This window comes from Bos indicus x Bos taurus, chromosome 20 (genome assembly GCF_003369695.1).
Source record: "Bos indicus x Bos taurus breed Angus x Brahman F1 hybrid chromosome 20, Bos_hybrid_MaternalHap_v2.0, whole genome shotgun sequence".
NCBI lineage: Eukaryota > Metazoa > Chordata > Mammalia > Artiodactyla > Bovidae > Bos > Bos indicus x Bos taurus.
Window position 1 is genome coordinate 52,290,828 of NC_040095.1, and position 72,089 is coordinate 52,362,916.

Here is a 72,089-nt window from a genome sequence, read left to right on the forward strand (position 1 = left end):
TAAAAGCTACACAGCATATAAGGTAATTGCACTGAGATCTCACATATTTACTAAAAAATATCAACATATTTTTAGTTATATTTCTTTTGTAAACAAGCTAAATAGAAAATCCTTAGTAGAAATTTTAATTCTTACACACCAATGATGATACACACCCTGATGTATAACTTCTGTTTTTCGATAGAAGAACTGGAGTCACTTTTTTCTTAAGAATTTGTTTTTGTCTTTTCAAGCAGTTGTTATTGAGCTCACTGGGCTGCAAAATGCAATAAATGTCTTCATTTCATTGCCAAATTATTCATCTGAACTAGAGTGAGAAGAGATGTGTGCTAATTTCTTGACAGCCTGACTGCTTTGTCAAAAAGTTGGAAAGTACTGTCAAATTTGCATTACAAAATAAAACATGTTTAACGCTGATCTACTGCTAGAGAAAGTAATTTGTTTTAACAAATATTTATGTTTATCAGGCCTAAAAAAGAAAAGTAGCTTATTCTCCCTAAAAAAAGAAAAAGCCACAAAGTTTATAATATTCTTTTTGTGCTTGTCTTTTGTTTTACCTTTAAAGTAAATCTTCATTACAGTCTATTAGTGCTCTCGAATTGGATCTGATATTGGGCTGTGCAAAACTGGAATTGACCCATAACCCATGACAGTAAAAGAGCACTAGAAATATTGTGAATTTTAGAAAATGAAACTTCACACACACAAACACACACAAAGAAACTTCACAAAATTTGAAAACTGGCAAACCATTATATGGGAAACAAACAAAAATAAATAGTTAAAAGAGGGTGAAAAACAGTGTGAGGAAATGGGAAAGAAACTGGAATATAGTCAAATCTCCAGAATTGAAATAGGGCCAGGAATCAAAACCAGGAGTAATTTCCTAAATTGCTCCATGACTACACAGGTGCTACCCACAGAGGAGATGAAACCTATAACATGAGCTGTGAGGGAATAACAAAGGGCAGCAGACAGGCCTGGAAAATTGATAAAATACTGTTGATAAACATCAACAGTAAATCTTGAATTTAATAAAAGAGAGACAAGTCTAGGTAACACTGTAAGAGCAAAACAACATAGATAAATCAATCTTTCCTTTTAAAATCAAAATATAAGTTAAAGTAGAATTCTTGTATTTACCTGTGTATTTTCCATCGTGTGGACATGTTTTGGAAATGTCTCTATTGTGGAAAATACATAGTTAATCTGGCTGAACAAAGAGTTGAAACCTAAGTGTAATGTATACTTCTTTAAAGATTCCTAACAGTTCCTAAATTTGTATAATTATTTTAGCAAGTGTTCCTAAAGCATTCAGTATATTAGTGATTTTAAGTCCAGTTTGATCAGACTACAAATGTCCTCAAGAGAACAATTTCTGTTATTCTTTCTGAAACAGAAAATGTCAAGGAAAACAAATCGAATAGAATCTCTGTATAGCTCAGTTGGTAAAGAATCTGCCTACAATGCAGGATTCCTGGGTTTAAACCCTGGGTTGGGAAGATCCCCTGGAGAAGGGAAAGGCTACCCACTCCAGTATTCTGGCCTGGAGAATTCCATGGACTGTACAGTCCATGGAGTTGCAAAGAGTCAGACACAACTGAGTGACTTCACGTATATCATCAAAGAAATTGTTGAAAATTTTTAAAGACTTTTTTCTGTAGGAATCTTTAAGAATTTTTTCTCCTCTGCTGAAACATGCCAACATTTACGATGCAGCTGATGTTGTATACACTCAAATTGCCAGCTCAGTCCTGTGAGTGGCTTGTAGCCAAGGAAGACCTAGATGAGGAACCAGCAAGGTCTGACAATGGTGCAGTGGCCACCACTTCAGAACCTGGTAAGTCTGCTGAGAGTTAAAGGATTCTGGATTTTTTAAGAAGCCATAGCCTTCATGTAAACTCCAATTTAGAGTGCATAATACACATCTGGCTAGTGGTGAAAAACAAACCTACCAATGCAGGCAACATAAGAGATGCAGGTTGAATCTCTGGTCGGGAAGATCCCCTGAATGAGGGCATGGCAACCCAGTCCAGTATACAAATCCCAGACCTCTCCTCCAGTTACTTGGATTGTATAGGTCTAGACAGGGACCCAGGGACCTGCTTATATAAATAAGCCCCTTAGGTAACTTTAGTGGAGTCATCCAGTGATCATACTCATACTACGAAAAACTCACAGTTCAGTTCAGTTCAGTTCAGTTGCTCAGTCGTGTCTGACTGTTTGTGACCTCATGGACTGCAGTACACCAGGCCTCCTTGTCCATCACCAACTCCTGGAGTTTACCCAAACTCATGTCCATTGAGTCAGTGATGCCATCCAACCATCTCATCCTCTGTCGTTCCCTTCTCCTCCTGCCTTCAATATTTCCCAGCATCAGGGTCTTTTCCAATGAGTTAGTTCTTCATATCAGGTAGCCAAAGTATTGGAATTTCAGCTTCAACCTCAGTCCTTCCAATGAACACCCAGGACTGATCTCCTTTAGGATGGACTGGTTGGATCTCCTTGCAGTCCAAGGGACTCTCAAGAGTCTTCTCCAACACCACAGTTCAAAAGCATCAATTCTTTGGAGCTCAGCCTTCTATTTAGTCCAACTTTCACATCCATACATGACTACTGGAAAAACCATGGCCTTGACTAGATGGACTTTTGTTGGCAAAGTAATGTCTCTGTTTTTGAATATGCTGTCTAGGTTGGTCATAACTTTCCTTCCAAGGAGTAAGCGTCTTTTAATTTCATGGCTGCAGTCACCATCTGCAGTGATTTTGGAGCCCCCCAAAATAAAGTCAGTCACCGTTTCCACTGTTTCCCCATCTATTTGCCATGAAGTAGTCCTTAATTTTCTATAAGTCTTTAACTGTGATTCTTAATGTGCCCACAAGTTTTAAAACTTGTCATTAACATGATGTGTTTTCTTTGCAGGAGACTGAATATATCCGGTTGTGTCCATTTTTTTTTTTGTTTGTTTGTTTTTAGTCACTATGTCCAATGCTTTTGTAACCCCATTGACTGTAACCTGCCAAACTCCTCTGTCCATGGTATTTCCAAGGCAAGAATACTAGAGTGCATTGCCATTTCCTTCTCCAGGGGATTTTCCCAACCCAGGGATTGAACCCATGTCTCTTAGATATCCTGCACTGATAACTGGGTGCTTTACCACTGAGCCACCAGGGAAGACCCTACCTATTCTGAATTGAATATATCACCGAATACAAGATATTACCATTTATTTGATTTTGAGCAGAGCTAGTAATTCAGTGAGCTTCTTAGGTAGCTCAGCTGGTCAAGAATCCACCTGCAAGGCAGAAGACCCTGGTTCAATTCCTGGGTGGGGACAATCCTCTGTAGAAGGGATAGGTTACCCACTCCAGTATTCTTGGGCTTCTCTGGTGGCTCAGAGAGTAAAGAATTCACCTGCACTGAGGGAGACCTGCTTTTGATCCCTGGGTTGTGAAGATTCTCTGGAGAAAGACATGCAACCCACTCCAGTATTATTGCCTGGAGAATCCCCATGGATAGAAGAGCCTGGAAGGCTATAGCCCATGGTGTCACAAAGAGTCGAACGCAACTAAGCACAACACAGTTACTCAATAATGACACTTTGCTCTATAGTTTTGTTTCTGAAGAAAATTTCATGCATAAGAATAGATGCATAAATCAAAGCAAAATTTCATTTGAGAAGTGATAGCTGATGATGAGATTTTGGACTGAAGATCACATTGTCAAGTGTCTCTGCCACTTTATATTCAATATCATCATAATAGTAAATATAACGCATAGGTATGCCAACAAAACAATGGTATCAATCCATCTCTAGGGTGCTATCTTCCCAAAGTCTGCTGGGTAGAGTTTTAGACCTAGAGGAGAGAGTGATGTAGAAAGAGGGTCATTGTTCATGAAAGAAAAGAAGGAAAAGTATCAGTAATGGGAGAGAGACTGGCAGAAGGGTGGTGAGTTCCATAGTCAGAGAGTTATCATCTGCACTATAGGACACTGATCCTGAATCTTTCTCAGGTTTTTTTTTTTTTTTTTTTTAATTGAGAGATTATTTACTTTATAATGAGTGTGCTACATTGTTCAATAAATGTATGGGTAGCAGTTTTAACCAACGTGAATAGATATGATCTTTTAACAAAGCTACATTCTGAGATGTGCTTTTTACATTACACAATTCATTATGAAGCTCTACCTTATTTTCTACATTATGAAAGACCACACATTGTCTAAGGATTTCATGAACTTGGCCTGTCTATCTGTTTCAAATTCATTGTCTTGCATCCGTGGATCTCTAATATGGAAGATGTATAATGGTCAAGTGATACATCACTGAAATAGTATTTTGTCATCAACCTGCATGGCTCATGTTATTATGGACATTATGTTTTTAATTTTGTTTTAATTTGAGGATAATTGTTTTACAGTGTTGTGTTGGTTTCTGCCATACTACAATGTGAATCAGTCATAAGTAAACATAGGTACCCTCCCTCTTTAACCTCCCTCTGATCTCCTGATGAACCTACAGCTTGTCTGTCATAAAGAGTAAAGTCAGAAAGAGAAAAAACAAATATCATATACAAATGTGTATATATATATATATGGAATCTAGAAAAATAGTACTGATGAACCCATTATATTTTATTATGAGACAACATATTTAGGTAGGATAAAAGGTTGTCATTTCTTACTAATGTGACCTCCTATATCTTTTCCATGTGGTCTCAGTTGTGCTTACTGTAAATTAAGTGTTATAACTGATGTTAACTACTTTTTGCTTATTTATATCATTTATCATACCAAATTTTGTATTAAGAGAAATAGCATTTTAGGTTTTTTGTTGTTGTTTTTTCTTTTCTTATCAACAGTTTCCCAAAGAAGCAGTAAGAAACTTTCCTATCACACGCTGAGGCAATTTCAAAAATTGCGCTGAAATATTCTGAAGTGTGAATTAGTGAAAGCAAGTTAGTAAGAAAAAATGGGAAACATTAGGTTAATTCAAGATATAAAATATAAATAGTAATCATAGCCTGGTAAACATCAGATACTTTATACTCCTATTGATGCTTTGCTGTTTAGTCATTCAGTCATGTCCTACTCTTTGCAACCCCATGGACTGTAGTCTACTAGGCTCCTCAGTCTATGGGGTTTCCCAGGAAAGAATATTGGTGTGGTTTGCCATTTTCTTATCCAGGGGATCTTCCTGACCCAGGGATCGAAGCTGTGTCTCCTGCTTAGCAGCTGAATTCTTTACCACTGAGCCACCTGGGATGCCCCTACTATAGGTGCTAGACAGGTTTAATATTTGCTCTGCTTATGGCCCAGATATTATAAAATACTGCTTGTATACAAAGAAGTACGACATAAATGGAAAACTCCACTGTTCCAAACTTATAGTGGCAGGTGTATATGAAAGTATCGACTGAAAAAAATTCACAACATGAGTGCTGTGAGTTAAGTTTTATTTGGGAAAAAATGAAGATTATAACCTTGGAGGCAGCATTTCCAATAGCTCTGAGATACTAACTCAAAGAGATAGGGGAGGAGATCAGTGTTATATATTATTTTAGTGGAGAGGGGTATAGGGCAGTCAAGCACACATTTTGGCAGAAGCTTGCTACTACTCGCAAGGAGCCAATGTCCCTGTTAATGATTTTACAGATTTTCTAGATATAGGGAGATTCAAGAATCAGGCTCATAAAATCTTGTCCAGAAAGTATCTGTCTAAAAGTTTCTTCTGCCAGAGAACAGAATGTCTCATTCCTGATCTTCACCCTGAACTCCTTTCAGGGTGTGCTGAAGCTCAGTGGCTACAGTGACTAGTGACTTGATCCTTGTAGAGACAGATGGCACATGCCAGTTTTTGTTGTTGTTGTTGTTGGCAAAAAGAACATAAAGTGAAACTTCCTTACACAGAACAGCAATGCTGCAGTCACCATAGCCCTATAGAAGAGTAGTTTCCACAGTCCTCAGCTTCCTATTTCCACCATCTACTGCAGATGTTAGGGATTGACTGATGATCTTGACAAGTATTCCTCAGTACTGATCTGTGTTCTGGTGCCGGGTTTTGAGAATATTTTCATATGCCTGAAGTGAAATAAAAATATATGAGCTTGTGATAAGGATAAATTCCCTCATTGTTTTAACATGATTTTCCAATCCTTTTCTTTCAAGATTCAGGATAAATTTTAAATAAAGTTTTTTGTTTGCCTATGTTTTCGTTTCAGTATGTACTGTGTTTCTGCTAGGCAAAAGTAAAAAAAAAAAAAATAAAGAAAAGAAAAAATAATTGCAAACTATACTCAGAAATTAGAAAAAAAATTATACTGAATCAGTAAATTAAAAAATCCTAGCAGCATTAGGCAGCTCTGTCCCTCTCTTTAAGGAAATGAAAAGCTATCGATCTCTTACACATAGTTATTTATTTATTTTCCCTTATTAAACAATTTGCTACAACTGTGGGGGATAAAAAGTAGATTCTTTTGCCACACTTATCTTTGTGACATTTCACGAACTAATTTTAATTAACATATATTTGATTTGATGTCAAAATGCTCCGGTTCCTTTAAAATGTCAAATTTTAAAGTGCTGACATTTTCTTGGAAAGAGCAAGGACCTGAATGAGTTAATTAGGAAGGGGCTGGCCACTCAGAGATTTCAGTACAAAAGGCAGTTCCAGTTCGTTTTTGCTGATAAGAAAGCTGTCCCTGAAGATGGCTGAGTCTTTTTCAGCTCAGGGCCAGGATGACCTTCCATAGGAAGCCTAATTTTATACTGTTCTCTCACATGCTAGAGAACGGACCATATTTTCTACTATGATCCAAATCTATATTAGTAATCAGACAACTTCTTTATATTCATCTGTAAAGTTCTTGAGAACAGGTATTTGTCATATTCATCTGTTTGAACAACACTTAAAACTATGCATGGCACATAGTAGGCCCTCAGTACATATATCTTAAACTAATGGTGAAGGAGGAAGTGACAAAACTATCAATACAAGAAATTTTGATTCAGAGTAAAAATGAGAAAGCAGTTGAGAACTTTACAGAGACTATTTACTCAAAAAAAGTTGACTTGAATTTGACATAACTGAGACCAGTTTAAAATAAATTGCTGTAAATAATTGTGATGAAGAATCTTTACAATAGTTAAAATTCAAGCATCTGTAGATTATTAAAGTGTGAGACAGATAGACAAAGACTAAAGAGCACCACAGGCAGCTTATGACAATATGTGGGATAAAAGCAAATTGACTGACTGATCTTCATTGTAGTTAGATAACAGGCTACATATTTGGATTCTTTTTAAATATTTAAGGCTGTTTTCTTAATTGTTTTATATGATTTGTGTGGTAGAATGCATTATGAAATGAATTTTAGATTCTTGGTTTAGTTTTCCTAATGAACTTATATGAATGAATAAGTGAATTAGAAGTGATAGCTCTAGTTTCTGTCACCTAATCTTAATTTGCAGTGCTTTGGGGAAATCTAAACCTAATTAGCAATGATGTCTATTAGAACAGTCATGAAATTAATATGTGTTTACAGCTAACTCCCAAAATAAAGGAGAGGTAGTTCAGATTAAATCAACTTTAGTTTATTTGGTCCTTTAATTATAATGAGAATTTAATGGTGTATAGATGTGTACACTAATTGTATATTTATCTTGAAAATGTAATCTCATCACCCTAATTTTTATATGATTTGAAAAGTCTTAGAGAAAAGGAGATATAGAGAAGACCACTAATCACAAACTTGTAAAAGAAGTGACATAATCAATAGTTTATGTTTATTAATATTTCATAAGTTTAGGATGCAGACATCAAACCTTCTGACATATACTGAAGGATAACTAAGTGATGTGTGAAAAACAGATTATCCTCTCACTTTTGTGATCAAGACTTAGAAATGACTGCGGAGCTCTACCCTTGTTCCTAAACAGCCCCCAGGTGAGGCTAATGGGAAGTGCATGCCTGTCTGCTTGCTCAGTCTCTCAATCATTTCTGTTTGTGATCCTATGACCATAGCCTACCAGGTTCCCCTGTCCATGGGATTCTCCAGGCAAGAATACTGAAGCGTGTTGTCATGCCCTCCTCCAAGGAATCTTCTGGACCCAGGGATCACACCTAGGTCTCTTATGCCTCCTGCATTGACATGATGGTTCTTTACCACTAGCGCCACCTGGAAAGTATCTAATAGAAAGAAACATTGCAAACCAGTCCTGCTAGCTATAAAAAGTAGTTCCAGAATTACAGTATGATCATTAGAATTGGGTACAACCGGTGTCTTTACTATAAATCCTAATTTAAATGTAATCAGGGATGTGTAAAGCTTCAATTTCCAAAGCTGCCAACATGTAAAACCTACCTGATTTTCTGTCATTGCATTTTTCAAACCAGCTGGGCTTCAATGAAAGTATTTTGTGTTCCTGCTGGGCCATAATGAAATGATTTTTCACCTGGTTTGAAACCCATGCAAATCCAAATAAAAACTGAAACTGAAGTGAAATGTACAATATGTCAACCACAGGAACCAGTGCCAGTATTTTTTCCCCCCTCCAAAGCGATTGCTAACTGAAACAGCAGGCTTCACACTTTCATAATCTCAGCAGACTGCAGCAGTAGCTAACTTCACAGACTACTTGAGGACAATTGAGCACCATGATAAAAGAGAAGGGCTGTTACTAGCTGGTTGAAATGAGATGTTGACTCTTGATTCCTTGGGTTACAACTGGTGTTGAAGGTAGTTATAGTTAAAATTATTATGACCACTCCATCGGATTCATTTTATTTTCTTCTATAAATGTTAGATGACTTTCAACTGGCAAATTAAGATACTTAAATTAACAAATTAAAGGTATGAGCAATATTATCTTTTATTTTGAATCTGAAACACATGTGGCCTCAGAGATTATTTGATTTTCTAGTTTGAAAAGTTGGAGCAGCAGAAATTAGAACATTTCTTGTGCATGCTAATAATTATAAAAACTATTTTAGATTAATGAAATATATGTTTAAGGAAAAAATGTGAGATCTAAACAAAGAAAACATGACTTTAATTTAGGGAAATGCTTATTTTGCATATAATTTTCAACAAAATGGTGCAACTTATTCATCTTAACATCCTTTATTTTTCATCATGATAGCTGAATATAAAAGCATGAAATGAGTGTTGTCTAATAAGTAAAATGTGGCTAACTTCTTCATTCCTATCCCTGTGAACAATATTATTTTGGAATGTGCTCTTGGTTTTAGTAACTTAGGCCCTTGTGGCTTTAACCCTTAAGAAATGGCTCCTAGAGTTAGTAGTCATTCAGAATACCCATGTATCCAGCAACGGTGGTGATTTTGTACAAATATATCAACATTTATTTACCCATCCTTCTTTTTTTTTTTTAAGCTGAGGAAAAATTGACCTGTTATATTGGTGTCCAGTATACAACATAATGATTCTGTGTTTGTATACAATTCAAAATAATTCCTACAATAACTCCAGTTACCATCTATCCTCATATAAAGTTGTGTATTTTTTTTCTTGTGATGAGAACTTTGAGCTGTTTTTTTTTTTTTTTTTGATGAGTCCAATCAGTTTTTCTATAACACTTGTCTTGAAAACCAATGTTTTTCCAAACAATTGACATATCAGGAAACAGTTTTAGCATGATAGAGATTCTGCCGCTTATGTGTGGTTTCATCTGTGAGAGACTAGAGGTAAATACAGAAAACTACATTCAACTGAATGGAGCCATCCTAAAATATCCAAAAGATTAAAACTGCACACAGGAATACGTGAAGCAAGGATGAGTTGTACTCATCCCATTCTGGAATTCCAACTTCTGGTCTGATTTCAGAGAACAAACCTTACATCCATTTACAACAGCTCATAAGTTTCAACCCTTCTGGCAGCCAACCTGGCTCAGCACACTCTCCTCTGTTTAATGTTCCCCTTTCCTCTCTGTGTTCTCTGTTCTTTTTACTTTCTTTCTCTCTCTTTACATTCACTCATTTTCCATCCAACTTTTATTCTCTTCCTCTCACACATAGTAGGAGAAGGTGTTTAGTGTTTCTTGCCATACATTGACATGAATCAGCCATGGGTGTACATGTGCCCCCCCTCATCCTGAAGCCCCCTCCCACCTCCTTCCCCATCCCATCCCTCAGGGTTGTCCCAGTGCACAGGCTTTGAGTGCCCTGTTTCATGCATCAGACTTGGACTGGTGATTAAGATAAAGTGCCATATTAATTTGTAATGCTTATTTATGAATCATGTAACAGGCCTAAATCTGTGCTATTATTTTTATTATGTGGCTATTTTGTTGTTAATGTGACACTGATCACAATTTTGAGCATTGGCTATCTCACTATATTTTCATAAAGTCTGTGGGTTTTGCTATGTAATTTGCAGTGTGATGATATTTAAGGAACTCACCTGCTGCTTTAGAATGGAAATGATGATATTATAGTTTGCAACCTGTTTGATGCCCTTAAAAAAGACTCAGTCCAAACTTTACCCAGGAGGGAGAAATTACCTTTATTACTCTGATCAGGAAACAAACCTGTCCTCTGACACAAAGAACATTATCTTTATCTTTCAAGACCGTTCTACAAACTTCCTTTGAAATGTATCCCAGAACAAAGACCGCCAATGACTCTTCCCAAGATGTGCAGGAATACAAGGCACCTATGGAGAATTTTTTCCCAATCATATTATTCTGAAGAACAAGTATGAGATTGCTTCTTTCACCATGCTTCCATAGTAGATGGTCCAGAGGAGTGTCTTCAGAGCATGGCATTCAGCCACTCTACAAAGAGCCTCCAGGAAAGGAAGTGATATGGTGATTAACCTGACCAGTTCATCCAAGGAAAGTCAATCCTGATAAATCTCAAACTGGGTTAAGCCCTCAACTACTGATTCAGAAGACCTATCATGGTTGTGTTATAGACCTTACTAGACATAGACTCTAACATGCCACAAGCTTCACAAGGATTGTCACTGTTGTTTTGGCTGCTCAGTCATGTCCAACTCTTTGTCACCCCATGGACTGTAACCTGACAGTCTCCTCTGTCCATGGGATTTTCCCAGACAAGAATACTGGAGTGGGTTGCCATTTCCTACATGTCCCTCCATGTGGCTGGAAGGTGGATATTTGATGTTTTTTAAAAAAATAATAGAAATGAGTATTCCCTGAGAATTTATTGACCAGAAATAAGTATTTCTATGTGCAAAATCTCCTGTTCACTGGTTATCCAATTTGAGTGGACAGAATATTGGCCACTGAGAATTCCTTTCTCTATAGTTTTGGTCATTCCTTGATCTCCTATTCCCTGTACTCAAAATCCACTTATATGATTGTTTAGAGAGAGGAAACTCCACTCTTACTATCTGATGCATCTCTCTGTGTAGCATTTTTAAAATAATATTTTGATAATACCAAAAGTATAATTTTAATTATTATAGAAGGCTATGATTCAGTTTTTTTTTTCCTTAGAGATTTGAAAATGTTTATCCATTTACTTTTGGTATCTGTGTTAAATATAAAATATGAAGCAAATTTAATTACAGTACATACTGCATTTTTTATAACTCTATTAAAGATTTAAGTAATTTAAACTGTTTCAATTATAAAATAACAGTAGAATTACTTTAGAATGTATTGTTTTTTGTCATTCCTGCTGAGCCCATTTATAGTCTTTAAGAATATTTGAGTTTTGCCTAGAAATATTTTCATATATTTTCTTTCATTACAGCCTCTGTTTAGTTCTCTCAAGTCTCTTCTGGAAGACATTCTAAAATGTATATCTATCATAGATTAGGCCTATTTCCCTTCTTTAGATATTACCTTTTCCATAATATATTTAAGGTCTTTAAAATCTGACATATTTCTGTCAGACTTCTGAGCTTGTTCTCTAGTTTGCTACATTAGCCACGTTTTGTTCTGCTACTTGTCCTTATAAGTGAATATACCAAAGAATCAAAATGCAAGATCAGCATAAAAATACAAGTATATTTATATATATTAGCAAAAAACAATTGAAAACCAAATTGTTAAACAATGTTGCACTCTATAGTGTCAAAAATACCAAATACTTACAATAAATATTTAACGAAAGACCTGTAGGAACTGAAAGTTATAGACTTCCAGTTAAAGTCTGGAAGTCTAGACTTGCAGTTAAAGTCTAAAGACTTTACTTAAGCAAAGAAAGACCTAAATAGAGTGATGCCAGACTTCACTGGTGGCTCAGTGGTAAAGAATCTGCCTGCCAGTGCAGGAGATGCAAGAGATAGGGATTCGACTCCTGGGTTGTAAAGACCCCTGGAGGAGGAAATAGCAACCCACTCCAGCATTCTTGCCTGGAAAAATCCCATGGACAGAGGAGCCTGCTGGGGTATAGCAAATAGAGTCAAAGAGTAGGATACGACTGAGCTCACAAGAGCACAAATAATGTGATGCACTATTTATATGCATAGGAAATCTCAATATTGGTAAGATTTTTATTCTTTCCAGGTTAATCTATAGATCCAATGCAAAACTTACCAAATGTAAGCATATCTTTAGTCTGTGATGCAACAATTATACTCTAGGGTATATACTTATGTGAAACTAGTGCAAATGTCCAGCAAAATAGAAACAATGTTCATAGACAAGTTTTACATAATAGCCGTAATTTGAACCAACCCAAATACCTACCATAGGCCTCAAGTGAAAAATTCATTGCTATAGTATGGATGAATCTCCTGTACATAATATTAATGAAGAGGCAGACGTAAAATAAGCAAAGCAGTATGGTTATATTTTATGGAATTAAAATTGAGCAAAACTAATCTAAGATGATAAAAACCAGATGGTGGGTAAAATTATACTGAAGATGGGAAGAGTAATATGAACTGACAGGAGGACGAAAGAGCTTTTTAGAGTTCAGGAAATTCTCTGTATCACAGGTCAGAATTGGTTACATGAGGATATGTATATATAAAAGTGCATCAATGTATAAATTTATGATTTTTACAATTTAAGAAAATGAAAAGAATCACTCATCAAACTCCTTCACATGCTACTGTGTAAAAGTGAATCTCTAGGAGAAGATTTTAAAGTGCAGCATTTCTCGAATATATTAGTTAATGAATTATAGGAACTGACTTTCAGTGTAATATGAGACAAGCCAGTAATTGAGTTAGAATAAAATATCTAAAGGATAGTGAATTGGTTCTGATTTCTAATTTAGGAAGAGATTAGTGGATAATAACCAGGATTAGGAGACAGTTGAAAATATCTTATTCAACTAGAACATTTGGTAGTGATAAAAATTATAGAAATTTATTCATTAGAAAAATTTCAAGAGAATAAGTATAAAACTATATTTCCACTAAGGTCAGGAAATTTTGACCATCTTGGAAACTATTTCACTATACTCATACATTTGACTATACAAGTCTATCTTTTAATTGTCTTCCATCTGACTTTAAGCAAATATATATATATATATATATATATATATATATATATATGTGATCTATATATATATAATAAAGTGAACTTTCTGCTTGATCAAGATAAATAGCTTGAGATTTTAATTATTTTATTGAAATACAAAAAACCTTTTCCTATACCCCTTCAACTCTCCATCCAGGCCATGGAGATTCTGATTTAATTGGTATGGGGTAGAGCCTAGAAATTGGGATTTTAAAAAAAAATCTAATATGGAGCAAACTGAAACTTACAAGAGAGAGGGCCCATATGCCAAAACCCATACCTAAAATCCAACAGCCATTTGAGCTGATATAAGGGGAAATAATAACTTTCAAATTAGGCAAATCACTCTGAAACTGAATGATTCATCAGTGAGAATAAATAGAACACATATTCAGGGAGAAGTAGTTCTCAGAGAAGGAAATTACAAATTAAATAGAAAAAAAAGATAAATAAAATGTTATTTAAAAGCTTTCAATTGTTCCAATTTTTAAAAAATATCAATTAAGTCATACAATAGATTTTCATGTGACCTTATGAAAACGATATCAGCGATGTTCAAAAGAAAATAATTTTCCTCATTTTCTTCAATTCAGTTCTTGCCTAAGATACATCAGATGAGATTTTGTCTACCTGAAGGCAATCACTTCCTTCAGTTGTGCCACTGGCAACGATTTACAATGGACTGAGATGATAAGGGGAGAGAGACAATGTGTCAGAGACATGCCCCTGAAGAAACATTTCTGCATGCCAAGAGATGCAGCAGTTGAAGCAGATAAAAAAGTAAAGCTAAACACGTGGTTTTTGAGTGAAATAACCAAGTTAAAATTTGGGTACATAAATTTCATGGGATTATTTTGAAATTTCAGTAGTTAGGAGGCAAAAAGAATGAAAAGAAGAAAAATGAGGTCACAACTTTACCAGTGTTGTAAGATCCATCTTGTTAGTTTTGCAGCTGATTTTGAAGAATCACCAAGAGTAAATCTATATTTGAAGATAGAGTTTAAAGAGATAGGGAAAGAAAAGGAACTGAGTTGCTATCTATTCCTGCATGTTTGGACAAAGAATTTAAGTTATAAATGTCAGTGACAGAGTTGAATTCTAAGTTTGTATTCAGAACTGATTTCAGTTGCTAAAAGACGTTAGGTTGTGTGTCCATGGACCGTTTAGATGAAAGTAACTTTTGAGGTTTAATGATCTGCACATATGCCAATTTCTATAGATCTGACTAGACTGCAGAATCAAGAAGAACTAGATATCTTTCACTAATGCAAAAATTCATTGAACATCTTATGTATTAGAGGATACATTTTTTATTTAAGCTCTTTATCAGGAGAGAAAAGTTAGAAGATTTAAAATTATTGGAATTTGTATTTGATTCCCACCTGTAGAGAAACAAAGGTCCATCTAGTCAAATCTATGGTTTTTCCAGTAGCCATGTATGGATGTGAGAGTTGGACTATAAAGAAAGCTGAGTGCTGAGAAATTGATGCTTTTGAACTGTGGTGTTGAAGAAGACTCTTGAGAGTCCCTTGGACTGCAAGGAGATCCAACCTGTCCATCCTAAAGGAAATCAGTCCTGAATATTCATTGGAAGGACTGATGCTATAGCTGAAACTCCAATACTTTGGCCATCTGATGTGAAGGACTGACTCATTGGAAAAGACCCTGATGCTGGGGAAGATTGAAGGTAGTAGGAGAAAGGGACGATAGAGAATGAGATGGTTGGATGGCACCACCAACATGATGGACATGAGTATGAGTAAGCTCAGGGAGTTGGTGACGGACAGGGGAGCTTGGCATACTGGTGTCCCTGGGATCACAAAGAGTCAGACAGAACTGAGCAACTGAACTGAACTGAATTCCGCCTTTAGAAATAATAAACTTTAATATTGGGGTTTCACATTCTTTATTAAACAGTGTAGAGATTCCCTAAGTGTATTATATTGCAACTATTCATTTATTTTGCTACATATTCACTATTTTCATAATGCAAATATAATTAAGACAAATACAGAAAGCTCTTGAAACAATTTCTTGAAATAAGTTCTAGAAGAAAATCATGTAAACTTCCAGTTAATACTTTGTGGAAGTATACTGTTTTCTGCTGCTGCTGTTGCTAAGTCGCTTCAGTCGTGTCTGACTCTGTGCAACCCCACAGACTGCAGCCCACCAGGCTCCTCTGTCTCTGGGATTCTCCAGGCAAGAACACTGTTTTCTACCTTCTCCTAAAAAGCATTCTGTAATTCACTTTCTTTGAAACTACAGTATAAAGACTATCTCCATGATTTCAAGATTTAGAAAGAAAATTATGTTAGGTTTAGGGTATAGTCAAGTTATTCACACATAGATTTTTTTCAGTGACTTAATTTTACTTAGGAAATAGCAATGAAATATAACAAATAAGTATAAATCACATAATTTTTAATGAATCATTCTGATTATTTTCCAGGTGTTTCTACAGTGAGGATTCACTAACACAATCCAATGGTATTATATGTTGAGACCTTGTAAAATCTGGTCAGTGTGCTTTGCTCTTTCCTCCTTTTCCCCATGTTGTAGAGAGGAAACACTTTAAGTAAATAAAGATTTTTGTTTTTAAGGAAATCGTTTAGGAATTGAATAAACATTTTCTGGAGTTTGGAAGGCTCTTGGTCAAAAGTGCATAGAAGAATAATGGACCGAAAAATAGAACCTACAGAGCTAATAGCTAGTAGCCTAATATAGTATTAAATTACATGGATTCTGCCTGCAGATTGCCTTGGACTTGAACTCTGATACTACCACTTATTAAGTCTATGATGTTAGCACATTACCTAATCTTTAGTGCTCTGTTTCCTTATCTGTGGTGGTAGTGGTGGTTTAGTTGCTAAGTCATGTCCGACTCTTGTGACCCCATGGACTGTAGCCCTTCAGTCACTGTCCATGAGATTCTCCAGGCAAGAATATTGGAGTAGGTTGCCATTTCCTTCTCCATTCCTTATCTGTATAATGGCCTTAACACAGAACCACTACATATGGTCATTATCAGTATTAAGTATTTAGAATAGTGCATAGTCCATACTAATTACCACATAAGTATATGCTCAATAATAAGATGCAGCTACTCTCAACTTTTCTCATTCTTTATTACATTTTCTTCTTTATATACTTTTTCTGTTTCTCTTTCAGTATAGCATGACTTTGTCTGAGTTTTCACCTATCTTGACCACATATAACCATGTGTGCACACTGAGTCACTTCAGTTGTGTCCAACTCTTGGTGACCCTCTGGACTGTAGCCTGCCAGGCTTCTCTGCAATGGGATTCTCCTAGCAAGAATACTGGAATGGGTTGCCATGTCCTTCTCTAGGGGATCTTCCTGTCCCAGAGATTGAACCTGTATCTCCTTTATTTGCTGCATTGTAGCATATGCTTTAACACTGAGCCACCAGGGAAACCCACATATAGCCATGCCAGCACTCAATAAAGACAAATCAGTATTACCTTAGAGATACTGGTTAGTTTAAAATTTAAGGAAATCATATTTCTATTGGCTGGACTTACATCAGGAATATTGTAGTGGTCTCATCAGCTACAGACAGTGCATGAGTTCTACGCCTCTTTTGTCTCATTTGATAGAAGGTTATCATAAACTAGAAGAAAAATGCAATAAGTAGGTTGCCTACAACACTATTCAGTTTACAGAATATACAATTGACTGTGCATTTAATTTTATATCTTGAAATACCAATTCAATCCATCAGTTTTATATAATTGCATCAATAAGTAACTTGCTAGTTCTTAAAATAGCATCCATCCAAACAGTAGATAAATAACAAGATGACCAGACACACAAAAATGGAGTCATTCATTTGTGAATTGCAATACACAAATGTCTCAAAGCCTAATTACTGGAAAATTATAGTAAAAACACTCTTTATATGTACATATACATCACTGGAATGAAATAGTTTGCCAAGTAATCTGCAACAAATTAGGTCTGTAAAGATGAAATTAATCCTATTGACATTCATAAATCAAAAACATTACGAATGACTAAAATTCAAGAAAGTAAACACCTCAAGACACTACTGATAATGTCTTGGTGCTGATAATGAAGATTTCTCCCTAAAAATATGCAAAAGCTTAAATCCTAAACAGGTGTTCCTGTGTTATAAGAATATTGCCAATTTATGTTTCACAAGCCAGTCTCATATATATATATATATATATATATATATATATACACACATACATGTAGTGAATCTTCATTATAAGTGCTTCTCAGGTGGTGCAGTGCTAAGAATCTGCCTGCCAATGTAGGAGACACAGGAGACATGGGTTAAATCCCTGGGTGGGGAAGATCCCCTGGAGGAGGAAATGGCAACCCACTCCAGTATTCTTGCCTGGAAAATTCCACAGACAGAGGAGCCTGGTAGGGCTACAGTCCACACGTTTACAAAGAGCTGGACTCAACTGAGTGACTGACCACACACAAGCAATTTTCATTGTCAATTCCATGTTCATGAATTTGCTATCTAGAATGTATTTCTAACCCGAAAATTAATATTCAGAGAGCTTATTATAGTCACTTGAGGACATGCACAGAGCGGCAAAAAGTTTGAGTCACTCAAAGTTCTAGTTCTCAACAGGACGACCCTCTCTTGTGTTTCAATTCTCCCATTGTAAAATGTGTCCTTCTCATGTCCTATTTAATGCCATATTTATTCAATTTTTGTGCTTTTCATTAGTGATTTTGTTGTTTAAAATACCCCAGAACTCTGCGGCTGCTGCTGCTAACTCGCTTTAGTCGTGTCCGACTCTGTGCGACCCCATAGATGGCAGCCCACCAGGCTTCCCCGTCCCTGGGATTCTCCAGGCAAAAGTACTGGAGTGGGGTGCCATTGCCTTCTCCAATGCATGAAAGTGAAAACTGAAAGTGAAGTCGCTCAGTCGTGTCCAACTCTAGCGAACCCATGGACTGCAGCCTACCAGGCTCCTCTGTCCATGCGACTTTCCAGGCAAAAGTACTGGAGTGGGGTGCCATTGCCTTCTCCGCCCTGGAACTCTAGTGTGGAAGTATTCTCTACTGTTCTAAGGGCAAAAAGGCTGTGATGTGGTTTATAGAGAAAATGTACGTTTAGATAAGCTTTTTCAGTCATTAGTTACAATGCTCTCGGGTGTGAGTTCAGTGCTAATGAATCAATAACACTATCCATCAAGGGGATAAAAAGAAATTTGCAGATCTGTGCATAAGGCTGCTCCATAAAGTGCTAAAGTCTCACAATGCGTGATGAATTATGAAAAAGATAGAAGTTAAAATTTTGTGGATGGATGTGGTGATAAGCAATTTAAAAAGCCTGATGGACAGCACTGTTATCAGGCTAAAAGCCAGATAAAGTTTAGGTTATGCTGCTCAGGATTAAGAAAATATTAGGAGAAAAGGCTACTGAATTATTGTTATAAAGAAATGACAGCCAATTAATTATTTGTAAGAACTGTATAGTTCTCTATACAGTTAAACAAGATCTCTTTTAACAAGATCTGTATTAAACAAGATCTCTTTTAACAGAAACACACATAAAACAAGATTCTGTACTGATTGGCTAACAAAAATGTTGTGACCAGTACCTTGAAGAAAAGTAACCTTGAATTTCTCCCAAGAGAAATGGCTCAGTATTCGCTGATTCTATTTAGCCTAGTTATCTCCTTTATCAGGTTAGTAGCTACTATTTATATTTTGGTTTTATATTTTCTTGCCTAGATTAAGTGAAATAGTTCTACTAAAAATTAATTTCTTGATATCTGTTATTAATATAATTCTTTATTTGATTTTCTTGTCTTCAGCCACTTCCTCTTTTACCCTGTCCTGCTAATCACAAAATATCTGTTTACTTTTTTTTAAATCACTAAATATAGAAAAATATTTTACTCTGGTTGCTCTTTCATTCAAGAAGCTAAAATATTTGTAAATTGTCAACTCATAGACTATATTTTTGGTTATTTAAAATTATATTTAACATTCTACCTCTATTCCATCCAATCTTATTTCTCACTGTATTTATACAAGCATTTTCTAATTAAGTGTTGTGTCTTCTCGGATAAGCTTCATATCTTGAACTTGCTTATGTTCAAAACATGGGTGAAGGTCAGCAACAAGATCAGGGTAGAGAAGAAAAAAAAAGAAAAAAATGGACAAAAAGATCTTCTAGGCTGGTTTATGCAGCCTCAACTCATCAAGTCCAATGTATAGCATCAAAATGAGTATTGCAAATGTTGCTATGTTTATTATGCCAAATTTCACTTTGGTTTTTCTGAACACTTGTTATCAATTTGGGTAAATCAAACAGATTTTAGGGATATCTTGTACATTTATAATAGTAGCGACATTTTTGAGCATTTACTCCGTATACAATAGACAGTTTGTGGGAATATGAGAATGGAAATCAACAGTCTAAAACAGGGAAGAAGTGTGACCTTGTTTGAATTTCAATACCTTTGTTGTGTAGTGTGAAGCGCTTACTTTCCTGAAGTGTTGGGATGCGGTTTGAAGGAGTAGCCCCTGAATGCAGAGGGGTTCAAGCTGATGTGAAATGAAAGTGACATAATTGAGGGTCCAGGGGTCATCTTAAGCTACTTTAGGTCCAGTATAATGTAGACCTGAACCACTAAGGGCTAATACTCTTGATAATATTTTTCTCATTGGTCAAAATCGTATCATGGAAGAAGGAATCTTGGGACAATAAGTGTAAGAAAATAGTAATTCCAACTATTGAGTTTAGGAAAGATAAGTTTTGATTTCTTTACCTATAATACTTAACTGCATACCCCACTTATACTTCAACCCTTCTCCACACACACAGAATAATTGATGTCTTGATATAATATGCATTTATCTTATGGAAAAAACAATGGAAATGAGAACAGATAAACTGTGGATTTACTTCTTTACATTCTCTTTTAAGTGCTTTCTATCTTATAGTTAATTTATTAGTTTTTTCCATTTTATAACTATTAACAATGTAATAAATCAATTGTATTTAAATAATAAACTATTATGCATGCCTTGTTTGTTCCATCTTGGTCTTAGAGGTGAGAAGTCAAACATGTTTATCAAAGATTTGTTTAAGGATATTAAAGCTTTAATATTAAGCTAAGTAGTTGCATTTTACATGTGAAAATTTAGGCTTCTTTCTCTATGAATAGATCTGTTTCCTTTACTTTCTAGACTCAGGCTATAAATGAGGGGTAGCATTTATTGATCATGTGATATGCATCATGAACTGCTAGAAGTGTTTTTCTTGTGCCTTTTAAATCCTCCCACAATCCTATTTTATATGTCTTAATACAGCCACTTATAGATAAGGATATAGAAGTTCACAGAGGTTTCAGTAATCAGAATTTATCAAGAAATAGAATTCAGCTAGCTTCAAATTCCAGGTTGTTTTGCAATACAAAATAACTCCTGTTCAGAACACATTGTATTAGACACTGAATTTTTAGCTAACATAAATTTTTTATTGATTGCAGTAATAGCATTTTAGTGTTCTGATATTCCAGGTCATTACTAAGCATTATTTTAATGCATTACACTCATAGAAAATATATTGGATGGAATAGTTTTGGGGATTATATAAACAATTCTTATCTAAGTGATATTTTGACAATATAAAATTGTATCTAGCTATTATACCTTCATTTATACTATGTCTAGAAAGGTCATTTTTATCACAGGATATATATAATTCAATTTAGATACCATGACAAAACCAATCAAATATTTTATTTAAGTAATTAATACTCTCATAATTTAGTAATGAACTTTATACATTTCTCACTAAAAATATGAAATTATATCGGCATTCTCGATTCTAACCCATATCCTTTGACAATTTATCATTGTTTCTGGCTCTCAGGTTTCTCAGCTATAAAAAAGTCAGAAATATTTATATCAAGTACTGTGGGTATTAAATGAGTTTGTACATGAAAATAAAAAAGTAGTTGCTACTTTTAAGTCATATACATAATTAGAATCTGATATAATGTTAACTATAATTGAGCTATTTCTCATCTATCTCTCTTGATAAAACTCAATGTAAGAGAAACAGTGAGCAACCCTTTTAAACAGTCTAATTTTCTCATTTCAATGAAGACGTTTTACTTTTTAAAGTAAAATTGTAAGAATTTGTTTTATTGCATGGTTTATATTAACTACTATATAATTCTATTACAATTTAAAAAATTAACATCAGGTTATGTGTTTAGTAAGTTTCTTGCATCATGAAGATTTTATTTTTTCCACTAAGTTAGAATACTACTGACTAAGAGATTAGTGTACCAACCACAATATAAAATCATAAATATTACTATCTTTTATGAAATTATAACAATGAAATTTCATTTTGATTGCTGTTTAAAAGTTGGTTAAAATTACTTTCAAGGTGCTTTATAAAACTGCTTTCCATTATCATTAACCATGGATGGTTTAGTGGAGATTGTTATTTAACTTATGCAGAGGAAGTATAAGTAAGTTTGTTTGTCATTTCTTCATAAAAGATTAACATTTAAGACCACAAAAACAATTAATCCATTATCTTCATTAGGTTTTGGGGATAAAGAATTGATATTTGTACAAAATACAAATAATCACATAGATATTGTTTTAGCATGTATCAACAAATAATCATAAGGTTAAATTTTTTAAAAAATTATCTAAAATGCTTGTACTCAGAGACAAGGTGACATATTTGAAAAATAAACTTGAAAACTAAGTTGTTTAAATTTTCTTCAAATGTAAATGTAAGGTTATGAGTATACAGAATTATATTCTACATGATAAACTAACACATTTAATAAACATATTAATTTTTATATTGATTATTCTCTAGACATATAGAATATTCTAAGAATTTCATTTACAATTTTTTGTCAGATATCTTACGTATTTCAGTGTAATTTAACATGTATTTAACACTTAAAATTCCAAGAGCTTGCTACATTCTGGGAGTAAAATATTTAATAAAATGCATTTGTTGCCCTCCAAGTACTTATTGATTACCAACAGGAAGACATAAAATATATTATATTAGATCTTAAACAAAGAAGTATCTGCAAGGTACTAAGTAAGGGACAGTTAACTCTTTCCTCAATTTCAGGGTACTTTTGAGATAAAATTAACCTGTCAGCAACAATTTTTCCAAATCTAAATATAAAAATCTCCATCGCTATCCCTCATGTGTGCCTTATAAATGCAAGCCACTTCAATTACCATCTCCATAAACCAGCAGTGACACTGCAAGGGAGTCATTGTCATACCTAGTTTATATAGTAGGAAAATGATGTTCAAATATATTGTGTAATTTATAAAGATTGCAGATTAGTAAGTGAAGGTCCAACTATCAAATATGAAAGCAAAACTCCAGTAGAATGGTCATAGTATTAGAAGTTCTTACTTACTGGTAAGTTTCTATACAAATTTCATGATTACTTCAATCCCTCTTATTCTCCCCACATTTTCTTAAAGAAAAAGGGATGATGATCTCTCCTTGAAACTGCATCCAAGGAATTGACCTACTGTAAGCACTAATGATAGCAAGGGTGGCACAGTGGTAAAGAACCCTGCTATGCAGGAGATAAATATGCCAAAATTTTTGACTGTGTGGATTACAACAAACTGTGGGAAATTATTATAGAGATGGGAATACCAGACTACCTTACCTTCCTCCTGAGAAATCTGTATGCAGGTCAAGAAGCAACAGTTACAACTGGATATGGAATAACAGACTGCTTCCAAATAGGGAAAGGAGCACGTCAAGGCAAAAAAGTCTGCTTGTTTAACTTTTATGCAGAATACATCATGTGAAATAATGAGCTGGATGAAACACAAGCTGGAATCAAGATTGCAGGGAGAAATATCAACAACCTCAGGTACACAGATGACACCACCCACATGGCAGAAAGTGTAGAAGAACTAAAGAGCCCCCTGATGAAAATGAAAGAGGAAAATGAAAAAGTTGGCTTAAAACTCAAAATTCAAAAAACGACGATCATGTCATATAGTTCCTGCACTTCATGGCAAATAGGTGGGGAAGCAATGGAAACAGTGACAGACATGGGCTTCCCTGGTGGCTCAGAGGGTAAAGTGTCTGCCTACAATGCGGGAGATGCAGGTTCAATCCCTGGGTCAGGAAGATCGCCTGGAGAAGGGAATGGCAACCCACTCCAGTACTCTTGCCTGGAAAATCCCATGGACTGAGAAGTCTGGTAGGCTACAGTCCATGGGGTCGCAAAGAGTCAGACACGAATGAACAACTTCACATAATCACTGCTTATTGGCAAATTCAGACTTAAACTGAAGAAAGTAGGGAAAACCACTAGACCATTCAGGTATGACCTAAATCAAATCCCTTATGATTATACAATGGAAGGGAGAAATAGATTTAAGGGACTAGATCTGATAGATAGAGTGCCTGATGAACTTTGGATGGAGGTTTGTGACATTGTACGAAGAGAAATGAAAAACAATGAAGAAAAGGAGAGATATAAGCATCTGAATGCAGACTTCCAAAGAATAATAAGGAGAGATAAGAAAGCCTTCCTCAATGATCAATGCAAAGAAATATAGGAAAACCACAGAATGGGAAAGACTAGAGATCTCTTCAAGAAAATTAAAGATACCAAGGGAACATTTCATGCAAAGATGGGCTTGATAAAGGACAGAAATGGTATGGACCTAACAGAAGCAGAAGATATTAAGAAGAGGTAGCAAGAATACACAGAAGAACTGTACAAAAAAGAGCTTCACAACCCAGATAATGACGATGGTGTGATCACTCACCTAGAGCCAGACATCCTGGAATGTGAAGTCAAGTGGGCCTTAGAAAGCATCCCTATGAACATAGCTAGTGTAGGTGATGGAATTCCAGTTGAGCTATTTCAAATCCTAAAAGATGATGCTGAGAAAGTGCTGCACTCAATATGCCAGCAAATTTGGAAAACTCAGCAATGGCCACAGGACTAGAAAAGGTCAGTTTTCATTCCAATCCCAAAGAAAGGCAATGCCAAGGAATGCTCAAACTACCACACAATTGCACTCATCTCATATGCTAGTAAAGTAATTCTCAAAATTCTCCAAGCCAGGTTTCAGCAGTACATGAACCATGAACTTCCAGACATTCAAGATGGTTTTCAAAAAGGCAGAGGAACTAGAGATCAAATTGCCAGCATCCACTGGATCATTGCAAAAGCAAGAGAGTTCCAGACAAACATCTATTTCTGCTTTATTGACTATGCCAAAGCCTTTGACTGTGTGGATCACAATAAACTATGGAAAATTCTGAAAGAGATAGGAATACCAGACCACCTGACCTGCCTCTTGACAAATCTGTATGCAGGTCAAGAAGCAACAGTTAGAACTGGACATGGAACAACAGACTGGTTCCAAATAGGAAAAGGAGTACCTCAAGGCTATATATTGTCACCCTGCTTATTTAACTTATATGCATAGTACATTATGAGAAATGCTGGGCTGGAAGAAGCACAAGCTGGAATCAAGTTTGCTGGGAGAAATATCAATAACCTCAGATATGCAGATGACACCACCCTTATGGCAGAAAGTGAAGAGGAACTAAAAAAGCCTCTTGATGAAAGTGAAAGAGGAGAGTGAAAAAGTTGGCTTAAAGCTCAACATTCAGAAAACTAAGATCACGGCATCCGGTCCCATCACTTCATGGCAAATAGATGGGGAAACAATGGAAACAGTGTCAGACTTTATTTTGGGGGGCTCCAAAATCACTGCAGATGGTGATTGCAGCCATGAAATTAAAAGACGCTTACTCCTTGGAAGAAAAGTTATGACCAACCTAGATAGCATATTTAAAAGCAGAGACATTACTTTGCCAACAAAGGTCCGTCTAGTCAAGGCTATGGTTTTTCCAGCGGTCATGTATGAATGGGAGAATTGGACTGTGAAGAAAGCTGAGCGCTGAAGAATTGATGCTTTTGAACTGTGGTGTTGGAGAAGACTCTTGAGAGTCCCTTGGACTGCAAGGAGATCCAACCAGTCCATTGTAAAGGAGATCAGTCCTGGGTATTCATTGGAAGGACTGATGCTGAGGTTGAAACTCCAATACTTTGGCCACCTCATGCGAAGAGTTGACTCTTTGGAAAAGACCCTGTTGCTGGGAGGGACTGGGGGCAGGAGGAGAAGGGGACGACAGAGGATGAGATGGCTGGATGGCATGACTGACTCAATGGACATGAGTTTGAGCAAACTCTGGGAGTTGGTGAAGGACAGGGAGGCCTGGCGTGCTGGGGTTAATGGGGTCTCAAAGAGTTGGACACGACTGAGCGACTGAACTGAACTGAACTGATAACCACTGCAGATGGTGATTACAGCCATGAAATTAAAAGACACTTGCTCCTTGAAGGAAAAGCTATGACTAACCTAGACAGCATATTAAAAAGCTCAGACATTACTATGCCAACAAAGGTGCATCCAGTCAAAGCTATGGTTTTTCCAGTAGTCATGTATGGATGTGAGAGTTGGACTATAAAGAAAGCTGAGCGCTGAGGAACTGATGCTTTTGAACTGGGGTGTTGGAGAAGACTCTTGAGAGTCCCTTAGATTGCAGGATATCAAAGCAGTCAATCATGAAGGAAATCAGTCCTGAATATTCATTGGAAGAACTGATGCTGAAGCTGAAACTCCGATACTTTGGCCACCTAATGTGAAGAACTGTTTCATGGGGAAAAACCTGATCCTGGGAAAGATAGAAGGCAGGAGGAAAAGGGGATGACAGAGGATAAGATGTTTGGATAACATCACCGACTTGATTGACATGAGCTTGAGCAAACTCCAGGGTTTGGTGATGAACATGGAAGCCTGGAGTGCTGCAGTCTTTGGGGTTGCAAAGAGTCAGACATAACTTAGCAACTGAACTGAATTGAACTGATGCAGGAGATTCAGGAAACAGAGGTTCAATCCCTGGATCAGGAATATCCCTTGGAGGAGGAACTGGCAACCCTCTACAGCATTCTCCCTTGACATATCCCATGGGCAGAGGAGCCTGGCTAGCTACAGTCCATGGGGTCACAAAGAGTCGGATATGACTGAACATACACAGGCACACATACACACACACACAAGCACTAAAGAGCATAATGCATTGCTTGTAGTCAAAGAAAATTCTGGCAATCAGAATATCAGGAGCAAATACTTACTATTTTAACCTGATAAATATTAATAATACCACAAAGGTTTTTTTTCTTATTGATGATTTTTCAATAACATATAGTAATGTGATCCACTTAATGAGAAAGATTTCCCCCATAATAATGAAAACATGTTGATAAGAGCTTTCAAGTCAATAAAAATATAGGCCATGTTTTGATTTTGAATATTCAATAGTTGGACATTTTTGAGTTACGCTATTTGGGGTCGCAAAGAGTTGGACACGACTGAGTGACTGAACTGAACTGAAATAACTGATGATTTTTAATGTTCTGACAAAAGACCCTTTGTTATGCACACTTTAGAAAATGAATTCCCTTTAGTCATGATTTTATTTGATTTTATTCACATATTCCATTTGAGATATCAACCTATAAATATTTATTCTCATTGAATAGTGCAAGTTTATAAATATTTTAAATTAAATACCATGTCCCATTATCTTTTATACCCACTAAGCATATATTTCTTATTTCTCTCATCTAAAATTCGATAGTCATGAAATTCTACATTTAATCCATTCAATAGATAAAAAATCCAATGATTATGCATTTATATTTCATGGAGCTGAATACTGTCACTTGACATTTATTACCAAAGACAACACTGAAAATTATATATAAACTGAAAATAATTAAACATGTGAATTAAGGAAACCCATGTCACTAAATGTAGCATTAATAGAGTAGCAAAATGGCAAAGAATCCTGAAAAATATTGATAAAGTCTATCTTTAAAACTCCTGAAAACTGCAAAGTTGGGAGTCTGTTTCCTGAACATCATCTCTGAGTTACAGATGATCAGTTTTCTCATGTCTCTTCAAGAGCAGAGGACAGTTTTCTAGTATCTACATAAGAGCCACGTCTTCTTAATCAGGAAAGGTTTGCTGCATATTTATTCCCATATGTAAAGGACTGAAGGAAGTACAGAACCCAAGAAATTGTTACTGGGCAAGCTGACACAGGATAAGTAGCAACCTCAGGGAAAGAGAGCAATTTGTAAATTACATAGAAGAGCTATGAGTTTATAGGAATAGAATGCCAATTAACAATAGAGGTTGCACCATCATTAGCTTGTGGATAGCTCTTTTTATGCAAACTTTAGCCAGCCTTGTGTAAGCGGCACACTTTCACCCACCGGCACTTTCTCAAGGTAGCAATGGAAACCACCAATCACAGTAGAAAGGAATGCTCTGTTGGCATAAAACATTTTTTGTGTGTGTGCCAGAATACATTTCTCATTAATTTATTAATTCCTTTCAGCTAGCATTATCATTCACCTTTCTGAAGTGAAGCAAATACCACAGGAAGAAGAAAGATGTCCCAGCTTTAAATTGGCTCTTTGGCCACCTGGTGAGAATTGCCACCTCACTGGAAAAGATCCTGATGTTAGGAAAGATTGAAGGCAAAAGAAGGGATGACAGAGGATGAGTTAGGTAGACAGCATCACACCAACTCAATGGACATGAATTTGGGCAAACTCCAGGAGACAGTGAAGGAGAGAGAAACAGTCCACAGGGTCACAAAGAGCCGGAGACGATTTAGTGACTGAACAATAACAGTAATCTAGTAGGAAACACATAGGAATAGACAATTAAATAAAACAAAGTTTTGAGGGATGGAATGGGGAGGGAGGTGGGTGGGGGGTTCAGGATGGGGGACATATGTACACCCATGGCTGATTCTTGTCAATGTATGGCAAAAAAACACTATAATATTGTAAAGAAATTAGCCCCCAATTAAAATAAATAAATTAATTTTAAAAACAAATAAAACCACTGTAAAAAAAAAAAAAGAAGAAGAAGAAATAAAACACAAACAGAAGTGTTCAGTTTTATAAAACTGATCATAGACTCTTTCCCAGAGGGAGTGATAATTGAATTTTATGTAAACTAAGTAGTAGAAATTAATGGGCTTCTCAGGTGGTGCTTGTGGTAAACAATCCGCCTGCCAATGCAGGATACACAAAAAACATGTGTTCGATCCCTGGATTGGGAAGATCCCCTGGAGAAGGGCATGTCAATTCACTCCAGTATTCTTGCCTATGGAATCCCATGGTCAGAGGAGCCTGGCAGGCTATAGTCCATAGGGTCGCAAAGAGTCAGACATGACTAAAGTGATTTAACACAACAATTAATAAAGAGAATATAGAGGGGATTATTTCTGACACAAGAGTATGATGTGTTAAAAAAAAAAAAAAGAACGAAAAAGAAGAAGCATGGAACTATTTAAGAAATTAGGTTTGAAGAGTGGAATCAGAAACCTGTTTGCTGCAAGTTCAGGGAACACCTTACTTCTTCTAAAGTCATACAGCATTTGTGAAATATCTAGCAGCCACGTTTTAAGAGACTACGGTTTTATTTCTGGAGTAGGAAATGGCAACAAACTCCAGTATTCTTGCCTGGAAAATTCCACGGACAAAGGAGCCTCGTGGGCTGTGGTTCGTGGGATCACAAAGATTCGGACATGAATTCTTACACCACTTTTGTTGTTGTTCAGTTGCTCAGGCAGGTCTGACACTTGTGACCCTATGGGCTGTAACACGCCATGCCTCCCTGTCCTTCACCACCTCCCAGAGTTTGTTCAAACTCATGTCCTTCGAGTCGGTGATCCCATCCAACTATCTCATCCTCTATCATCCCTTTCTCCTTTTGCCTTCAATCTTTCCCAGCATCAAGGGTCTTTTCCAATGAACTGGCTCTTTGTATCAAAGTACTGGAGTCCAAAGTATCAGTGTCCAAAGTATCGGAGCTTCAGCCTCAGTCCTTCCAATGTAAACCACTTTTATTTCCTCTTTTATTACCAGAGAAAACAAATTTCTAGGTCACTTTTGTCTCATGACAGCACACAGTTCCTAATTAATGTTTCTCTTAATCCTGCTTTCTAAACAGTAACTAATTTCAAACACATCCATATTTTCCTTAAGACTTTCCTCAGAGTCCATCAGCTCTATCCCAAACCTTATGAAATAAGTTTATCTCTTCCTTCTCTTTGAGCAGCAAGCACTCCCTCTTTCTCTCTGGTGCCCTCCATTGCTGCAGCGAGTCAACAAGTCTGATTTTTTTACACTACAGACTTGTGTCTAATTATCTTTTGCTATTTGCCTTTAACAAGATGTAGTGCATTGTCAAATTGAGAAAGATCTTGTAGGACCTTGGGGAAATGCAGCATCATGATTAGGTGCAGACTTTATATCCAAATTAATGTGTTTGAATCCACTCTATATCACTGATTAACCCCATTATATTGCATTAATGTTAGTTGCTCAGTTAATTGACTTTTTGTGACCCCATGAACTGTACCCATCAGGCTCCTCTGTCCATGGAATTTTCCAGACAAGAATACTGGGGTTGGTTGCCATTTTCTTCTCCAGGGGATCTTCCCAACCCTGGGATCGAACCCGGGTCTCCTGTATTATAGGCAGATTCTTAATTTAAGCTGTACTTGCCTCAATTTATTCATCTGTTAATAGGACAATAATGGTATTTCCTTTGGGCTTCCCTAGTGGCTCAAACAGTTAGGAATCCAACTGCAATTCTGGAGGTCTGAGTTCGATCCCTGGGATTGGGAAAGATCCCCTGAGGAAGGGCATAGCAGCCCACTCTAGTATTCTTGCCTGGAAAATCCCCATGGACAGAGGAGCCTGGTGGATTTGTAGAGTCAGACACAACTGAGCGATTATGCACAGCACAGTATTTCCTTTAGAGGGTTTTGGGTTTTTTATTTGTTTGTTTTTTCAGTTAATGTAGGCAATCTGGTTAGAAAGACTGCTGTACTTCTGTTAGCTATTATATATCATGTTAAGAAACTTGGATCTCTTTTTATAAACAATCAGTAGGAATGCATATATCTCTTAGCCCACTAGGCATCCGAGTATTGAATATATTTAAGAGAGTATGAGTGGAGCAAGGATACCAGTTAAGAGGCTGTTAAAACAGACTTTATGGATAATTTAAGTAGAACTATGACTGTAAGGTCAGAACAAACAGGTTGACTGAGTGAAGTATTTGAGAGCTGACATCAGCTAGACCTTGTTATTTATTACATATATTCAGGCATGCATGAAATGTGTGTATGCTCATGCTGTGATTGAAATGTATCTGTGATTATATAGAATATACAATTATATACACAGTTTGAAATGTATAAATACTTGTAAATCATTTCATTTAAAGCATCCAAAACATGTCAAGTGGTTTGGGTGCAATATAATGTTTTAATACCAGACAGTTTTACTGCCAGTTACTTTTTATTTCACCACATGATCTGTAAGACAGAAAATATATTTAAATTTACTGGGAATATACTGAACTGTGAGTCTTATTTAATCAGTTTGTTTAATGCCTAGAAACTAGCCTATGGTGTTAAAAGTGTGTGGTCTTAGGTAATTGACTAACTGAATATAGGCACTAGGAAACATGACATTAAAATGGGCTGGTCAGTCAATTAATCAGGACTTCATGGAGTCCAAAAGATGACATTAGCAATTCAGAATTCATAATCTAGTTTTATAAATAGAGTATTAGAGGGATAAACATCACGCAAATTATAACCCGCCTCAGAATTTAACAAATGTCATCATTTCAAAGCATAAGCCTGGAACTGAAAAGTTACTATTAAATATTTAGGCTTGTAATTCTGGAGCTACCAGATGAATGTCTTTTCAGAAACAAGAACACAAATCTAAAGGTGAATAACTAACCTTAAAGACCAAGTTCATATGCCTACCTATTTTTCTAAAATTGTATTTAACAAATACAAACTTAAATATCTAAAGAAAATCATCTAGGTAAAAACTGTGTTGGGTTCAATTACAAATTTATTTTTATTATGTTCTATTTATCTCTACTATTAATTTTTCATTTGTTTTAATTTTGAAAATTTTCAATATATCCCATAGGCATATGCAAATGATATATATGATGGTGCTTATAATTATTTTTCCATATTATGGCTGAAATGGATGAATTATAGGTTACTGATATTTTAATTGTGTTGTTTATTTTCTTAATGATGGATTTTAAGATTGCTTTGGATACTTTGTTATATATCATTTATCAGATGTATGTTTTGCAAATGCTTTCTCCCAGTCTATGGCTAAGATTTTCATTCTCTTAATGTCTTTCATTATCATCAGTATTTCATTAATGTCTCCTTATTGTCAAATTCAGACTTATATTGCAGAAACTGGGGAAAACCAAGACCATTCAGGTATGACCTAAATGAAATCCCTTACAATTATACAGTGGAAGTGACAAATAGATTCAAGGGATTATATCTGATAGGCAGAGTGCCTGAAGAACTACTGACAGAGGTTCGTGACATTGTACAGGAGGCAGGGATCAAGACCATCCCCAAGAAAAAGAAATACAAAAAGGCAAAATGGTGTCTGAGGAGGCCTTACAAATAGCTGTGAATAGAAGAGAAGCAAAAGGTAAAGGAGAAAAGAAAAGATATACCCATTTGACTGCAGAGTTCCAAAGAGAATGGCAAGGAGAGATAAGAAAGACCTCCTCAGCAATCAATGCAAAGAAATAGAGGAAAACAACAGAATGGGAAAGATTATAGACCTCTTCAAGATAATTGGAGATACCAAGGGAATTTTTCATGCAAACTTGAGCTCAATAAAGGAAAGAAATTGTATGGACCTAACAGAAGTAGATCTTAAGAAGAGGTGGCTAGAATACACAGAAGAACTATACAAAAGAGATCTTCATGACACAGAAAACCACAATATCACTCACCTAGAGCCAGACATCCTGGAATGTGAAGGCAAGTGGGCCTTCGGAAGCATCATTAGGAACAAAGCTAATGGAGGTTATGGAATTCCAGTTGAGCTATTTCAAATCCTAAAAGATGATGTTGTGAAAGTGCTGCACTCAATATGCCAGCAAATTTGGAAAACTCAGCAGTGGCCACAGGACTGGAAAAGATCAGTTTTCATTCCTATCCCAAAAAAGGCAATGCCAAAAAATGCTCAAACTACCGCACAATTGCACTCATCTCACACGCTAGTAAAGTAATGCTCAAAATTCTCCAAGCCAGGCTTCAACACCGCATGAACCATGAACTCTCAAATGTTCAAGCTGGATTTAGAAAAGGCAGAGGAACCAGAGATCAAATTGTCAACATCCATTGGATCATAGAAAAAGCAAGAGAGTTCCACAAAAGCATCTACCTCTGCTTTATTGACTATGCCAAAGCCTTTAGTCCACTGTGTGGACTACAACAAACTGTGGTAAAATTCTGAAAGAGATGGGAATACCAGATCACCTGACCCACCTCTTGATAAATCAGTATACAGGTCAAGAAGCAACAGTTATAATGGGACATAGAACAACAGACTGGTTCCAAATCGGGAAAGGTGTGCATCAAGGCTGTATATTGTCACCCTGCTTATTTAACTTCTATGCAGAGTACATCATGAGGAACTCTGGGCTGGATGAAGAACAAGCTGGAATCAAGATTGCTGGGAGAAATATCAATAACCTCAGATATGCAGATGACACCACCCTCATGGCAGAAAGCAAAGAATAACTAAAAAGCCTCTTGATGAAAGTGAAAGAGGAGAGTGAAAAACTTGGCTTAAAACGCAATATTCAGAAAACTAAGATCATGGGATCTGGTCCCATTATTTCACGGGAAATAGATGGGGAAACAGTGGAAACAGCAACAGACTTCATTTGTTTTTACTCCAAAATCATTGCAGATAGTGACTTCAGCCATGATATTAAAAGATGCTTGCTCCTTGGAAGAAAAGTTATGACCAACCTAGACAGCATATTAAAAAGCAGAGACATTACTTTGTCAACAAAAGTCCATCTAGTCAAAGCTGTGGTTTTTCCAGTAGTCATGTATGGATGTGAGAGTTGGACTATAAAGAAACCTGAGCACCAAAGTATTGATGCTTTTGAACTGTTGTGTTGGAGAAGACTCTTGAGAGTCCCTTGGACTGCAAGGAGATCCAACCACTCCATCTTAAAGGAAATCAGTCCTGAATATTCATTGGAAAGGGCTGATGCTGAAGCTGAAACAGTACTTTGGCCACCTGATGCAAAGAACTGACTCATTTGAAAAGACCCTGATGCTATGAAAGACTGAAAGCAGGAGGAGAAGGGGACAATGGAGGATGAGATGGCATCAAGACTCAATGGACATGAGTTTGAGTAAGCTCTGGGAGTTGGTGATGGACAGGGAAACCTGGTGTGCTGCATGCCATGGGGTTGCAAAGATTCAGGCTGGATTGAGAGACTGATCTGAACTGAACTGAATGTCTCTCATATATTAGAGTTTTTAATTTTAGTAAATTCTAACTTATTACTTTGTTTTTTTCTTTCATGAATCATGCTTTGAGGTTAAATCTAAAATTAATTAACAAACCTAAATTCAGACAGATTTACTTTCAGAAGCTTTACAGTATTGCTGTAAAGCTTATATTTATATTCACATTTATGATTCATTTTTAAATTTGCTTTGTAAGGTCTGCCTATTTTCATACATTTGCAAATGTGCATTCAAATTTTCCAACATAATTTGTTGGAAAAAAATTGTCTTTTATCCATTTAATTGCCTTTGAATCTTTATTTAAAAACTCAGTTGACTATATTTGTGTGGATCTGTAGTTTGCCTCTGGGGCTTCCCTGGTGATGAAGTGGTAAAGAGTTTGCCTGCCAATGCAGGAGATGTGGGTTCAATCCCTGGATCAGAAAGATCCCCTGTAGAAGCAAATGGATACCCACTCCAGTATTCTTGCCTGGGAAATCCCATGGACAGAGGAGCCTAGGGTTGTTCAGTACATGGGGTCACAAAGTGTTCGGCACAACTGAGCACGCACCCATGCATAGCTTGCCTCTATTTAGTTCTATTGCTCTATGGGTCTATTCTGTAACCAGTACCATACTGCTTTTATTATGATAGGAGTATAGTAAGTCTCACAATAGCATACTGTGAGTTCGCCGATGATTTTTATGCAGTATTCTGCAGTGTATTGTAGATATTTTGCCTTTCCGCTGCATTTGAGAACCAGCTAATTGTTAAATAAAGAAGAGCTCACTGAGTTCCTGGGGTTGTGTTGAATCTACAGATCAAGTCTGGACGAATTCAGTTCTTAATAATACAGATTTTTCCTATCCATGGACATAAAATATTTTCCCATTTATTTAGATCTTTTATTTCTTTTTCAATCTCTTGCAGTTTTCCCTCTAGAAATTCTGTACATATTTCATCGCATTTGCATAAAAGTATTAATTGCTTTGATATTATTATAAAGTCAATAATTTTTAAAATTTTAAAGTTTCTATTGTTCATTGTTGATAGATGGGAAAACAGTTGGTATTTGAGTATTGACCATGCACTTGTGACCCTATTATATTCCCTTGTTAACATCAGGGGTTTATTTGTAGATTTTTAAAAATTTTCTCCGATGACAATTATGTCATCTGCCAATAAAAATAACATCATTTCTTCCTTTCCATTCAGTATATGTTTATGTTTTCCTTTTATTATTGCACTAGCAAAGACTTACAGTAGGACATTGAATACTTGCTGAGAAATGATGCTCTTATTTTGTTCTTTATGTTATAAGTATCTAATCTTTCAACATTAAGTATAATGCTAGCTTTAGGTTTTTGTGGATTATCTTTATAAACTTGAAGAAGCTTTACACTTTTCTAAATTTTCTGAGCGTTTTTATCATGAATAATTATTAGATTTTGTCAAATGATTTTTCTGTATTATTTGATATGATCGTATGATTTTATTCAGCTTGTTGGTAAGGTGTATTACATTGACTGGATCTTTCAATATTGAACCAACCATATAACTGGAATAAATCCTACCTGGCTGTAGAGTATAATTATTTTGATACATTATTGAATATAATTTCCTTATAGTTTGCTTAGGATTTTTGTATATGTTCATAGACTATATGTATAATTATCCTTTCTTGTTTTGTCTTTCTCTGGCTTGGATATTAAAGTAGTGCTGACCTCATAGACTGAACTAAAAAGTAATTCTATATTTTATGGAAGAATCTGTGAAAAAGTGGAACAACGTTTGTAAATGTTTGGTAGAAGTTATCAGTGAAATAATATGGGCCTAGTAATACTCATTTTTCAAAAAGATCATTAATTCTTGATTCATGTGTTTTAAAGGATGTAAAGATATTCAAAGTATTTCTTTCTCCTTATATAGGTTTAGGTAATTTACATCTTTCCAAATAGTAGTGCATTTTATGTAAATTATCAAATTTCTGGACATAGAGTATTTCATAATATTATTTCATTACCTGTCTATTGTCCATATGATTGGTAGTGGTGATTTCTCTTCTATTTCTGATATTGGTAATTTGTGTAATCTCTTTTTTCATCCTTGATTGGTGTTTCAAGGTGTTTTATAAAAGAAAAATTCTTTTTTTAAGAGAAATATTTTTGTTTCTTAATTTTTCTATTATTTTCCTATTTTTAACTTTATTATTTCTGTTGCAGTCTTTACTACTCCATTATTCTTTTCATGTTATTCTTTTACTTTTTTAGTCATCTAATTTCTTTAGGCTTAAATTGATCTTCTTTCTCTGAATTTCTAAAGCAGAAGCTGAGATTGTTGCTTGAATACCTTTCTTCTTTTCTAATACTTTTTGTAATACTATAAATTTTCCTGTGAATACCTATTTCACTGTATCCCACACATTTTGTAGCAATAAATTTTTACTTTACTTTAGCTAGAAAATTTTTGTTTTAATGTTTTAAAACTTCTCCTTTGCATCTGTATTATTTAAAAGAATATTTTATGTCACTAACTATTTGGATATTCTCCCACTATCTTTATGTTACTAATCCCTTGTTTAATTCCTTTCTGAGAAAACACTTTGCATTATTTCTAGTCTTGTAAATTTGCTAAGGCACATTTTATGGCCCCAAAGTGTAGCCTTAGTGAGTGCCTCATGTTTGCTTGAGAAGAACATTATTTAGCTGTTGTTTGATGAAATATTCTATAAATGTCAATTTGATCCAGTCGATATATGGTACATTTCTGCTTAAAGGTATGAAACATATATGTTCTAATATATAGAAATATGTTGAATTGCCCATCTATAATAGTGGACTTGTCTGTTTCTTTTTGTAGTTCTATATATTTTTGCTTCATATATTTTGATCTTCTGTAGTTAGATGTATGTGTGCTTACTAGCTTAGTCATGTCCAACTCTTTGTGTCCCCATGGACGGCAGCCCGCCAGGCTCCTCTGTCCATGGGGATTATCCAGGCAAGAATACTAGAGTGGGTTGCCATACCCTCCTCCAGGGGATCTTCCCAACCCAGGGATCGAACCCAGGTCTCCCACATTGCAGGCAAATTCGTTACCATCTGAGCCACCAGGGAAGCCTCATTTAGGTGCAAACACATTAACAATTGTTACTGCTTCTTGGAGAACTGATCCCTTTATTGTTATGAAATATCCTTTGATTTCCCTAATATTATTTTCTTATTCTAGAATATATTTAATCTTAATGTAGCAACTACAATCCCCCCCCCCCCCCATTTTCTTTTCATTGGTATTACTCTGGTATACTTCTCCAACTCTTTTAACTGTCTTTGTCGTTATATTCAAAGGAGGGAATCTTCAGACAACCTATCTTGTTCCCTTTCTACTCTTTTAAGTTCTATCTTTTAATTGATGATATATTTAGGTGATTTATGTTTGCTGTTGCTGCTGCTAAGTCACTTCACTCATGTCTGACTCTGTGGGACCCCATAGACGGCAGCCCACCAGGCTCCCCCGTCCCTGGGATTCTCCAGGCAAGAACACTGGAGTGGGTTGCCATTTCCTTCTCCAATGCATACAAGTGAAAAGTGAAAGTGAAGTCACTCAGTCGTGTCCGACTCTTAGCGACCTCATGGACTGCAGCCTACCAGGCTCCGCCACCCATTGGATTTTCCAGGTAAGAGTACTGGAGTGGGGTGCCATTGCCTTCTCCGCACTTATGTTTAAGCAATCATTAATATAATTGCTTCAGTATATGTCATATCTATAATTATTTTTAAATTCATTGAATTAAGTCTTTGTTCCCTCTGTAGCTTCATTAGATTAAGTGAGCATTTTATATGATCCCATTTTGTCTGTTCTCTTTGTATAGCAATAACTCTTAATATTTTATGGTTGACTAAAGTTTCCAATACATACATTTTTAACTATTCTATCTTCGAGTAACACTACACTTCTTCACATGTAGTGTGGGTACTTACTACATTTATTTCCAATTATCTTTCTTTCTCCTGTATGAATGTATGAATGTTATCATTCATTCAACTTAACTAAATGTTATACTCACAGAATATAATATTATTATTACTGCCTTAAACAAACTATTATGGTCCTAAAATTAGATGGCTAATACACCTGCAGGATGTGTTTTTAGAGCAAAAGGTCTTGAAATTTCCTAGGTTTTACCACTCACTAAATGCTTTTCCAGAATATACTTGAACACACTGATTGCAAATATATCATTTTATATAACAGTAATACAATTCATAAGATTGGTTACTAACATATCTTATCTTCTCACAAATCCATATACAATTACTCCTTTAGGATTTTAATTCCCAGAACAAGATTTACTACCTTGAATGTAAACTTACTTTATCTTGTTAAAATGCATCTCCTCATTCTAATTTTTCAGATATTTTAAGATGCAGATTCCATTTTACAGAATATTTATAAACTTTCAGTTTTATAACTTTGGAAACCTAATAAATAAGCTTCCTAAAACTTCTTCTAATTCATTAGTGAATAAATATGAAGCACAGTTTTATAACACATACATTTTTAAGGACTCATGACCCCTGCTACCCCACAAAGAAATTAATAATATTATGATCATTTGGTCAACAGGTCAGTCACGAGAACTGCTTAGGAATAAAGAGCCTGGTTTTACTACAAATGACAAGGACAAGAGGCAACCTGTCTCAGAGGTAGAGAAGTAGAAATGATTCATGAATCTATAATTCTAGAGGCAGCATACTATTGTAGCAAAGTTATATTTTGAGTTTTTCTGATCTGTACAACTTCATTTTTGCATATGACAAATCTGTTGTAGGTTGAACAAAATAATTAGCTTTATTATTTATAATAATATTTTATACTAGTGGTTTGGATTGCAATCATTTTAGTCACAAGGATCATGACTGAACTTTCCCACTTTTTTCCAACAAAATCTATACACAAATGTTAGGCAATAAGAAACTGATTTTAAAATATACTGATGCTTGGGGCTGGTGCACTGGGATGACCCAGAGGGATGGTATGGGGAGGGAGGAGGGTTCAGGATGGGAAACACGTGTATACCTGTGGCTGATTCATGTTGATATATGGCAAAACCAATACAATATTGTAAAATTTAAAAATAAAATAAAAAAAAATATACTGGTGGTTGTGACATCTGTCACAAACAAAACCAAGAGCTTTGGTAAAGAACCCAGTTGATTCTTGCTTATGTAAACATAAAGAAAAAAATATTTTTATTAATAATATTTCTCTTCAGCCAAGTTATCACAGTTAGCATGCAGTGAAATAATAAATATATTCCCCAAGAACATCTCTATGATTGAAATTTATCTATAAAAATATATCATGTGTGCATGCACGTTGCTGCTGCTACTGCTGCGAAGTCGCTTCAGTCGTGTCTGACTCTGTGCGACCCTATAGACAGCAGCCCACCAGGCTCCACTGTCCCTGGAATTTTCCAGGCAAGAACACTGGAGTGGGTTGCCATTTCCTTCTCCAATGCATGAAAGTGAAAAGTGAAAGTGAAGTTGCTCAGTCGTGTCTGACTCTTAGCGACCCCATGCACTGCAGCCTACCAGGCTCCTCCATCCATGGGATTTTCCAGGCACAAATACTGGAGTGGGGTGCCATTGCCTTCTCCGCATGCATGTTACATCCCTTTAGTGGTGTCCAGCCCTGAAACCCTATGGACCATAGTCCAAATGATCAAAATACATCATACACCTTCAAATCTATGATTTCTAAGTGCCTCATCTCCATTTGTTAAAACAGGTATTTTATTCCATGGAATTACTATTAACATAAAAATTTTTTAAATGTGGCAGGTTTTAGCAACAGTCAATATACATACATAAATAAGGTAATAATGAGTATGAAATTTATTTCATCATGGATAACTTGATGATAATATTAACATATGTGATAATTTAAATGACTGGAACCCTATTCAGGATCTCTTTCTAAATTTGGATGAAAGCTAAAGAGAAATTGCTAAATTGCTAATAGATAAAAATACATAACGCACTAATATATATTAAATAAAGGCTCATACCTTTGAGAATCAATGCTATACATTAAATTATGTCCCTGCAAAAGATATGTTGCTGTGATCCACACAAAGGCTTTGGCATAGTCAATAAAGCTGAAGTAGATGCTTTTCTGGAACTCTCTCACTTTTTCGATGATCCAACAGATGTTGGCAATTTGATCTCTGGTTCCTCTGCCTTTTCTAAATACAGCTTGACATCTAGAAGTTCATGGCTCACATACTGTTGAAGCCTGGCTTGGAGAATTTTGAGCATTACTTTGCTAGCATGTGAGATGAGTGCAATTGTGCAGTAGTTTGAACATTCTTTGGCATTGCCTTTCTTTGGGAATGGAATGAAAACTGACCTTTTCCAGTCCTGTGGCCACTGCTGAGTTTTCCAAATTTGCTGGCCTGTTGAGTGAAGCATTTTCACAGCATTATCTTTTAGAATTTGAAATAGTTGAATTGGAATTTCATCACCTCCACTAGCTTTGTTCACAGTGATGCTTCCTAAGGCCCACTTGATTTTGCATTCCAGGATGTCTGGCTCTAGGTGAGTGATCACATCATTGTGATTATCTGGGTCATGAAGACATTTTTTGTGTAGTTCTGTATTCCTGCCATGTTTTCTTAATATCCTCTGCTTCTGTTAGGTCCATACCATTTCTGTCCTTTATTGTGCCCATCTTTGCATAAAATGCTCCCTTGGTATCTCTAATTTTCATGAAGAGATCTCTAGTCTCTCCCTTTCTACTGTTTTCCTCCATTTCTTTGCACTGATCACTGAGAAAGGCTTTCTTATCTCTCCATGCTATTCTTAGGAACTCTCCATTCAAATGGGTGTATCTTTCCTTTTCTCGTTTGTGTTTCACTTTTCTCAGTTATTTGTAAGGACTCCTCAGACAACCATTTTGCCTTTTTGCATTTCTTTTTTTTTCTTTTAATTTTATTTTATTTTTAAACTTTACATAATTGTATTAGTTTTGCCAAATATCAAAATGAATCCGCCACAGGTATACATGTGTTCCCCATCCTGAACCCTCCTCCCTCCTCCCTCCCCATACCATCCCTCTGGGTCGTCCCAGTGCACTAGCCCCAAGCATCCAGTATCGTGCATCGAACCTGGACTGGCAACTCGTTTCTTACATGATATTTTACGTGTTTCAATGTCATTCTCCCAAATCTTCCCACCCTCTCCCTCTCCCACAGAGTCCATAAGACTGTTCTATACATCAGTGTCTCTTTTGCTGTCTCGTACACCGGGTTATTGTTACCATCTTTCTGAATTCCATATATATGCGTTAGTATACTGTATTTATGTTTTTCCTTCTGGCTTACTTCACTCTGTATAATAGGCTCCAGTTTCATCCACCTCATTAGAACTGATTCAAATGTATTCTTTTTAATGGCTGAGTAATACTCCATTGTGTAAATGTACCATAGCTTTCTTATCCATTCATCTGCTGATGGACATCTAGGTTGCTTCCATGTCCTGGCTATTATAAACAGTGCTGCGATGAACACTGGGGTACACGTGTCTCTTTCCCTTCTGGTTTCCTCAGTGTGTATGCCCAGCAGTGGGATTGCTGGATTTCTTTTTCTTAGGGATGGTCTTTATTACTGCCTCCTGTACAATGATAGGAACCTCTGTCCATAGTTCTTCAGGCACTTTGTCTATCAGATCTAATCCCTTGAATATATTTGTCACTTCCACTGTATAATTGTAAGGGATTTGATTAAAGAAATGTGAATACCAGACTACCTGACCTGCCTCCTGAAACATCTGTATTCAGGTCAAGAAGCAACAGTTAGAACTCTACGTGGAACAACAGACTGGTTCCAAATCCAGAAAGGAGTATGTCAAGGCTGTATATTGTCACCCTGCTTATTTAACTTATATGAAGAATGCATCACGTGAAATGCCAGGCTAGTTGAAGCACGAGCTGGAATCATGATTGCCAGGAGAAATATCAATAACCTCAGATATGCAGATGACACCACCCTTATGGCAGAAAGCAAAGAAGAACTAAAGAGCTTCTTGATTAAAGTGAAAGAGGAGAGTGAAAAAGTTGGCTTAAAGCTTAACATTCAGAAAACTAAGATCATGGCATCTGGTCCCATCACTTCATGGCAAATAGATGAGGAAACAATGGAAATAGTGTGAGACTTTATTTGGGGGGCTCCAAAATCACTGCTGATGGTGACTGAAGCCTTGAAATTAAAAGATACTTGCTCCTTGGAAGAAAAGCTATGACCAAACTAGACAGTATATTAAAAAGCTCAGACATTATTTTCCTAACAAAGGTCTGTCTAGTCAAAGCTAAGCTTTTTCCAGTGGTCATGTGTGGATATGAGAGTTGAACTATAAAGAAGCTGAGCACCAAAGAATTGGTGCTTTTGAACTGTGGTGTTGGAGAAGATTCTTGAGAGTATCTTGGAGTGCAAGGAGATCCAACCAGTCCATCCTAAAGGAAATCAGTCCTGAATATTCATTGGAAGGACTGATGCTGAAGCTGAAACTCCAATACTTTGGGCACCTGATGCGAAGAGCTGACTCATAGGAAAAGACCCTGATGCTGGGAAAGATTGAAAGTGGGAGGAGAAAGGAATGACCTAAGATGATATGGTTGGATGGCATCACTGACCCAATGGACATGAGTCTGAGTAAACTACAGGAGTTAGTGATGGACAGGGAAGCCTGGTGTGGTGCAGTCCATGGGGTCCCAAAGTGTCAGACACGACTGAGCGACTGAACTGAACTGAAAAAGATGTTATAGCCTTAACTTTTCTTACCTCAGAATGTGATCTAATTTGGTATTGGGTCATTGTAAGCAAAACAAAGAAATCAGAGGATGAGAGCTACTCTCAGAAGCTAGAAAAAGGCAACAAAGTATCCCTCTGCAACTGTGAAAGGAAGCATGATGCTGCTTGAATGTGTGCTTACAGCCTTCGGAAACGAGATAATGTATTTCCACTGTTTTAAGCCACCAAATTGTGGCCTTTTGTTTGGACAACCCAAGGAAACTAAAACAATTGCCACAAAATTTGGTTATCAAATATTAATAGCGTGATATGTCATTACCTCAATAATTCATGTATACTTGCCATATTGAGTCTGAGATAAATTGTGCCACTGGTATTACATTCAAGTATTTAAACTCTAGAGAGTAAGAATGGAATAAATGATATTTCAGTCATTCCAGAAGTATATATCAAATATCTTTCTCATGTCCAGCCTGTTCTAAGAGCTTGGAATACAGAGGTGGACAATATCTGCAATGTTTTTCCTATGATAGAAGATTTTGGAAAGGCTGACAGTAAACACATGTAAAATAAACAATAACAACAAATAACATTAGACTTATTTTAACTGGTAATAAGTCCTATGGAGTTCAGTCAATGATGGGAAGGTCATCAAAGGAGTTCTGAAGGTGCAAATGCCTTTCTATTTTATTTAGAGCAGTAATCAAAGTCTTCTTTATAACAGTAGCAATTGAGCAGACACTCAACTGAAGGAAGTGGGGGAAATAATCATGCATCAATCTGGAAAAGAATTTTTGGAAGAGAAAACAGGAAGTGTCTCAAGTTTGGAGAAGACAAGAGTGTGACTGGAGTGGAGTTAGAAATAGAATGTTGGGGACTGGGGCCACTGGGAGATGATTAAGAGCCATTGTTCATGGCCTCAGCCATGGTAAGAACTTTAGCTTATTTTGGATGAGAAGCAATTGGTGGGTTTTGAAAACAGTAAAATAGCATCATTTGTATGTTATAAGCATCACTTTTGGAACTTCCCTAGTGATCCAGTGGTTAAGAATCTGCCTTGCAATGTAAGAGAGAAGGGTTCAATCCTTTGCCAAGGAACTAAGAGTCCACATACCAGGGAACAACTACATCAGTGAGCTGCAGCAACTGAGCCCGCAAGCCACTACTAGAGAGTCTATACGCTGCAACAAAAGATCTGGCATGACACAACAAATTTCCTGCATGCCTCATATAAGACCCAACACAGCCAAATACAAAAGTATTTTTAAAAAGCTTCACTTTCATTCACTGCAATGTAGAGCCCAGGGTACAGGGGGAGAAGCAGAAAGAATATTGGAGGGCTATTACAAAAGTTAATGTTTTGTGAGCTGAATAATGCCCCCCAAAATATTCATGTCCTAATGCATGAAACCTGTGAATATTACTCTATGTGACAAAAAAGGCTTTACAGATGTAATGAAGTTAAAGATGTTGAGATAAAAATGATTATAGATTATTTGGGTGGGACAAATAAAATCCCAAGGGTCCTTGTAATGAAGAGGCATCATGATATTCAAATCAAGAAGAGGATAATTGACAATGAAAACATGTAGGAGCAATGTTCTTTGAGGATGATGAAAGGTGCCATGCACCACGGAATGCAGGTGGCTATAAAAAACAGAAAAGGCAAGGAAATAGACTTCCCTCCTACAGCCTCCAAAGAAATCATGACCCTGCCAACATCTTGGTTCCAGTCAAGTGGAATCCATTTCAGACTTCTGATCCTCAGAACTGTAACACAGGTGTTATTTAAAGTTACTAAATGTGGTAATTTACTACTTTAACAGTAGGAAACAATTTACCTACTAAAACCATGTGAAAACTGATGTTAGAAGGATATTATACATTTAGAAGAAGATAATTCTCATTATTTTTTGAAGATAATATTAGCAAGATTGACTAATGGTTTCAAAGTGTGTTGTGAGAGAGAGGTCAAGAATAACACTAATGTTTTAGCTTAAGCAAATTATAATTTTCAGAAACCTTAAAGGTAACAGAAAAAGCTGTCTGAGTAAGAATGGAAACCAGGAGTTCAATTTTGGATATTTCAAGTTTGAAATATTAGATGGGAACTATTAGATTGGGATGGAAATGTGAGATAAAAAGTTGAATGTGTAAGACTCAGAGTTGGGGTGGAGATGAAATCAAATTAAATCGCACATTTGGGAATGAGTATTGTGCCATATATCTTCATACATAAATATACGCATAAGTTTGTTGTCTCCATAGGTAATTATAAACACACACAGTCTTTATATGCCAATACATGGATCAAAGTGAAAGTCGCTCAGTTGTGTCCGACTCTTTGCGACCTCATGGGCTATACAGTCCATGGAATTCTCTAGGCCAGAATACTGGAGTGAATAGCCTTTCCCTTCTCCAGGTGTTCTTCCCAACCCAGCAATCGTACCTAGGTCTCCTGCATTGCAGGCGGTTTCTTTACCAGCTGAGCCACAAGGGAAGCCCAAGAATACTCCAGTGGGTAACCTATCCCTTTTCCAGGGGATCTTCCCAACCCAGGAATCGAACTGGGGTCTCCAGCATTGCAGGTGGATACTTTACCAACTGAGCTATCAGAGAAGCCCAATACATGAATATATATACATATTATCTTTATACATAATTAAATATACTATACAATTTAGATTCATTTAGCTTTCACAAGGCTCCAATTAACTCATTATTTTATTGCCTGCTCCCATTTTTTATAAATCTGTGTCAAACAAGACTAAGAGGTTTTTAAATCTAATAAAAGGTGTACTTTGTTGCAAAGCTCATGTGTTTACTCTTTATGTTTTACTTCCTCACATTTTACAAAGCGATTTCATTTTCCTCACACACAGTTATTAAAATGTAGGAGGTTTTAGTTCAGGGAATTTGAGGGTTGATCAAGGGGAAAAGATGAGCTGGAGAGGCAATATCAGACATAAAGCTTTTCTGGAAAGATTTGGACAGGTTTTCACGGTGCGAGAAATTCTTCACAGCAGGAGATTATGAGTGGTAGGCTTGGGTGATAGTAGGGGGCCACCACACAGAAGGGAAAGACAGTAAGAGAACTCTGGGAAAGAGGGGACCTGAGAGTGGGCTTATGAGTGTAGGTGATGCACTCAGCATAATGTCAGGTTGTCTTTCGGTCAGAGAGCTCAAAAAGGCCACTCCAAGTTAGGCTCTAACCTATGAATAGCCTGCAGATACTGGATGGGATTTCACAAGATATGAATGGGATATTTAGGCAAGCTCTAAATGGATAAAAATCTGCTTTTTTTTTTTTTGATTGCTTTGAAAATAATTGCACATGAAAAAATTTAGTTTTGCACAAGTCAGCTCTTGAGCAAATGAGTCTTAGCCTGCAGTAAAGAAATAAACAATCTAGCAAGTGATACACAAAAGCTGTCTTTGGTTCATGTGTGTGACAGTGAAAGTTGCTCAGTTGTGTCCGACTCTTTGCGACCCTATGGACTATGTATTCCACGGAATTCTCCAGGCCACAATATTGGAGTGGGCTGTTCATGTGTATAAAAGAAGAGAATATCAATTTTTAGTTCTTTTTGAAATCTGAAGGTAGAGGTATTTTAAATATAGATTAGAAAATCTATAGAAATGTAAAGCAAGTAATTAGAGTATTAACAGTAATGTAGGAAATAAATGTCTTAGAGAAATCCAAGTAATATTTTTGAATACTTTAGGAAAATTTTTACCTTCTGTATATATTACTGAGTACTATTATTTATAAAATTGCCTTTCTTCTCATCAACACAACTCTGAGTTCATAATATATCAGCCATCTAGTTTATGAATAATGCTCAGAATACTAATTATATTGTGAACATGCATTAATGAGTAGAATAAAATTATAACAGTTTCCAATTTCCCTTTTGTTTTCATTCATATTAAAAATAAGCACAAAAATCAGGTAATATCTTTAAAACTGCAATAGCTGAATAAAAGTATTCAAATGCAATAATATTCACAAATGGTATGTAACTGAGACAAAAAAGGGGTGCAATATAGTGTCCCTGGCATATTTTACTAATGCACACCTTTACCTGACATACTATTGAATATCACAAACCATAATTTTTCAAAAAAATTATAAAACATCAATTTAGGTTTGCAATATATTTCTTTAATCAGTAAGGACAGCAAAACTACAACATATCAACAATTTACAGGGCATTTTAATATTATAGAATAGCTAATCTGTAAAATCAGTTAAAGGTCATTGCTTTCAAATTAAATATCTATTTTTATAGAAAAGGATTGTTTCTGTCCTCATTTTTCTCCTTTCATGACAGACTGGTAAACCTTTATGCATGGTCTACCTCCACTGCACACCTACTGGTCAGTAACCACCAGGAGAAACTACCGCTGCTGCTGCTGCTAAGTCGCGTCAGTCGTGTCCCACTCTGTGCGACCCCATAGACGGCAGCCCATCAGGCCCCGCCGTCCCCGGGATTCTCCAGGCAAGAGCACTGGAGTAGAAACTACTAGGCCATCGAATTGCTATAAAATGGATTTAGTGACACACATGGAAAGCTGTGATTCAGCAAGAAACCGCTGTATTTAAGCGTTTTTTTTGGACAATAGTGAAAAGTGCTGAAGTGCTACTAGTCTTTGAATTGAAAAAAAAATGCACATTTCAAGAGATAATGTCACTCTTATCCATCTGAAAATATTACCAGTGTTGATATTTTAAAAAAAAGTCCTTCTTGTAGCCTATTTCTCATTAAATTATATATATCTATATATCTATATATATATTTCCCCTATTGACTCTCCCTTTTATTCTTTCTCGTCTTTCTTCTTTCTTGTTTGTTTTTCCTTCTGTTTTTTGCCTTTCCTTTTTTTTTTTCCTTTACTTTTCGCACATGCAGGCGATGAGAGATTTCTGGTATAGAGCAAACTAAAAATGTATTAAATTATTATATTTAATCAAAAATCCTTATTTTTTGTGTGAAAAGTCCATTAATTAAAAAAGATGATTTTTCATCTGTCAAATTCAGTAATATTGCAATAGACTATTAATGTGAAGGAAAAGAAATAATTATAACTATCTACATTGAAAAGAAACAAGGTTCCAGTGTGAAAAAGGAAGTTAGGTTTGAACTGAATATTATAACAGTTAGTTACAGTATTGCAGCTAAAATTGTTAGAATAAAAAAAAGAGAATTTTGTAGTTGTACATTTCTTAGAGTAAGCTTTATTAGTTTGTTATTAGAAAGCACATGTGATATAACCAGATCATCCATCAGATCTGAAAATAATTCTCTACTTTTTCATTTTTATTCATTGACTCACCATGTATCATAACTTTGTTCTCTACATATGATATTTTCATGATATGTCTGTCATCTCCCTCACAAGTTCTTGAGGTGGAGAGAGTTATTGATGAGTACTGTGAAGTTCGGGAATGCTGATCATAGATTAAAACAATACTGGAAAGATTGAAAGTTCAGAAGCAATCTAACATGACTCAAAGATTTGACAAATCTTAGAAGTGACAAACGGAAATCCAGCAATCATAGAAAAGTTGGATAGTTTTATTTAAAAAGATTAAAACACCTATTTGAAGTTTATGCTACAGTGAACTACTAAAAAGCTAAGTGTTTTATAAAATTGAGACGTTCCTAACTTTTTTTCTAAAGAGACATTTTTAAGGTAGCTTTAATAGGCAAATAATGTATTAAATCTTCCAATCTTAATGACCGAGCAAACATTTACACAGACATAATACATATATGTATAATATACCTACTATATTCCTGATACTTTCTTAAGTCTGGACAAATAGCCGTAAACAAAGCATGCATGTCCATATGTATAAATTTAATCCAGGGGGGAATAATGAAAGACTAGTGGCAGAGTTGGAACCAGCACCTTGTTTTGAGGCTGTCCTTTGCCTTATTGGATGTTGAACATTATCTCTGGCTTCAGCACAAAAGAAATAAGTAGCAGCCTCCATGCCCTCCAACTGTGGGTCTCAAAAATGTCTACAAAGGCACCTCAGGGCAAGAACCATCCCGAGTTGAGAACCAATGATCTGTACCAGCTGTTGGTAGTGCTTTATTTATGTCGCCTTGGTCCATGGAATTCCTCAGGCAAGAATACTGGAGCAAGTAGTTCTTCTCTTCTCCAGGGGATCTTCTCAACCCGGGGATCGAACCTGGGTCTCCTGCATTTCAGGCAGATTACTGTCTGAGCCACCAGAGAGGCCCCATTTATGGAAAGAGCATGCTAAATAGAAGAGGATGGTAAATTGGTCTTTTAAATCTCATAAAATTGTTATTGTCATTTTGAGATTATCTCCATGTATTATTCATGCAATATTTAATAACTGACAAAAACATTGAATAAGCCCCTGGATATAAAAGGTAACAATAAGCTGAGGTTCATTTTGCCTATATAAACATACAGTGGTATGATAATAAATCTGTTATACTTTTGTATTTGACCAGACTTCTCTCGAAACCATTTATAGAATAAAGAAAGAACTCTTCCTGTAGTGTACTGTGTTGGAAATTTCTGTGGGATCATAGCAATCTTATATTTCTCCAGAATGAACCCTTTGAGAAGAGGCAGGGAAAAACTAAAAACAAAGAGACAAAAAACTACTAGCAAAAAATTGAGATTATTGTGTACTTTGAGAAAAGTTTGTTAACATTACCCTCTTAAGATTTTGCCAACATTACTCCTCCAAACAATAGAAGGCAATGAATGGAGTATGAATTGCTTTTCTCTTTTGGCAGGTACAAATCCAAATGGAAGAAAGAGTAAAACAGAGGAAAAAATAAGATTTTTTTCTTGTCCCAGCCCCACCTCCTACTGCTACCAGGAAATTATCATCACACAAAAAGTAAATGTTTTTAAATAGCTGATAAATAATAATACACATTAAATTTTATTTTCAAGATGGCCATGGGTCCTAAATTAATAGTTTCCACTGTCTAAATTTATACTATATCTCCATTGTAGGAAATTGCTAGATTTATTTTATTAAAATAGTTATTTAAGTATAGATAGATGTTTGTTAGATACACAATTGGTTTTGACAGATCTTCAATTAGAAAGGAAAGGTTAAGCTGTATTTTCACATTTAGATTGACTGTTCTTGTTATTTTCCTTAGGCTCAATTTTATGTTAATGATGAGCCAAACATAAATATCATAAATGGATTCAATAACATGAACCATTGGTAATACAACACGGAAATACAAATTTGAAATATGTATAATCTTCATTTGAGTTACATAGTATACTCTCGATTATTAATGGTATTTTATATAACTAAAGATTTTCTAGTTTGTGGGTTTGTCAATATTAGACAGGAACTGAAATATTGACACTAAATATAAGAATCTATTTTAATCGAATATATGTGCTTATTTGATCATCCTAACTTCAGTGATGTCAACTAAGCAGAGGAGAGCCGTAGCTAGAAACAGAAATATGAATGATCTTAATCACATAAATTTACATAAAAATAATCGTCTTGGAAATTCTCCATGTATGCTCTTTTGAGTTTTCAACAGCTTATTTCTCTCATTCAGAGGAATTACCCATTTGAAAGAGTAAGTCAGGTGATCATAATTACATACCAAACAAACTGTGTTACTTAAGTTATTTAAATTCAGATATGCAGTGTCCTCAAGAGTCCTGTCTGATTCTTTTCCACTCCATGGACTGCAGTGTGTGAGACTTCCTTGTCCTTCACTGTCTCCTGGAGATTGCTCAAACTCATGACCATCGAGTCAGTGCTGCTGCTGCTGCTGCTGCTAAGTTGCTTCAGTTGTGTCCGACTGTGTGCAATCCCATAGATGGCAGCCCACCAGGCTCCTCTGTCCCTGGGATTCTCTAGGTAAGAATACTGGAGTGAGTTGCTATTTCTTTCTCCAATGCATGCATGCATGCTAAGTCGCTTCAGTCATTTCCGACTCTGTGTGACCCTATGGACAGCAGCCCACCAGGCTCCTCCATCCACAGGATTCTCTAGGCAAGAACACTGGAGTGGGTTGCCGGTGATGTTTGTCAAACCTCTTATCCTCTGCTGCACCATTCTCCTCCTGTCCTCAATCTTTCCCAGGATCAGGGTCAATCCAATGAGCTGGCACTGTGCATTTGTTACACAAACTATTGGAGCTTCAGCTTCAGCATGAGATGTTTGGGAGTGAATTTGTGACCTAATTTGAAATTGTAACATGGAGAAATAGGCAAAAACCTAAGATATGCAAATGATACCACTCTAATAGCAGAAAGAATAATAAGAAAGCCTCTTGATGAGGGTGAAAGAGGACAGTGAAAAAGCTGGCTTAAAACTCAGCATTCAGAAAACTAACATCATTGTATCCAGTCCCATCGCTTCATGGAAAAAGAAGGGGGAAAAGTGGAACCAGTGACAGATTTTCTTTTCTTGGGCTCCAAAATCACTGTGGAGGGTGACTGCAGCTATGAAATTAAAAGACACTTGCTTCTTGGAAGAACAGCTATGATAAATCTAGACAGTGTATTTAAAAGCAGAGACCTCACTTTGCAGACAAAGGTCCATATGGTCAAAGCTATGATTTTTCCAGTAGTCATGTACGGATGTGAGCATTGGACTGCCAAGAAGTCTGAGTGCTGAAGAACTGATGCTTTCAAATTCTTGTGCTGGAGAAGATTCTTGAGAGTTCCTTGGACAGCAAGGAAATCAAACCATTGAATCCTAAAGGAAATCATCCCTGAATATTCATGGAAGAACTGATGCTGAAGCTGTAACTCCAATACTTTGGCCACCTGATGCAAAGAACTGACTCATTGTAAATGACCCTGATGCTGGGAAAGATTGAAGGCAGGAAGAGAAGGAGATGACAGTGGGTGAGATGGTTGGATGTTATTGCCGACTGGATGGACATGATGTTGAGCAAGCTCTGGGAGTTGGTGATGGACAGGGAAGCCTGGCATGGTGCAGTGCATGGGGCTGCAAAGAGTCAGACATGACTGAGCAACTGAAATGAAGGGTTAGAACTTCAACATTTTTGGAAGTGCAAAGTTCAACATATAACAGAGAAACTGGAAAGATAAGTACCCTAAGATTTCTTTGATGTGTAATTTTGTTTTCCAGACTCTAGAAAGAATGACTACATTGTGTTAATTGTGATTTTATATTCTATAATGTTTTACCATTATAGATATATGTAATATATAATATAATTTGACTATATGTGTGTATATATATATATATATATATACACTTATATTATGCTCAAAATCCTTCAAGGTAGACCTCAAAAATATGTGAACCTAGAACTTCTAGATGTACAAGCTGGGTTTAGAAAAGGCAGAGGAACCAGAGGTCAATCTGCCAACATTCAATGGATCATAGAGAAAGCAAGGGAATTCCAGAAAAAAAACTCTACTTCTGCTTCATTGACTATGCTAAAGCCTTTGACTGTGTGGATCACAACAAACTGTGAAAATTATTAAAGAGATAAGAACACCAGACCACCTTACCTGCCTCTTGAGAAACCTGTATGTGAGTCAAGAAGCAAGAGTTCGGACCTTACTTGGAACAATTGACTGGTTCAAAATAGGGAATGGGGTATGAAAAGGCTGTATATTGTCACCTTGCTTATTTAACTTATATGCAGAGTACATCATGCAAAATGCCAGGCTGGATGAATCCCAAGTTGGAATCAAGATTGCCAGCAGAATATCCATAACCTCAGATATGCAGATGATAGCACTCTAAAGGCAGAAAATAAAGAGGAACTAAAGACCCCTTGATGAGAGTAAAAGAGGAGAGTGAAAAAGCTGGCTAAAAATTCAACATTCAAAAGCTAAGATCATGGCATCCAGTCCCATCACTTCATACAAATAGAAGGGAGAAAAGTGGAAGCAGTGACGGATTTTCTTTGCTTGGGCTCCAAAACCACTGCAAATGGTGACTGCAGCTATGAAATTGCAAGATGCTTGCTCCTTGGGAGGAATGCTATGACAAACCTAGACTGCATATTAAAAAGCAGAGACATGACTTTGCCAACAAAGGTCCCTACAGTCAAAGCCATGCTTTTTTCCAGTAGTCATGCATGAACGTGAGAATTCATTCAGCCTAAAGATGGCTGAATGCTGAAAAACTGATGTTTTTGAATTGTAGTGTTGGAAAACACTCTTGAGAGTCCCTTGGACAGCAAGATGATCAAACCAGTTAGTTATAAAGTAAACCAACCCTGAATATTCATTCACAGGATTGATCCTGAAGCTGAAGCTCCAGTAGTATGGCCATCTGATGCAAAAAGCTCACTCTTTTGAAAAGACCCTGATTCTGGGGAAGACTGAAGGCAAAAGGGAGCAGCAGAGAATGAGATGGTTAGGTAGCATCATTGACTCAATTCATATGAGTCTGGGCCACCAGGGAAACACATGAATCCCAGTCAACTCCAGGAGATTTTGAAGGACAAAGGAGCCTGGAATGCTGCAGTCCATAGAGTCACAAAGAGCTGGCCATGACTTTGTGAATGTATAACAATAGCACAATGTTTTGATACATAGGAGACATATAGCTGTCTAAGGAAAGTTTGCTCTTTCCAGCTTAGCTAATTTTGTGAGATAGTGCAGACCTTAGAAAAACAGACTGGCAGTTATTCCTAAAGCAAAATTGGGCTTATTTAGAATTAGCAAAGAATTGCAAGTGGAGATCTGCAACTATGGCAAGCAACATGCAAGCCCTGCACAACAAAGCAAAAATAACTTTTTTTTCCCCCCCAGAGAGGAAAAGGAAGCTGGGTAGAGTAAAAAAAGAGTCTCCTAGTGTGATTGCACTTTGAAGTGTAATGACTTTCATTGGCTGCATCGTGACAGTCTCTCACTGGCTACCTTCTTGTCAGGCAAAAGGAGAAAGTCATTCTTCTGTTAGGCTCTACTATTGTTGTAGGATACAAGAGCATTCTGACTTCTGACTCTATTATAATTGTTGTCTTTATTAATTGTTACAATGCTAGCTTTTCAGTGACTTCACCTTATACAAACCAGCTGATTCTGAATTCATATCTTTATACACCATCTTTGAAAGTGAAAGTGGCTCTGTTGTGTCCCAGTCTGAAACCCCATGGACTGTAGCCTATGAGGCTCCTCTGTTCATTGGCTTCTCCAGGTAAGAATACTGAAGTGGGTTTCCATTTCCTTATCCAGGGAATCTTCCTGACCCAGGGATTGAAACTGTCACAAAGAGTAGGACATGACTTTGTAAATGTAGAACAACATAATGTTTTGACACATAGAGGATATACAGCTGGCTATATCTCCTGCATTGCAGGCAGATTCTTTACCATCTGAACCACCAGGGAAACCCATATACCACTTTTATCTTTGTATCTTTTATACATCAAGCCATATTTCTGTTTACCTGAATTAACTGGGGGTCACATACAAGTCAACTAGAAGCCAGACCCTAAACGCTAGAGCCCACAGAACTGGCAACCCACTCCAGTACTCTTGCCTGGAAAATCCCATGAACAGAGGAGCCTGGTAGGCTGCTGTCTCTGGGGTTGCTCAGAGTCGAACACGACTGAAGTGACTTAGCGGTAGCAGCAGCAGCCAGTCCTAAACGTTTACACCATCCTGTCCTGCCTTTTCCACAATTACGGCTATGTCCTGTGCTTTCACTTTCTCCTCTGTCTCCTGATCCAAATTTGATTCTTTCCTATGTAGACTTGAATGGTATGGCATGTACCCTTCTTTTGGGAAAATAAAATGTAAGTAATAGCTTCTTGTTCAATGGCCTTGACCTCTATGTCATTAATCAGTTACTTTTATAAATGAAAATCCCACAGATACAGTTGAGACACAAATGCTCAGTAAACACGCCCGCTAAAAGATCTGGTGGGTTCTTTCAGTCTTCTTGTTAAACACATTGTATTGTCTCATGCCATACCTTTCCGTTTCTCACCACCCCCTTTTCATCACAATTATAACCCTACCCTCATAGGGAGTTTGTACCCCTGAAATCTAAAGTCATCACATTTGCCTTATTTCAAGCTTTGCTTTCTAGAGGACCAGGCTAATACTTATTTGGAATCAGCAATGTACAAAATGAAAAAAAGAATGGTGATAAAGCCTAGATTAAAAGCTAGATATCTAAATCTATTAAAAAGCTATAATTTTTAAAACAGTAAGATAGAAAACCATGGTTAAAAAGCCAGGTCAGTATGAAGTGTTAAGTTCAGAAACATTCAACTACAAGTACGTGATTAGCAAGTAAACACAGAGCTATGTCAAATCAGTACAATGAGTTGCTTGATTGGTATATTGAGAAGGATTAGTTAATCATTAGGAAAAGAAATAGCCTGAAATGAAAACAAAACTGCAATAAATTATGAGACAGAGTTCAACCTAGTTCAGTCAGTCAATCAGTTCAGTCACTCAGTCGTGTCTGACTCTTTGCAACCCCATGAATCGCAGCACGCCAGGCCTCCCTGTCCATCACCAACTCCCGGAGTTCACTCAGACTCACATCCATCGAGTCAGTGATGCCATACAGCCATCTCATCCTCTGTCATCCCCTTCTCCTCCTGCCCCCAATCTCTCCCAGCATCAGAGTCTTTTCCAATGAGTCAACTCTTCACATGAGGTGGCCAAAGTACTGGAGTTTCAGCTTTAACATCATTCCCTCCAAAGAAATCCCAGGACTGATCTCCTTTAGAAGGGACTGGTTGGATCTCCTTGCAGTCCAAGGGACTCTCAAGAGTCTTCTCCAACACCACAGTTTAAAAGCATCAATTCTTCGGCACTCAGCTTTCTTTACAGTCCAACTCTCACATCCATACATGACCACTGGAAAAACCATAGCCTTGACTAGACGGACCTTTGTTGGCAAAGTAATGTCTCTGCTTTTCAATATGCTGTCTAGTTTGGTCATAACTTTTCTTCCAAGGAGTAAGTTGCTGCTACTGCTGCTAAGTCGCATCAATGGTGTCCGACTCTATGCGACCCCAGAGACGGCAGCCCACCAGGCTCCCCCATCCCTGGGATTCTCCAGGCAAGAACATTGGAGAGGGTTGCCATTTCCTTCTCAGATGCATGAAAGTGAAAAGTGAAAGGGAAGTTGCTCAGTCGTGTCCGACTCTTAGCGACCCTGTGGGCTACAGCCTACCAGGCCCCTCCATCCATGGGATTTTCCAGGCAAAAGTACTGGAGTGGGGTGCCATTTAGTAGCCAATAAACCAAAGAACTAAATCAGGTCACATTTGGCATGTGTTCAGTTGAAAACATTAAAAAAATATTCTCAAATTGGAGAACTTGTAACAAATGTGTCTATTCTGGATGTAAATATGGTGCATGCATGTGTGCTAAGTCACTGTAGTCATGTCTGACTCTTTGTGACACTGTAGACTATAGCCTGCTAGGCATCTCTGTCCATGGGATTCTCCAGGCAAGAATACTAGAGTGGGTTGCCATGTTCTCTTCCAGAGGATCTACCCCACCCAGGAATTTAACCTGTGTTCCCTGATAGCTCAGTTGGTAAAGAATCGGCCTGCAATGAAGGAGACCCTGGTTTGATTCCTGGGTCAGGAAGATCTGCTGGAGAAGGCATACACTACCCACTCCAGTATTCTTGGGCTTCCCTTGTGGCTCAGGTGTTAAAGAATCCATCTGCAATGCAGGAGACCTGGGTTTGTTCCTTGGGTTTGTTCCCTAGGTTGGGAAGATCCCTTGGAGAAGGGAAAGGCTACCCACTCCAGCATTCTGGCCTGGAAAATTCTATGGACTGTATAGTCCATGGGGTTGCAAAGAGTCAGACAAGGCTAAGTGACTTTCACCTTCACTTTATCTTATGTCTTCTACTTTACAGGCAAATTCTTTACCAGTGAACCACTGGGGAAGCCCTGTAAATATGGTAATACATACAAAAAATGTTAAAATAGGTCATATTCTTCAAATAAATGGTTCATTTTCATTTGTTTTAATTTTATTTTATTTTTAAACTTTACAATATTGTATTGGTTTTGCCAAATATCAAAATGAATCTGCCACAGGTATACATGTGTTCCCCATCCTGAACCCTCCTCCCTCCTCCCTCCCCATACCATCCCTCTGGGTCATCCCAGTGCACTAGCCCCAAGCATCCAGTATCGTGCATCAAACCTGGACTGGCGACTCATTCCATATATGATATTATATGTATTTCAATGCCGTTCTCCCAAATCATCCCACCCTCTCCCTCTCCCACAGAGTCCAAAAGACTGTTCTATACATCAGTGCCTCTTTTGCTGTCTCATATACAGGGTTATTGTTACCATCTTTCTAAATTCCATATATATGCATTAGTATATTGTATTGGTGTTTTTCTTTCTGGCTTACTTCACTCTGTATAATAGGCTCCAGTTTCATCCACCTCGTTAGAACTGATTCAAATGTATTCTTTTTAATGGCTGAGTGATACTCCATTGTGTATATGTACCACAGCTTTCTTATCCATTCATCTGTTGATTGACATCTAGGTTGCTTCCATGTCCTGGCTATTATAAACAGTGCTGCAATAAACATTGGTGTACACGTGTCTCTTTCCCTTCTGGTTTCCTCAGTGTGTATGCCCAGCAGTGGGATTGCTGGGTAATAAGGCAGTTCTGTTTCCAGTTTTTTAAGGAATCTCCACACTGTTCTCCATAGTGGCTTTACTAGTTTGCATTCCCACCAACAGTGTAAGAGGGTTCCCTTTTCTGCACACCCTCTGCAGCATTTATTGCTTGTAGACATTTGGATCGCAGCCATTCTGTCTGGCATGAAATGGTACCTCATAGTGGTTTTGATTTGCATTTCTCTGATAATGAGTGATGTTGAGCATGTTTTCATGTGTTTGTTAGCCATCTGTATGGATTCTTTGGAGAAATGTCTATTTAGTTCTTTGGCCCATTTTGAAAGTTGCAGGATATAAAATCAACACACAGAAATCCCTTGCATTCCCATACACTAATAATGAGAAAACAGAAAGAGAAATTAAGGAAACAATTCCATTCACCATTGCAACGGAAAGAATAAAATACTTAGGAATATATCTACCTAAAGAAACTAAAGACCTATATACAGAAAACTATAAAACACTGGTGAAAGAAATCAAAGAGGACACTAATAGATGGAGAAATATACCATGTTCATGGATTGGAAGAATCAATATAGTGAAAATGAGTATACTACCCAAAGCAATTTATAGATTCAATGCAATCCCTATCAAGCTGCCAATGGTATTCTTCACAGAGCTATAACAAATAATTTCACAATTTGTATGGAAATACTAAAAACCTTGAATAGCCAAAGCTATCTTGAGAAAGAAGAATGGAACTGGAGGAATCAACCTGCCTGACTTCAGGCTCTACTACAAAGCCACAGTCATCAAGACAGTATGGTACTGTCACAAAGACAGAAATATAGATCAATGGAACAAAATAGAAAGCCCAGAGATAAATCCACGCACATATGGACACCTTATCTTTGACAAAGGAGGCAAGAATATACAATGGATTAAAGACAATCTCTTTAACAAGTGGTGCTGGGAAAACTGGTCAACCACTTGTAAAAGAATGAAACTGGAACACTTTCTAACACCATACACAAAAATAAACTCAAAATGGATTAAAGATCTAAACATAAGACCAGAAACTATAAAACTCCTAGAGGAGAACATAGGCAAAACACTCTCCGACATACATCACAGCAGGATCCTCTATGACCCACCTCCCAGAATACTGGAAATAAAAGCAAAAATAAACAAATGGGGCCTAATTAAACTTAAAAGCTTCTGCACAACAAAGGAAACTATAAGCAAGGTGAAAAGACAGCCTTCAGAATGGGAGAAAATAATAGCAAATGAAACAATGGACAAACAACTAATCTCAAAAATATACAAGCAACTCCTACAGCTCAATTCCAGAACAATGGTTCATTTTTAAGCAGAAACTATTTTAAGGTATACTCAGGCATTTATGTGAATAAATATATTCAAAAATTCTTGCAATTTACAAAATAAGATTTTATAAATTATGACCCATTCATATATTAAACATCTATTAAAATGATGTATAAAAATAACATGGGTAAATATGAAAAGTTTTTCATGATTTATCATCACATGGTAAATTGAAAAGCAAGTGTTAGTCACTCAGCCATGTCTGACTCTTAGTGACCCTATGGACAGTAGCCCACCAGGCTCTTCTGTCCATGGAATTCTCCAGGCAAGAATACTGGAGTGGGTTGCCATTTCCTTCTCCAGTGGATCTTCCAGGAATCGGACTGGGGTCTCCTGCATTGCAGGAGGATTATTTCCCAACTAAGTTTTCAGGGAAGCCCTATGAAAAATAAAGTTATTAAATATGATTTAATGGATATAGTATCTGTAAATTTAAATAAACTAAGTCCTGTTTTAAGTTTCTTAATACCAGAATTTCAGAAATGTTGCTTGCACACTGTTCTAAGTGAAAAGCTAACTGCAGAAATCTGGAAATAGAGGAGAAAAAAAAAAAAAAAAGATGTACATGAGGTGGTAAACATTGAAGGAGTATACTACTTTTATTTTAACTTTTACATTTTAGGATTTAACTTTTTTTAGCATTTAACTTTTATTTTAAATGCTATTCTGACTGGTCCTCCTCAAACCGCCTATTAATTTAATTCCACACTTTAACCACTTCTCTTATTCAGTTCTAACATTCTGGGCCACTATACGCACTTACTCTAATCTTCCCAGGGTCAGGTTCCAAACAACTGGGGACAGCCCCTATGTTATGGAGCCCATGAACCTATTCAAATTAGGAAACCCACCAGGAAGTCAAGACACCTGGCTAATATTCTGTGTGCCATAGGTGAGCTGCCGTCTACAGCCCCAGTTTGCTCTTTCCCTGTGCCTAGCCATTACTTCTTGTGTGGCCCTGAGTGACAGCCTTCTCTCCTTCTGAGCTGTAAATAATACAGACTTCTGCTTTTCATCTATGCAAGTATCAGTGTGTTGTGCCCCACCATCAAAAGAATCTTGAAATCTTGTTAAACAAAGAGGTATGTATGTCCCTGTATAAATGTATACACATACATATACTTAACTTTTTCCTATACACGTCTACTCTAGTTCAAGTATTCATTATCCTTATGATTCTAATCCAATAATGTGTCTTCCAATTCAAGATTCCTAATATGCCTGTCCTTAAAAACTCTTTGTTAAGGTGAACAAACATTTCTGAGTCTGAAATCACACCAGTTTTGACAAAGATCTGTGCCTTGGTAAAGCTTTCTGACAGTACAGTTTCTAATTCCTGCATTGCCTTTGCCAACCCAGCCAGAAACTTTGTGGTCATTATTCAAAAACGAACACTAATATGTCCTCTGCTCCTAAGATAAAATGTAAAGCTTCCTCATGCATTACTGCAACACTTCGTAAATACCACCATAATGTGATGATAGTTGCCATATTTATGTGACTACATGTCGACCTCCCTCTGTAAGTAGATTTTCTAAGACTAACTGGTATTGCTAAGTTCCACTATATTTTCTCCAAACTATCACCATCTGACAAATTAGGCACACTCATAATTTGTTTTGCTGAACTGAGCTGAAGGGATCTATGTACATACATTAGTTAGCAAATACTGATTTGAGGATGAGATCACTTTCATTGACAGTCTTTCTTAAATTAGAGGTTTGGGGGAAATTAAATGGAAATTAAGTGAGATCTTCTCCCCTTCTCCCCAACACCACTGCCTATATACTAGAGGTATCTGTCTTAGCACTTTTATGTGGCTTAGAAAGTGTTAAATATTGAAACACCAGAGACATCTCAATGGATCTTGAGTCTAGAAACCATAAATTTAAAGACCTCTTTCAGGTATCCCTTAACCCAAAGTTATTTTTTTCCATTTAAAATCAGGGAAATTTATATCCTATATCCATATGAAAAAAAAAAAAGCTAAAGAAAATGTCATTTTGGCAGTCTTTAGAAGAATGGGTTCATATTTGAAGAGAATCATATCTTTAAATTCCTGCATTATTATGAGTTTATTCAGTACCATAGAGACAGAAAGTGTTAGATCAAGATAAATAGACATGAATCTTTCTTGCTTTGTAGAATGAACATTCTAAACATTGTAGGTGGTGTGAAAACCGCATGACTTAAGAAAAAACTGGGATAAAGATTTAATTAATCTGATAATAATCTACAGGATCAGCATAATATCTGAGAGTGCAAATGAGAAAAATGAGAATAATGGGTAAATGATGATAGGGAGAATTGATCAGTTCAGTTCAGTCACTCAGTTGTGTCCAGTTTTTGAGACCCCATGGACTGCAGCACGCCAGGCTTTCCTGTCCATCACCAACACCGGGAGATTGCTCAAAATCATCTCCATCGAGTCGGTGATGCCATCCAACCATCTCATCTTCTGTCATCCCCTTCTCCTCCTGCCTTCAATATTTCCCAGGATCAGGTCTTTTCCAATGAGTCAGTTCTTTGTATTAGGTGGCCAAAATACTGGAATTGCAGCTTCAGTATCAGTCCTTCCAATGTATATTCAGGGTTTATTTCTTTTATGATTGACTGGTGTGGCCTCCTGGCAATCCAAGGGAATCTCAAGAGTCTTCTCCAACACCACAATTCAAAAGCATCAATTTTTTGGTGCTTAGCTTTCTTTCTAGTCCAACTCTCACATCCGTACATTACTACTGGAAAAACCATAGCTTTGACTAGAGGGACCTTTGTCGGCAAAGTAGTGTCTCTGCTTTTGATTTATTTTTATTTTTTTCAAGTATGCTAAGTTTGTCATAGCTTTTCTTCCAAGGAGAAAGCGTCTTTTTATTTCATGGCTGTAGTCACCATCTGCAGTGATTGCAGGTTCTTTACCAAGTGAGCTATGAGGGAAGCCCCATTCATATATTAAGTACCTATTAAAATGATGTAGAAATATAACATGGGTAGATATGAAAAGATATTCATGCTATATCATCACATGATAAAAGTAAGTTATAAAACCTTATGGTAGTTGGGGTAGAGTTATGGGATTATGTTAAATACAAAGAAATTTTTATATTATAGAAGAAAACAAAAGATACAGAGAAATTTTTGAATAGGATATATTTGGGGGATTATAATTTCTACAGTGATTTATATTTTCTTCTTCATGCCAGCGTGAATTTTCTAAACTTTGGGTAAAACATATACATGTATTTTCCATGAAAAATAAAGTTACCTGAATATGGTTTAGTGGGTACAATGTCTATAAATTTAAGTAAACTAAATACAGTATTAAGTTTCTTAATACCAGAATTTCAGAAATGTTGCTTGTACTCTGTTCTAAGGGTAAGGTGAAATGCAGAAATTTGGACAAAGCGGAGAAAAAAGATGTAGACTTCAAAGGTGAGCAGTTGCCTATAGCCCCCGTTTGCTCTTTCCCTGTGCTCAGACACTACTTTCTGTGTGGCCTTTTCCTCTTTCTGAGCTTTTAGTACAGACTTCTGCTTTGTAACTATGCAAGCGTCAGTGTGTTGTGGCCCATTATCAAAAGAATCTTGAAATCTTATATAACAAAGAAGTGTATATGTCTGTGCATATGTGTGTGTGTGTTAGTTGCTCAGTTGTGTCCGACTCTTTGCAATGCTATGGACCATAGTACACCTGTCCATAAAACAGACTGTAGCTTCCTCTGTCCATAGAATTCTCCAGGTAAGAATACTGGAGTGGGTAGCCCGACCCAGGGATTGAATCCCGGTCTCCTGCATTGTAGGCAGATTCTGTGCCATCTGAACCATATGTATGCATATACTTAACTTTTTCGTCCACAACTTTGCTCAAGTTCACGCTTTCATTATCCTTATCATTCTAATCCAAATAATGTACCTTCCAATTCCAGATTCCTAATATAGTAAAGTCGATCAATCATGTCCAACTCTTTGAGACCCCATGGACTGTAGACTACCAGACTCCTCCACCCATGGGATTTTCCAGGCAAGAATACTGGAGTGGGTTGCCATTTCCTTCTCCAGAGGATCTATCCCTGTCATTAAAAACTCTTTGTTCAGGTGTACAAACAGATCTGAGTCTGAAACCACAACAGTTTTCACAAAGATCTGTGCTTTGGTAAAGCTCTCTGACAGTACAGTTTCTATTTCCTGCATTGCCTTTGCCAAACCAGCTAGAAACGTTGTGGTCATTGTTCAAAAACTAACATTAATATATCCTCAGCTCCTAAGATGAAATATAAAACTTCCTCATGCATTGCTGTAACACTTTGCAAATACCACCAAAATGTGATGATAATGTCACCATATTTATGTGACTACATATCTACCTCCCACTGTAAGTAGATTTTCTAAGACTAACTGGTATGGCTAAGTTCCACTGTATTTTCTCCTAATCATCACCAGCTGACAAATTGGGCACACTTATAATTTGTTTTGCTGAGCTGAACTGAAGGGATCTGTATACATACATTAGTTAGCAAATACTGATTTGAGGATGAGATCACTTTCATTGACAGTCTTTCTTAAATTAGAGGTCTGGGGGAAATTAAATGGAAAATAAGTGAGATCTTCTTCCCCTCTCCCCAACACCACTGCCAATATACCATAGATATCTGTCTTAATGCTTTTATTTGGCTCAGAAATTGCTATATATTGAAACACCAGAGACATCTCAATGGATTTTGAGTCTAGAAACCATAAATTTAAGGACCACTCTTTCAGGTATCATTTAACCTAAAGTTATTTTTTCCATTTAAAATCAGGGAGATTTGTATCCTATATCCATCCTTAAAAAAAAAAAAAAAGTTAAAGAAAATGTCATTTTGGCAGGCAGTCTTTAGAAGAGTGGATTCATATCTTTAAAATCCTGCATTTATATGAGTTTATTCAGTACCATAGAGACAGAAAGTGTTAGATCAAGATAAATAGACATGAATCTTTCTTGCTTTGTAGAATGAACATTCTAAACATTGTAGGTGGTGTGAAAACTGCACAACTTAAGAAAATAAAACTTTGAGATAAAGATTTAATTAATCATAGTAATAACAGGACCAGCATAATCTCTGAGCCAGGGTAAGAGTGCAAATGAGAATAATGGGTAAATGATGACAGGGAGAATTTATAGGAGGTTTATTTTTTTATTTTTTTTTAATATGGTCAAAGAGGTACCTGAATGTGTCAGTGAAAAGGAATTGGAATGTGGTTCCACACTATTTGTTAATAATATATGCATGTGTATACTATGTTGTTATGAATGTATATTATATATATACATATATGATGTATTTCAACTAGCTAATTATACACAATTTACTGCAAAGTATGACTCAGTGTACTGATTTGCTAAATCCAAAGCTTTAATCATTCACCCTTCTTAAACTGTTAATAGAGGCATATGTCACAAATTTACCCAAGTGACACTTGTGGATGTGAATCTGGGAACTGTGGAGAGGCAGTCAAGTAAATGACAGCATTGACCAGCGTGTCTTCTTCATATTCAAATCAGATAATCCAAATAAGACCTTTAACTTAAGCCCATTGTTGGCTTCTGCTTGGTGTTGTTCAGTTGCTAAGCCCTGTCCAACTCTTTGTGACCCAATGGACTGCAGCACACCAGGCTCCCCTGTCTTATGCAGTCTCACAGAGTTTGCTTGAATACATATCCATTGAGTTGGTGATTCTTTCTAACCATCTCATCCCCATTGCAGCCCCCTTTTCCTTTTTCCTTCATTCTTTCCCAGCATCAGTCTTCTCTAGTGAGCCGGCTTCTACATGCCTAAATAAAATGTCTGTTTACAAAAATTCTCAGTCAAAATTTTAGCCTTACTCATGCTTCATGGTTATTTTTCTAAATCTAAAATAAGAAATAAGTACTAAATGAATAAATACTAACATAAATACTATTTATAAATAAAAATAATTATAAAACATATCCAGCTTCTACTCCTTAATATTCTTAATGATTACCAAAAGTCTATATTTTGGTGGAAATGTGACTAAGCACACATGAATGAGAAATGAACACATTAGAACTATGAAATCACATCTGCAAGTAATGTTGTTCCATTGCAGTTGCTCCCACCAAAGCAATGTGGGAGGCATCATTTGACCCAGTTCTCTGAAGGATACTTTTATTATATGCAGTGAGGAAAGGAAAAATTAAGGCCATTTGTCAATGGCTGAAATGAGATTCTAACATGTTTGAATTACCATTTCTGGACTTTTCCACCATTTATTTTATAAAATACAAGCATTTGATTCATAAACACCCTATGGTAGAATTCTCTAGTTATGAGTAATAGATTATAGCTTGTGTGGTGTTTGAGACATGGAGTTACAGGAGCTTAATAGTCAGCATTAATTTATTCTTGGAGCTGATAAGTGTTGGAAAGACTTTGCAGTTTGGGTGTGTGCTCAGTTGCTCAGTCGTGTCCGACTCTTTGCAGCCACTTTTCAAATAGAAGTAATAAATCATATTAACAACCGCCTTTACTTTCAAGTTTATTCTACAAGTAACGAGTAACAGAAAATACTGAAAAATATATATTATATATGTGTGTGTATATATACATATATATATATAGCATGTATTAATTCAGTGCAATATTTTAATGAGAAATACTTGATTTTGTTTTAAAAATTATTATCATTGCTTTGTCCTGGCTGCACGACATGACTTGAGAGGTTTTAGTTCCCTGACCAGGGAATGAACCTGGGCTCTTGGCAATGAAAGCCTGGAGTCCTAAACACTGGACCACCAAAGGAGTCCCTGTTTATTATTATGTTTAAAATAACTAGAAGACTAGGAAAATATAGATGATAATACAGATTTTAAAAATAGAGGAAACATTTCAAGACCTATTATTAGTACATGAAAGAAAATAAAAATACAAAAATAAAGATTCCCTGTAAAACATGTAAAAAGTATGGTTCAAACATTTATTGAGTTGGGTTTTGTGCTTCAAAACTTAGTCGTTTATGTCTTTAAAATCAGTAAATTAGTCTGTAATCTGCCTACTGATAATAAGGAAAACAGAGTGTCTTATCTCACATCATGTGAAGCCATAATTATATGAACATTTGCACACAGTTAATTTTGTTTGTATTCACTTAGAAATACCTGCTGGGTAGGGATTATCATTACTTTCAGGAAATGTCTGATTTGCCAAAAGGCCAGAAATATCACACAGCATACTAAATTTTCTCAGCAGCTAAAGTACATTTAGAAAGAATGAAAATGAGGTATCTTTATCATTTCAAGGAAAATATTAGCTGATTTTCAAGCACTTTAGGTACATAAATAATGCAACCAATTTAAACATGGAAAACATTGTTTTCAGTTCACCTGATATTTGAGCAGAACTACCTACATAATTCTGTTGACAAAAGAGGACAAAAATAATTCAAATTTCAAGCTTAATTTGCCTATTTTTTCATTTACTTAATTTGCAAATTTGACAGATATATCAATATACAATACAGAATTACCACAATTCCAGGTACTTATCAGAGACTTCTACCTTCTATCAAAAAGTTAGTTGGAGAAAACAGAATTTCAAGATCATTGCCTAAAAAGTATGTCTGCCATACATCTACACTTTTTCAAAACACTAAGCTACCTTTGCATTAACCAAACATTTTAGAGTCATGAAATCAGATTGTTTAGAAAGTCATACTTGCCAAAGGAAATGTGTTTTGCATAAATAACATGAGGGATGATGAGGACAGGATTTCTTAGATCACCGTGACATCACTGAAGTCACATTTGAAAAGATTTTATTCATCTGTTTTGATAAATTTTATCCTCATTGTGGCAAAATGGCCCCTGAGAGATGGCTGCTCCCTAGCGCCAGGAACCATGAATATGGCAGAATGGGCCCTTGAGAGATGGCCGCTCCCTAGTTCCAGGAACCTTGAATACATCATATTAGTTGGGAAGAGAAACTTTGCAGTCTAGTCTAGGTAGCAGATCATAAAGTAAGTTTAACCTTGAATAAATGTTGATGCCCAAACTGAAAACAAGGGTTCTTAAAAGCAAAGAAGTATCTTCAGCAGGAGCAAAAGAACTTGGGTGGAAGAGAAGTTAGATAGACTCAAAATATGAGAAAAACAAAACGCCCTTCAGGTTTGAAGACAGAGAAGGCAAAGCCCCCAGGAATGCAGATGGTTGTAAAGAACTGAGAGTCTCCTGGATAATAGCCAGCAAGGATCTCAGCCAGAAAAAGCTGCAAGAATTCTGCAAACAACCTGAATGATCTTGAAAGCAGATTTTCCCTTTCAGTCCAGGCCAGCCAAGACCTGACCTTGACCTTGTGTAACCAGCAACAGTCAGTCCACTAGAACTTCTAACTACAGAGCTGTGAGTTGATATGCTTATGTTGTTTTAAACAAATAACTTGATGGTAATTTGCTACAACAGCAATAGAAAACGAATGAACACACACACACACACAAATAATGTACTTCCTACTTCGGATGACAAGAGCAACATCAGACATTATAGTCTTTTTTGCTGGTGGTAAAGATGCTCACAGATAATTTTAAATTTTCTCATAGAAACAGTGCAGGTAATTTTATGCCTTAGAGTAAGATGCCCGTTAAAAGACATTAGATTTCTACCCTCCCATAGTGACTGCAGACAAGGGGCATTCTATCCAAAGGCACAAACTTTATAAGTTATAGGGATCTAATGTACGATATGGTGACTATATAGTTAACAATACTGTGTTGCACATTTGAAAATTGTTGAGAATAAACCTTCAAAACGATAAAAAAGAAAGGGATATTATCATCCTTCATGATTACATGTCTAAGGGGTGGCTCCCTGGCCCTTGAAAAAGATATTTCTAGTCTGGGATTGTAGAACCTGGCAAGAAGCTTTTGAAAAGATTTACATCTCAAAGGGTCAAGGAATGCATTTTCAACTAGCAAATGCTCTTCAACTAGTAAATACTCACAGAAAAGGTAGGTCAGGGGCTTACAGCAGGAAAAAAAACCTGTCGTTTATTTCTGAGTGTTTTATTCTTTTTGATGCTATTATAAACAGAATTGTTTTCTTAATTTCCTTTTTGAATAATTCCTTGCTTATGTATAGAAACAACTGACTTTTTTATGCTGATTTTCTATCCTTCAACTGTAACGGATTTGTGTGCTAGCTCTAACAGTTTTTCTGTTTGTTTTGTGGAGTCTTGGAAATTTTTCACATGAAAGATCATGTGATCTGAGAACAGATAATTTTACTCTTTATTTTTCAATTTGGATGATTTTTTTCTTCCTTTTTTTTTTTTTTCTTTCTTTCTTTTGACTAACTGCTCTTGTCAGAATTTTAGTATAATGTTTAGTGTCGAATAGAAGTGATAAAAGTGAGCATTATTGCTTTTTTGTAGATCTCAGTGTTCTTGCCTAGAGAATCCCAGGGACAGGGGAGCCTGGTGAGCTGCCGTCTATGGGGTCGCACACAGTTGGACACGACTGAAGCAACTTAGCAGCAGCAACAGCAGCAGAGTAAAAAAAATCCAGTTTTTCACCATGGAGTAGAATGATAATGATGGGCTTTTCAAATAAGGACTTTATTGTACAAGTTCCTTCCACACTTAATTTTTTTTTAATTTAAATTTATTTATTTTAGTTGGAGGCTAATTACTTTACAATATTATATTGGTCCTGCCATACATCAACATGAATCCGCCACGGGTGTCCACGTGTTCCCCATCCTGAACCCCCCTCCCACCTCACTCTCCGTACCATCCCTCTGGGTCATCCCAGTGTTCTAGCCCCAAGCATCCTGTATCCCACATCGAACCTGGACTGGCGATTCGTGTCTTATATGATATTATACATGTTTCAATGCCATTCTCCCAAATCATCCCCCACTCTCCCTCTCCCACAGAGTCCAAAAGACTGTTCTATACATCTGTGTCTCTTTTGCTGTCTCGTGTAATTTTCTGAGAGTTTTTATTATGCTGCTGCTGCTACTAAGTCGCTTCAGTCGTATCCGACTCTGTGTGACCCCATAGACGGCAGCCCACGAGGCTCCCCAGTCCCTGGGATTCTCCAGGCAAGAGTACTGGGTTGCCATTGCCTTCTCCATTTTTATTATGAAAGGTGTTGAATTTTGTCAAGTACTTTCCCTGCATATGTGTTATCACACACATATATAGTATAATAAAAATAAAAATAAATAAAGAGGATGACAAAAAACTTTTGGAAGCAATGAATTTGTACATGACACACATTATGGTGATATTTTCATATAAATATATGAATCTCCAAATATGTTGTGCTGCATAATTAATTATGTACAGATTTTTGTATAGCAATTGTATCTAAATGTTTCACAAAAAAATGATAAAAACAAATATGAGGGGAATGTTAAAAAAAGTGGTCAACTTCAGTAACATCACAGAAGCAGCTCCTTAACAACAAGTAGAATCCCGAATCATGGGAAATTTCCCAATGTCAACAAACTTTCCAAACAGTTTAAAAATCTCTGCACTTCTTGGGTCCAGGACATTTATGATCCATTTGCAGACATGTTCTTCCAGTGCCCACAGGTTTATACCCATATTCTGCAATTCCTTTGGTAAATACTCTCTTTTGTTGACCTAAAACAAATGGACTGCCAATTATTTCTTCAGGGATACTTGAGTTGATTGAGGAATAGCAAAGAATTGTGATTCAGAGTCTGCAACCATGATGAGTCACTTGCAAGTCCTGTTGTAATAAGGAAAAGAGGACTCATATATAGGGGAAAAGGAAGAGGGGGAGGCAAGCTACTCTAAATAGAGAGTCCATTAAAAGATTTGAGAGTTTGAAGTAAAGCTGCTTTTCACTGACTAAGTTGTAGAGGTTCTCATTGAGGACTTTGCCAGGCAACAAAACAATTCTTTTTACGGCTGTTAACTCTGCTATCACTATAGAGTGTGAGAGTTTCCACTTCTTGTATTCTGACTCTATTTAATTGAGATTTCTGTTTATTCATTTTTATACTTTTTTACTACAAGAAGGACAGTAATTATGGAGCCAGGTTGAGACTTGACCCAAGTTATTGGTATAGGATAGTATAATATACAGCATTACCCTTGAACTGAAGCATCATCACAGGTGAGCTTGACAAAATGCACATTTATAATTCACTTTGATTTAGCAAATTGGAATCTGGGGCATGGGGTGGGGACTGAGATGTTTAACTCTCTGTCCAGGTACCTATATGTTTTGTTCAGAACAGTTTGAGAACCACTGGTCTAGTGATTTGGGCAAGTAAAGGCAAATATTGAGGAAGACAAACATCGTTGCATAACGTATCCATTTCAGATGATATTTGTACATCTTTTTCAGATAAAGGAAAGGCCTCTATTCTATAATAAGTTGCAGGGACCATTTCTGTGTCTGTGTGGATCGAGCATATCTGTGAGTTCAGGTTTCTGAGAGTGTCTGCCCAGTTGTGCCAGCCTCAGGTCTCAGGGTCTCACCTCTTCCCCATCACAATGAACACTTTAGCATAAAATATTCCCCAGGGGTGAAAATTAAACCACTTTTGTAAGTGGCTCATTTGTTACAGGGAACTCTCTTTAAACAGGATATAAGCATTCTCTGACTTGAGAGTGGCCTGCTTAAACCTGTTATTGAAGGAGGAAACAGACAGAACAGGCTCCATCTTGAAAGCAGGACTCCATCTTGGACGGGACTGTGGCCTTTGCGCTATATGCCCAGTATCTATGGAAACTACATACCAACTGGAAAAACAGACCCCCCCCCAGATGGAAGAGCCCCAGGAATTGTACCTAGACTCTCCATTGCCTAAAAGAATACTCTAATTATCTGTGTAACTGAATAGAATCATAAATTCTATTATACTTGTTGGAGTATAACCACAGGCCGATAATTGTCCACGGTTAACTACCTAGGCTTAAAGCATATGAATCACGGGTTAACTTTGATTGTAACTTTCTTTTCCTTTGTTTAGACTACTTGCAGGGAATTTGGGGAGGTGGGTTTAGGCACATACACTTAGGGTATATAAGGTTTAAAAAAAGAAAAAAACTGGTTGGGGTCCTTGGCTAAGAGAAGACTCTGCTTTGGGCCCACCAGTATAATAAGCTGCACTCCACTATCTGCATTGTCCTTCTGAGTGAGTTTGTTTCCCAAAATGCATGGCTACAACATTATTATTATTATTTTCTTTTCGGAGTTAGATTTCAGTTAGGATCTTCCAATTACTTTATCAGTCTTTATTACTTATAATAAGTAGTAATATATTACTTATAATTGTCATTATCAAGTATTTAGCAAATCCAGTATAACCTTTCTACCTTTATTCCATCTAAATCCACAAAACTTGAGTGTCTCGGTACTTCAAATGCTTAACAGGCTAAGAGTGCTCACTTTCTAATTTATTACCACTAATGACCAGACCAGAGAGTGGGCCTAGTATTGGAATCACAAGAATTTGCTTGCTAGGAATCCACCTTCAGCACCAACTGTCTTTGTTTAGGTTTTCCCCAAATCAACCCTAAGACAGGAAATCAAATACAGGTAGTTTATTTGGAGACAATTTAAGAAATTATCATTGTTACATGGAAGAATCAATTCAGTTCAGTTCAGTTGCTCAGTCATGTCCGACTCTTTGTGACCCATGAACCATTACCAACTCCTGAAGTCCACCCAAACCCATGTCCATCGAGTCGGTGATGCCATCCAATCATCTTATCCTCTGTCGTCCCCTTTTCATCCTGCCTTTAATCTTTCCCAGCAGCAGGGTCTTTTCAAATGAGTCAGCTCTCTGCATCAGGTGGCCAAAGTAGTGGAGTTTCAGCTTCAGCATCAGTCCTTCCAATGAACAACCAGGACTGATCTCCTTTAGGATGGACTTGTTGGGTCTCCTTGTTGGATCCAGTCCAAGGGTTATCAGACTACCAACAAATACAAATACTTAAATTAGACCTATTGAATTTTAACTATCTATGTAATTCTTTTTCTCCCTATCCAGGATCAGATATCATTTCGTGTAAGAGGCCAGTTAGTAAATATTTTAGGCTTTCCAGGCCAAATGTTCTCTGTCACAACTGCTCATCCTTGGAGGACAAAAATGGCCGTGGATGATGTGTTACTGAATGGGCATGGGTGTGTTCTAATATCATATTATTCACAATAAGAGGTCATGAGATGGATTTGACCCACAAACCATACTTCATTGACTTGTGCTCTTTATTGTGGTCTTCTTGAGGACCAAAATCACTGCAGATAGTGATTACAGCCATGAAATTAAAAGTTGCTTAATCCTTGGAAGGAAAGTTATGACCAACCTAGACAGCATATTGAAAAGCAGAGATATTACTTTGC